The sequence below is a fragment of the Eleutherodactylus coqui genome, chromosome 6 (genome assembly GCF_035609145.1).
Source record: "Eleutherodactylus coqui strain aEleCoq1 chromosome 6, aEleCoq1.hap1, whole genome shotgun sequence".
Taxonomy (NCBI): Eukaryota; Metazoa; Chordata; class Amphibia; order Anura; family Eleutherodactylidae; genus Eleutherodactylus; species Eleutherodactylus coqui.
Genome location: NC_089842.1, coordinates 163,311,285 through 163,383,373, shown reverse-complemented (window position 1 = coordinate 163,383,373; position 72,089 = coordinate 163,311,285). Strand labels below are relative to the sequence as shown.

The following is a 72,089-nucleotide window of genomic DNA, read 5'->3' as shown; positions in this document are numbered from 1 at the left end:
CATGTTCTATTTTCCTGCACTTTTGTTCAACATTTTGAATAATTACACTAATTGCCCATTTCAATTTATTATATTGAGGTTATTAATATCATATGAGGGGGATCTCCAGGAGGACATTGTTCGCTAAGGAGGACACTATAAATATTATATAAGGGCTTTAGGGGGGCTTTTTTCTATATGGCAGGCCTTATTATTATTATTATTGTCATATAAGGATGGGGCTCTCTAGTGGGGCATTACTATTATATAAAGCAGCTATCATAAGGTATCAAATTATTACTATATAAGGGATTATTACTAGAGATGAGCGAACGTACTCGGTAAGGGCGATTTCGCAATCGAGCACCGCGATTTTCGAGTACTTCACTACTCGGGTGAAAAGTACTCGGGTGCGCTGTGGGTGAGCGGGGGGTTGCAGCGGGGAGTGGGGGGGAGAGGGAGAGAGAGAGGGCTCCCCCCTGTTCCCCGCTGCTACCCCCCACTCCCCTCTGCAACCCCCCGCCCCACAGCGCACCCGAGTACTTTTCACCCGAGTAGTGAAGTACTCGAAAATCGCGGTGCTCGATTGCGAAATCGCCCTTACCGAGTACGTTCGCTCATCTCTAATTATTACTTTAACCCCTAAGTGATGGCCCCATTGCCTTTTTACGTCCTGCCTAAGTGGGCTTTAATCCTCAGGGACGTAAAAACATGCATCCCCGAGGATTAAAGCCCTGCAGGCTCTGGACATGACAGCTCCATGCAATCGTTTACCGGAGGTAGCCGACTACCTGAAGCTGTCATCCAGGGCTGCGGGGAGCCTTCCCCCGGCAATGCAATCGGTGCTAATCGCATTAAAGTTAATACAAAATTGAAAAAAAGTTAGAGTTTCAGCTCCCCTCACGGATGGCATCCATGAGGGGGGGCTGAAACTTCTCACCCAGGTGCTCCGTGATGCCCGGCGAGGTCCTGCTCAGGAATGGACCCTCCACCGTCTTCTGCGCATGCGCGCCAAGGAAAAATTACCAGCGCATGCGCACAAGCTCGGGTCGGCCGGGAGATTTAAAACTTTCTGGCTCCCGGCTACCTACAGATAGCCAGGAGACAGGAGATGTCACCGGGGACCGCAGTGACCGGTCCTCGGGCCCGTGATTGCCGTTAACCATTTTTTCAACCATTCCGATTATGGAAAAGTTTAAAAAGTTAAATATAGTTTAAGTTTCACCTCCTCTCATGGATCTGATCTATAAGGGGAGGTGAAAATACTTACCCCCATCCTCCGTGATGTCCCGCAGTGATATAGTCCTTTAAGGACCTCACATCGCCTTCTGTTCATGTGCGCTTGACGGAAACCTCGAGCGTGTGCATAGAAGGGCTCGCACCCCAGGAAATTTAAAATCCCTCTGCTCCCACCTAGCATATGTAGCCTGGAGCAGAGAGATGTCACCAGGGACCACTGTATGCGGTTCTCGGTCACATTATCAGTTATTCAATGGATAACAGTGAGTATGTAAAGTTAAAAAAAATTTAAAAAGTGAAAGTTTCATCTCCCCTCACGGATCATATCTGTGAGGGAGGATAAAATTACGTACCTAAGGCCCATGGATTTATTCATGGAGCTTACCCCAGCTTCTGCGCACGCGCCCATCGCTAAAGTGGAGGACGCATGTGCAAAAGCTTCAGATAGCCCGGGGAATTTAATTCTCCCGGCTCCTGGCTACCAAACATAGCTGAAAGCCTGGAGATTTCACGGGGGGCCGCGGTACACGGTCCCCAGTCACGTGATCGCCGCTATCAAATGTATAGCGGCGATCACGAAGAAGTAAAAAGAAGTTCAAATTTCACCTCTTGTCACGGACCCAATTCATGAGGCGAGGTGATTTAGTTGCCTAAGGCCTCCTACACATGTGTATTTGCATTGCGGAGTCCACGGCGGGTGTCTGCCTCCAGACTCCGCAGAAAATACAGCCAATAGTATTCAAAGGCAAAACACCATTTCATCTCCACGAGCAGAAATCGATTACGATTTTCCGCTCGTAAAGAATAAATCACAGCATGCTGCGATTTTGTGTGGGTTACGCACGGCTGGCTTCCAGTGAGTACTGCGTAAGTATCGTGGGATACATGTCACACCCCCATTCTGCGCCAGCGGCTACTGCGCATGCGCATCCGCAGCATGTGCAGAATCCGCCGGACAGGTACTCTGGGGGCACCAGGTCGAACTCTGCTGCAGGAATCCCACATGTGGAGTCCAACCCGCCTGTGTGCAGGAGGCCTAAGGCTATCGGGGCTGTCCTCCAACAGGATCTTTATTCGTTGACCTTTTACTCAATTTCAGCGCATGCACACGTCGGCAAAATGGCGGACACAAGCACAGAAGCTGGGGAGGGTCTGAAAAATTTGAAATCTCCTTGCTCCTGGCTACTAAAGGTAGCCAAGAGCCTGGAGCAGTGGCCAAGGGCCGCGGTGAGCGGTCTCAGCTCACGTGATCGCCATTATCCAACGGATAATGGCAATTATGTAAAAGTTAAAAACAGTTGAACTTCAATGCTCCTTTCGGTTTGGGCCCCAGTGTACAACCATGTGACAATTCGATCTCAAATGGGAGTGTTAGTCAAACTACTAACGATCACTTGTCCATGAGTATGTATGTATGTGTGTGCTTCTCATGCTCCACCCCCTGGTGGCATCATCACTCCGCCCCTGTTGACGTCATCGCAGGTTCTACAACATATGTAAAACACAGAGCCTGACCGACAGAAGGACAACAAAGTTAGGGCTTTTGGAAGGGGAGGACAAAAATAACAAAATGAGAATACAACTAAACCGTTATTATCTCAGACACAACTAAGCAGTCCTGACAGAGGACACCGACTTGCTGCCACCACAGAGATCCGGTGGGCTGAAGGACCTGCGGTGATGTACTGATGTGGGAGGAGCCATTCTGCAGTTTGGTAGAAAGCACTGTATCTGGGTGCTTCTCATGCTCCGCCCCTGGTGACATCATCGCAGGTCCTACAACATATATAAAACACAGAGCCTGACCAACAGAAGAAAAACAAAGTTAGGGCTCTTGTAAGGGGAGGACAAAAAACAACAAAATGAGAATACAACTAAGCCGTTATTATCTCAGACACAACTCAGCGGTCTTGACAGAAGACACCGACTTACAGCCACCACAGAAATCCGGTGGGCTGAAGGACCTGCAGTGATGTCACTGCTGTGGGAGGAGCCAAGCTGTGTTTTTCTTGTGTGGGAATCAAGATGGATGTAGTAGAGTTGTGTGATGTATGGGGATCTTAATGGATGTACCATGTAGTACAGCTGTGTGTGTAATGTGTGGGAATCAAGATGGATGTAGTAAAGCTGTGTGTGTAATGTGTGGGAATCAAGATGGATGTAGTATAGCTGTGTGTGTGATGTGTGGGAATCATAATGGATATACCGTGTAGCACAGCTGTGTGGTGCATTGCGCCACCAGAAACACTGGTACTATAATTTCCTAAAAATTACTAGTATCTCTAATGTTCACGATAGACACAGTCTCATGGTAAAGGACTCATTTTCGATCTCTTCAGTTCATATTCACCTGAGCAGAATCCAGTCTGACGAATTGTTCTACACTGTACATCCAGGGGTTGCTAAAATCAGAGCAGACTGACAAACCTTTCCCCAGATTACAGTCAGAATGGGGATGCTCCTTGTGGGTATAATAGTCACCTGGCACAAAACCTAAACACTCAGGTTCTGTACTCTACAGAGATCAGATCACCTGTGGACAGCAGATAGTCTACTATCCATATCTTGGAAGTATGTGATAGTGTACATCTTTCCATCCATTTCAAACAATCATGAGAATCCTGAAAATATCAAGAAGAAAGAAGTGGAAGCTATTGCAGTGATAACCTTTTGACCATGCAGAGCTTGATTCCCACTCACATTGCCTCTTTTGAGTAGCAGATTTTGGAAGTTTCCTCTTCAGGCAACCTGCAAATACAAGGCCAGAATTGTCATCCCAATTTAGCCATACTCAATCTTAACAAGTATAGAACAAGACAAATCTTCTCTTGCTTATGCACAGATCAAATTCAGACCATAGATTCTATTGCGTCAGCATTGCAGTTTCTTCAGGCTGGCTTTGAAAAGGGCCTCAGACTTAACACATTAGAAACACAGTTCTCTAACAAAAATGCTGCTCACCTTATGGTGTTTTCTCCAGTCGTACATTAAAAGAGTTTGTCATTTAAAAAAAAAAAAAAAAAATCAATACTTACTAGAGATGAGCGAACGTACTCGGTAAGGGCGATTTCACAATCGAGCACCGCGATTTTCGAGTACTTCACTACTCGGGTGAAAAGTACTCGGGTGCGCTGTGGGTGAGCGGGGGGGTTGCAGCGGGGAGTGGGGGGGAGAGGGAGAGAGAGAGGGCTCCCCCCTGTTCCCCGCTGCTACCCCCCACTCCCCTCTGCAACCCCCCGGCCCACAGCGCACCCGAGTACTTTTCACCCGAGTAGTGAAGTACTCGAAAATCGCGGTGCTCGATTGCGAAATTGCCTTTACCGAGTACGTTCGCTCATCTCTAATACTTACCTATTCCTCCCCGGGAAGTCTTCTTACCGCATCTTTTCTTGCTGATCTTCTCCATTCCCCTGGGTCACCTCACCTCCAGCCGATTAGGTCCTCTTCTTCTTGTTATGGATCGTTCTTTCTCCACATTCTTTTTCCTACAGGTCAGTGTAGGTTACACTGATGTACGAGGCGACATCCGATGTGATACCCAGGACATAGGAAATGAACAAAGATTTATTTGTGTTGACACAATTCAGGCTGAGGGAACCATGTTCACAAATCTCAGAGTTACTACATCACATCCAACAGTTTATATATCAAGTAGGCAGGCTTATTAAGAGCTAACACTTATTGGCTCATCTTATCTTTTAACATCAGACAAAGAAAGACAAAAGTATATTTTACTTTCACTTACAAGTTTACAGAAGGGAGGGGTAGAGTAAGTGAGTAAAGTTGGTATACAGTAGCTACATTTCATTTGGTAGATACATAACAATATATAATATGCTTCAGCCTTTGGACTGATAACAGATAAACAATAGCTTATAAGTCCTCGTACTACAACATCACTAGTGAAGTAATGTTCACTGCCTAGCAAGGAATGACGATCTATTGCTGAGACTGTGCATGCACGCTATCTCGCCATGAGAGTTCATATGCTGTTGCAGAGAGACAGCGCGCACGCGCAGTCTCGGCAATAGCTCGGCTCTCCCTGCTAAGCTATGAACGAAGTTGAATGCCGACAATGGACAGTTCGTCACCGGTAGATGAAGAATCAGCAGGGAGAAGATCCGGTAAAAAGGGTGCATGGGGAGGAATAGGTAAGTATAGATTTTTTTTCTAATGACAGAATCCCAGGTTCTTGGAGGTGATTAAGAACCTAAGCTCTAGTCTCTATGCTCCTGCTCATGCTTCTGACCTCTCCTTAGTTCTGAATGTTCTCATGGGCCTTTCATGTAAAACAGCAGAGCAAGCATATCTCTTTTAAAACCATATTTCTTGTCATGATAGCTTCAACCAAGCGTTTTCGAGAGTTATAAGTGCTGTGCTCCAAAAAGTCTAATTTACTGGGTGTGTTTTTCCAGGTAACATGGTAAAAAGGCTGCTTTTAGACGATTCTCATTTGACCGAGCGAGTGACATCATCGCTAGCTTGTTTGCTCTTGTTCAGCCTGTTTAGATAGGCAGATACATCATTGGCTCATATAAATGAGTATTGTTCAATTTTTTTAACATTTGTTGTATTAGCGAATGTGTAAGACTGAATGAGCTCTTTTTAAATTGCATGATAAGTGAATGAGGCAACAATGATTTTTATGTCTGCATAAAATGAACGATGAGCAAAAAGCAAACAATGCTCGTTCAACATTCAGTCATTGGTTCGCCTTTAGATCGAATGATTATTGTTCACTTTCGCTCATTTGAACAATTTTTTGAACAATAATCATTCCGTCTAAAAACACCTTAAGTCCTCATGTCCACGGGGAAAATCAGGCCCGCCGCGGATTCTCCATGCAGAATCCCGTAGCGGGTCCCTCCTTTCCCGGGGACATGAGGCTAAAAAAAAGATTAAACTTACCAGTCCGGAAGCTGCGGATCTTCCCTCCGTCACGGCCGGATCTTCTTTCTTTGGCCCGACGAATGTGCTCGGCACGCTGGCAGCGTGCCGCGCGCATGTGCTGGGCACATCCGCCGGGCCGAAGAAAGAAGATCCGGCCGTGACGAAGGGAAGATCCACAGCGTCTAGACAGGTACTGTAAGTTTTAATTCAGGTACGGGTGTTCCGCGGATCCGGACGGCTTCCATACGCTTCAACAGAGGCCTGCGGGAGCCGTCCCCGCGGGAGACCCGCACTAAAATGGAGCATGCCGCGTTTTTTTCCCCGCACACGCAATCCGTGCCTCAAGGGTAAAATAACATCTGCAGGTATTTAACTACCTGCGGGTGTCCAATGCATCCCTATGGGGCGCAGATCCACATGTGTGAAAAATGCTGCGGATTTTAAACAATCTTTTTACCGTGGACATGAGGCCTAAGACTTATGCCATCCAGTAAGAAATTTCATTACCAATCTTGTGTCAAGAGCCACAAAATCAGGAGCAAAAGAAATATCATCTAGACATTAATAGGATGGTCCTCAATTACTTACAAATGAGCCCTGGGAAAGAGGAGAACCTTTTTTCTGCAAATCAGAAAGCCAAACAAGACCAGCAAGGGTGTCCGGTCAAGATGGATTATAGATCTGATCCGACACTGCTATCTCTGATTGGCCAATATTCTCCCTTATACATTCAAACTCAGTCAACTCAATTAATGTCCACTTCATGGGTTGAGCTGGCCCATGTTCCATTGGATTACATCTGCAGACCCACCATGTGGTCTTTGAGATCAACATTTTTGAAATACCATAGGCTGGATGTTATTTCCTCAGAGGGTTTGGCTTTTGGCAAAAGGGTGTTCAAGCAGTCCTATGCGTATTGCTTATTAAGTCCCATTGTGTGCTGCCATAGGATGTCCAGAAAATATACTACCTTGAAATTTATTTTCTGAAGTCTGTAGGAAGCAGAGTTCCCTTCCTGGAGGCAGAGCAGCTGGATATCTCTCCTGTGAGCCTGTCTCCATTCACTGATGAACGACTGCTTATGTACACTGAGCAAGAACTCACTCACTAGTCACTTTTTTCAGTGAGCTGAAACAAAAGCGACTACCAACACTCATTTGAGCAAATTTCAGCCAATAGTTGTCCTGTATAAAGCCACCCTTAGGGCTCACACCCAATTGCGTTTTTTTCCTGCTGCTATATCGCTGCGATTTTTTTGTTGCGATTGTCAATGGGACTTTCTAATGTTAAAAACACAAGTTTGTGCTTTGCAATTTTTGTGCGATGCGTTTTTAACATTAAAAAAGTTCCACTGACAATCGCCTGAAAAAAACGCAGCGATATCGCAGCGCTAAAAAAAAACGCAAGTGTGTGGGAGCCCTTTAGATGGCTTATGTTCTGGGAGACATAAAGAAGGATATGCTAAGCAAAACATTTTCAATGCCCACAAACGGAAATAACTGCAATTTTCCACTTGTGATGGAAAATCACAGCATGTCCTATTCTAGTGCAAGCCTTGCACAGGCTCACACGGACGGCTTCTATTGCAGCCAATGGAAGCCGTCCGTCCCACGGCGAGTCATGGTGAATGCACGTTATAGCCGGCGCGACTCTCTGCGCTGCGCATGTACGGCACCGCGCCAGCTGGCACTGCCGCAGAGCAGAGAGAAGAAGACAAGACAGGCATACAGGGGTCAATGCCAGGGCACAGGGTCTAAATCCACTGCGAGATCTCGCGGTCAGAATCCGACCTGGCCATGTGCATTCGGCCTAAAACGCTGCTAAAAAACAAGCAAAAGAGAAATTATTCACACTACACATGACAGCGTGCGTGAGATAGGCTGACATGCGCAGTGCACATTCACTGCCCTACACAGCAATAGCCGACTCACACAGCGGTAAAATGCAGCATTGTACGCACATTTTACACTTAGGCCTCATGTCCACGGGGAAAATCAGGCCCGCTACGGATTCTACATAAGGAATCTGCAGCGGGTCCCTCCTGCCCCGCGGACATGAGCGCTTAAAATAGGAATTTAAAAGAATTAACTCACCCGCAGCGGACCGGGAAGCTCTTCTCTTCCTCACGGCCAGATCTTCTTTTTCGGCCGGCGGATGAACTTAGCACGCCGGCAGAACGTCGCCGGCGTGTCGCACGCATGCGCCGGGCACATCCGCCGAGCCGAAGCAAGAAAGATCCGGCCGTGAGGAAGAAAAGACCTTCCCGGTCCGCTGCGGGTGAGGTAATTCTTTTAAATTCCTATTTTAGGTCTCCCGCGGATCTGGACGGCTTCCATAGGCTTCAATAGAAGCCTGCGGGAGCCGTCCCCGCGGGAGACCCGCACGAAAATGGAGCATGGTCCAGATTTCTTCATGCTCCATTTTTTTAAATTCACTTTTATTGACCATCCGCGGGTATTTATCTACCCGCGGGTGGTCAATGCATCCCTATGGGGTGCGGATCCGCGTGCAGGAGAAGGGTTAAAATCCGCTGCGGATTTTAATTCTTCTTTTGCCCGTGGACATGAGGCCTTACGGTTGTGTGAGTCTGGCCTAAGTGAGATGACATGGACAAATAAATGGGCTGTTTAGGGGGGCTGTTTTTACACTGTTTGCAATACAGTAAAATTGACATGTACACTTTATCTTATAGTATTACGATGATACCAAAGCTATACAGTTTTTTTATGTTTTACTACTTTTACAAAATAAAAAAAAATAGCTTTTTATATTGCTTTTTGTCCATAACTTTTTTATTTTTGCACTGATAGGACTGTGTAGGGGCTCGCTTTTTTGTGGCGTAAGCTATTGTTTTAAGGTTCATACAACCTCTGGATCACTTTTTATTCAAATTTTGGGGAGGGGAACAGGGGCGACAAAAAAAATTCAATTCACCATGTAGGACAAATAGCGTAATATTTTAATTGGCCTTTTACGGATGCTGTGATACCAATTATATTTTTAAAATGTTTTCATTTTGTGAAATAATGTGAAAACTGAAAGAGGGGGGATTTAGAACTCCTAATATATGTTTTAATATATATATATATATATATATTTTTTTTTTTATTAGGCTCACTTTCACTTGCAATTTTTTGATCGCTTGTGCAATATATCCTAATTAAAACAACAGCCTATTAAGCCTGGCCAGGGCTTAATGGGCTGATTTCAATGACAGACCTGGAAATCTTCACTAGACCCCAGGCTACCATGACACCTACTATAGCTAGCTACTTAAATGTCGCGGTCAGCATTGACCTCAGCATCTAAGTAGTTAAATGCAACCATTGTGCAACCATTGCGATTGACTTTCAGCTGTATGAAACCAATAGCCATCAAGTATGGAGCGGGCTCAGCTACTGGGCCTACTCCATACTCCGTGTGTACATGGGATGTACATGTATGTCACATCTCGTCAAGGGGTTAATTGCAATATGAAATAAAAATCGGATCAAAGGAAGGGAAAAGATTAAGGTAGGAATTGCTGGAATATATTTTATATGAATTTTCTATGCTTAAAGTTCCTTTGCATCTCAGCATCCAAAGTGCAGCGTTTTATTTACTTCTTCTATGCCCCGTCAGATGACTGAATTAATTGCAACATCTGAAAAAGTGGTACCTTTTCATTTCAGTAGTGTAGACCTGTCATACTTGTTACTATGTTCGCCAGTTAGGTAAATGTATACATATTTTTTACTTTGCACTAGTTGTGACAAATCTCTTTCAGAGTACTTTAATAGTAAAGCGACTTTGAACCAATAACTTAAAATGTGCTTTCAATATTCTAAACGAGTTTTCTCCCATAATTTGTATGGGGTAAGTGCTAAATTTAGAGTCATAACATTCTTGTTACGATTATTTTCCACTCTGTTTCTCATTAGCTGAAGTATGTTTTTTTTTCAGAATTGTTTCTTTGTGTATTTCTCTTTTTGTATTGTTCTGTGACAATTTGTTTTAATGCCAAAATATTCTACTTCAGCCTTTTTGCTAATTTTGTATTTATATCCTTGTTGTTAGCAATATTCTTACAAATTTAGTCAACTGATTTTGTCAACTAGTGTTTTTTGTTTCTGTTATACATTGGTTTTAATATTTTAACTAACTCACTTTTTATCGGTCCAGTACTGTATTTATAGCCTAATACCAGTGATTCCGTTTGAAAGCCTCTTAAGGCTCATTTACATGCAAAGACAATCTTTCAAACGATTGAAAGATTGACTATTTTAGCAATCATTTTGCATAAAGTACTAATGGGCAGTAATGCCCATTAGCACTTTATCAGCTTCATTTGCGTGCAAATGAGCCTGCATGAGCTGCTTGCAGAACTCAGCAGGTGGTCTGAGCTCTGCAATCAGCTCCTTTATTCTCGCATTGGGATGTTATGGGCTGCCAGCATGAATAAAATGTAATCAGCCACTCCCATGGAGAACACAGCGTACGGTCTGTGTTATCAACTCTCTGGCTGAACGATGGATTTCAAGCTCGCTTAAAATCATCGTTCAGCTGAAGAGTAAACGATGGGGGCATTTTCACCCAACGATTATTGCTCATATGCCATTGTTTTAACGAATTTTGAGCAATAATCATTGCATGTAAATGGGGCTTTAGGCTATGTTCCCACACAGCTAAAAACGCTTGCCGCTGAATCTCTGCCAGCCTTTGCTGCCAATAGCCACACAATCTTGCTGACATTATCTTCTAGACGTAAAGGATGCCCTCTGTTACTGTCATAGTCCTGGGTATAAACAGATCATGGGAGAGATCCTTGTATTGTCCCCTAATGTATTTATACAGTTAGTTGGTCGCCCCTTAACCGTCTTTTTTCTAGGGTGAATAATCCCAATTTTGATAGCCTCTCCGGGTATTTCAGTCCTGCCATTCTGTTTATTAATTTAGTTGCCCGTCTATGAACCCCCTGTAGCACTTCAATGTCTTTCCTGAGTACTGTTGTCCAGAACTGTACACAGTATTCCATATGAGGCCTGACAAGTGCCTTATATAGTGGAAGAACAATGTTCTTGTCCCTCGCCCCTATACCTCTTTTAATGCACCCCAAAACTTTATCTGCCTATGCAGCAGCTGACTGGCATTGATTCCCCCTGTTAAGTCTACAGTCCACTAGTACCTCCAGTTCTTTTTCCATATCACTTTTCCCTAGCAGTACCCCATTTAGTGTATATTGGTGACAATCGTTTCTTCTGCCCATGTGCATAACCTTACATTTATCAATATTGATTTTTATTTGACATTTTTCTACCCAAGCCCCCAGCTTATCTAGGTCAATTTGCAGCCATACATTGTCCTCTGTTGTATTAATTATCTGGTATAATTTTGCGTCGTCTACAAATATAGAAATTTTACTCTGTAGTCCATCTATCAGGTCATTGGTAAATATATTGAATAGAATGGGGCCTAATACTGAGCCCTGTGGCACTCCACTAGCAATGGTGGCCCAATCAGAGTATGAATCATCTATTACCACTCTCTACTTTCTAACTCTGAGCCAGTTTTTTACCTAGCTACACACTTTTTTGCCCAGACCGAGCTCTATCAATTTATATATTAACCTATTATGCAGCACGGTGTTAAATGTTTTAGAAAAATACAGATATACGAGATCAATAGACTCTCCCAGGTCCAGCTTAGAACTTACTTCGTTGTAGAAGCTGATCAAGTTGGTCTGACATGATCGACCCCTCGTGAACCCGTGCTGAGGAGGAGTTATACCGTTGTTTTCCTTCAGGTATTCCAGGATGGCATCTCTTGAGACTTACCGGCCTGTAGTTACCAGGCTCTCTTTTGGACTCCTTTTTGTATATTGGAACCACATTGGTAATGCGCCAATCCAGTGGTACAACCATGGTCTTAATAGAGTCCCTAAATATAACAACATAGTTAGAACGTTTTTAAGAGCCCTGAAAAATGTAGTTCCTGCCTTCCAGGCTCCTGCATGGGATCTCACGGGTTCTGCTTTTACCAAACAGCTGTTTGAGCCAATGGATAGCCTCTGAGATTCTTAACCTTCAAAGAAAAACATCAAGCAGGAATGGTACTTACCTTTACTCTTTCCAGATCCGCAGGGTGGAGAACAAGAAAAGCAGCATACTCTTGATGTCAAGAGAGCAGTCTTATTATATATCCATAGGACTCAGTCGTTTAGGCACAGTTACTACAACACTAATCCAAATAAAGAACAAAAGGCCAGCAAAGCGAATCTTGCAAGGAGGATTAGAATGACAATCAAAAAATGTTATGGTCTCTTGGTGATACCTTCCGCCATGCATATCAGAGCACATTCTAGAGCTGCATCCTGGGTAGAAGGTGGACATATATACTATTAGACCAAACCTGCCAAGCTACCACATGGTCATCTTTATCCACATTACAGGCTATACAAACTCTCAACAGAGGGCTCGAATTCTGACAACAAAGTGTTAGAAACAGCAACCCCTATCCCATCTATATAAGAAGTTTCATTGCTTTAAAAATCATTTGTGCTTGTGCTGCCACAGGACGATCAGGAAAATGTAAATTTGCTTCCCCCAAATTTAATTTTCCTGGAGTCCGTAGGCAGCACAAGTCTCCCACCCTAAGTTATAATTTATTATTGCTTTATTATGATATACTGACTCTTAAGGCCCATTAACGTTCAAAATTCCTTCAAGCGATGTCTTTTGAGCGATAATCGGTGTAAATGATATCATCGTTAGCTTTTCAGCCGAACGATGATTTTTAGTTCAGCATAAAAACCATTGTTCGGCCGGCCAGTTGATACTGGGGACCGCACGCTGCGATTCTCCACGGGAGCGCTGATAACATTTTTTTTAGCTGCTGTCACGCGGGATAACAATGGAGCTGTATGCAGAAAACAGATCACCCGTTGTTATCTGCATACACGGAAGGGAGCTTCATTTAAATGCAAATGAAACTAAAAAGCTACTTATAGGCATTACTGCCCATTAGTAGCTATGCCCCATTTACACCCAACGATTATTGCTCAAAAGCCATCGTTTTAACAAATTTTGAGCAATAATCGTTGTGTATAAATGGGGCCTAAGCAAACTAATTGATTAGTTAATTACTGCTTAGTAACCTGTTTCTGTTTGATTGTAGCTAGAGGACTCAACTCATTTGTGCTTGTGCTGCTTACAGACTCCAGGAAATAGAAATTTGGGGTAAGCAAATGTTCACTTTCCTTCAATATTAATTACTGCAGCCCTTTACTTCCTCCCTGCTGATATCACCTCCAGAAGATACAGACAAATAGAGATATAGTTAAAATAACTTGAATATCTTAACTAAGCAGGGTATTACAAACTGTTGGTGTGTATGTAGAGTAAATGTGCTAGTAAATACATTGATTACAGCAGCATCTGAGCAATCCTCTCTACTGGTGGTCTGTCGAAGGCATCCTGAGCATGGTTGCCTTGTGTCCGTGCCCTCATACATCCACTGGTCCCTATAACTCATAAGAGTCTGCTTAGAACGGCAGGTGGTAGACAGTTCGCCAACATGACCATCTAAATTCTCGCATTCCAATTATGCCCCCCTCTCAAACTCTGTTAATTGGGCGAAATCTCTTTGATTGCGACATAGAGGCATCTGGTGGTCAACAAGCTCTACACAAGCAGAAAAAGTGGTCCACTACACAAATAGCCTCCAAGAGCCTTTATATAGGCCAAGGGTGGAATCACTTTTAGGGTGCATTCCCACAAACGTATGTCGGCTTGGTTTTCACACCGAGCCGATATACGTTGTCCTCGTGTTCGGGGGGGGGGGAGGGGGATGGAAGAGCCAGGAGCAGGAACTGAGCTCCCGCCCCCTCTCTGCCTCCTCTCCGCCCCTCTGCACTATTTGCAATGGGGAGAGGCAGGGCGGGGGCGGGGCTAATTCTCAGAACTTAGCCGCGCTCTCGGCCCACCTCTCCCCATTGCAAATAGTGCATAGGGGCGGAGAGGGGGCGGGAGCTTAGTTCCTGCTCCTGGCTCTTCCATTCTCCCCCCCCCCCCCTCACAAGAGGACAACGTATATCGGCTCGGCGTGAAAACCGAGCCGATATACGTTCATCTGAATGCAGCCCCCGGGCTTCAGGGAACAAGACCGTTCATCTAATTACACCACAACTGTAATCATTTGCATATCTGCCTGAGATGTAACTGCATGCCAAGTTTTGCAGTAAAACGACAACTTCTAGGGGTGCACTTTCTATTTATTTTTTGACAAAGAGTGTATGTGTTATGTGTTCATATACAGGAAGAACTGCTGGTCAGTATTACATTGATTTGCCTTTTTTAAGGACTTCTGGTCAAAATCATGCCTGCAACATCCAAATCAACATATATGATATAAACATAGCATTAGATGTTCAGTGATTTTCAATAAGAAAACTTATGCAGATCGCATTTTAGCCTTTCTTTACAATTTTTCAGTCTTCTGGGCACATTTGTTTCTCAACAGATCCAAAATGCATATCACCCAGTCTGTTGTAAAAATGAAGGAAAAAAAGCAGTTTTTCTCCACTTGACCAGTAGGTGGCATTATTCGCATATGCAATGCAATGTTAAATACTCTTGTATAGATAACATAGAAGTATTATAGAGGTGATAGTTTTATTCGCTACTCAGAAAAATTATATATACAAGCTTTTGAGATTACTTAAGGCCTCTTCATTAGGCTATGAATAAGAAACCTTAACCCCTTAATGACCACCCAAATGTCTTTTGACAGTGGACGTTAACGGGCTTCAGGGCTCCTTCACACAGGCGTTGCGAACTTCTTCCACCCGCATCACGGGCTGCATCATCTGTTTTGTAGCCCGTTCAGACGGTCGGGGCAGTGGCGCATATACGCCGCAGCCACAAGATACCGTCGGGCGGAGAAGGGCGGGAGAGAGTTTAGCAGTCGGCAGGGAGTGTAGATGGGGAGGGAGTTTAGCAGAGCTGCTGCTAAACTCCACCCCACCTCCCTTTTTTGGCAGCTCTCATAAGTTTCTATAGGAGTCTATAGGATCGGCCGCCGTATTCCAGCCAGAAGATAGGTCCAGACGTATATGTTCCGGCCGGAATGCGCACCACATGCGCTATCTTTTCCATTTGGCCGATTGTACGCAATGGAAAATCGCTCATGGGAATGGATGCATTGGAATCCAATGCATCAGATGTCGCAATTTCCGGCGAGTGTTTTATTGCAGCAAAATAGCCACGATAAAAGACTCGTGTGAAGGCACCCTTATTCTGATGTGCTGTCTTTGGATAACAGCCTCACACCTGCTCAAACAATGGGGACCAGAGAAATTTTTGATCCACGCTGTTTAACCCTTTACATGCCGTGGTCGCACTGTAAAACAATGACAGAGGAAGGGTGTTCACTCTCTCACCCCTCAGACCCCCGCAATGTGATAACCGGGTCCCAATGGGTTGCTTTGGTAGCAAAAGGCTTGAATATGCCATACAGGTCTGCCAGGTATGGTGGCCTGAGCAATGGCATAATAGGGTTTGTAATACACTGCTATACTGATGTATAGTAGTGTATTAGAAGAATGATAAAATATGGTGATATTCAAGTCCCCTAGTGGGACGAAAATAAAAAGTTGAAGTATAAAAAGTAAATGAAAATGTCAAGATTCCACCTTTCCCCCTGTTCTATGTAAAAAACAAAACAAAACAAAACTCCCATGGTATCTGTGTGTGTGTAATGACCCAGAGAATACATTTTGTACATTATTTACCCTGCACAGAGCACGTCATAAAAAAAAAAAAAAAGCATAAAATATCTAGCCTTACAAAAAAACTATTAAAGAATGATCAAAACGTTGCATGGATCAACAAATGGTTCTATTGAAAAATACAACTCAGTCTGCAAAAAAACCCCCAAAAACTCTTTCACAGCTCCTTTAATAAAAGGTAAAATGTTAGGGGTCTTTGAATGCAGCAACAAAAAAAATATTTAAAAAAAAAGCATGAGAAAGTACCAAAAAACAAAAACCTATATTACACCTATTGGTGTAATCGTACTGGCCAGCAGAATATATTTTAAATATTATTTATGCTGCAAGATGAACACCATTAAAAAAAAAAAACTATATAAATTTGATATTGACACAATCGTACTGCCAGAATTTTGTTAATCTTGCTTCTAGAAAATAGTGGACTAAAAAGCAATCAAAATGTTATGTTCCCAAAAATTGGATAAATGAAGACGAGTTCATTCCGCAAAAAAAGCTCTCAGTCGATGGAAAGAGAAAAATGCCATGGCTCCTGGAGTGCAGCAACACAAAGGGAAGGCTATTTTTTAAAAAAAAGGTGTACCCCTCCCCCCCCCCCCCCCCTCATTCCCATCCAATTTGTTTTCCTTCCTCCCCTTTACAATCTTTAACCCCACCCCCATCTCCTCTTTCTTTTCACCCATAACATAAAGAAACTTTATAAACTTGGTGCCGCCAGAATCGTGCTGATCCAGAGAATAATGTTATCACATGATTTATTTTGCACACTAAATGCAGTAAAAATAAAATCCAAAAGATGGCAGAATTTCTTTTTTTCCCACAATCCCCCTAAATACTTGCGTAACTATGGGGTATGTGGTTGCACCCGGGCCCAGGAGCCTTAGGGGGCCCATAAGGCCTCTCTTCTCCATATAGTGAGCCCAGTACTATGAATAAAGCATTATAGTTGGGGGCCATGTTACTGGTTTTGCATTGGGGCCCAGAAGCTTCAAGTTAAGCCTCTGCCCCTAAAAAATATATTACTAAAAGTTATATAGCATATATGTACCCAAAAATCATGTCATTAAAAAATACAGCTTGTCCCGCAAAAAAACAATCCCTCAAATGGCTATGTCAACAGAAAAATTAAAAAGCTATGGCTGTAGGAACACGACGATGGAAAAAACGGAAAAATGAATTGCTCATTGAGGTGCAAAGCTTGCATATCTACTTTTTTTCTGGTTAGTCAGTAAAGCTATTGCCTTCATAAATGTTCTTGTATAAAAAAAGATAGAAGTATTAACATTCCATAGATTTTCTGGCTAACACAGTACCACACTAGTTTTTGCTCTACATAGCTGCTATAAAGGAATATGGGTCACCTCATTACTATAAATCCTGCAGACTGTGCTCTGCTGGAAAGGGGGATTTAAAGCTTCCACTTTGCAATATGCAGCAGTAACTAGCCGTATCAGTTTGGCTTCTTGGAACTTTCCTGGCTCACTGATACTTTGTGCAGATAGTGACTATGAAGCAGGCCTGGCCTGGAGACATGAAGGCAAACTCCTGCTGTATATAACTAGGAGGAAGCTCAGACTGTGGGACGTTTACCTCTGTAATGGTATCTATACTTTGGGTAGAACTGTAAGGGCAGCATTTAGGATTAGACTTAGGGCCACTTCAGTGATTCTTTTTGGTTTCCATTCATTATGTGGTTATCCCCCCAGTATATATAAGTTGGTCACCTTGGTTAGTTATTCCCTTCTATCTGAAACTCCCAGGCTCTTTCTTCTCAGTTGGTCATGTGATCTCAATTCCGACCAGCTCAGATCTACTTGGGTTTATAGGTTCAGTTTAAATTCAGTATCTCAGTCTGTGCGATGCTACTACATGAACCCTACCATAGAAACTGTCTGGTGAGGAGGGGGGGGGGGGGGGGGGGCAGACACAGATGATGATCACACAGTTAGGATAGAGGAGATCACAGCTCATTCTTCTGACTGTATACTTATGACTTGTACCGAAAAATAGCCTGCGCTATTTGTGGAAAAAATTCTGAGGGAAAGTTGTTACCACAGATAGCTATATCCTCCTTTATTGAGTGCACTCCTTAACCCCTTAGTGACCAAGCCTGTTTGCGCCTTAATGACCAGGCCAAATTTTGCAAATCTGCCACGTGTCACTTTAACATGGAAAAACACCAGAAAGGTTTTGCATATCCAAGCGATTCGGACATTGTTTTTTCGCCACATGTTGTACTTCATTTAGGCGGAAAAAAAAGACCGATAGAGTTTGTGTCTATTTATTAAAAGCGCCAAAATTGGGAAAATTTTGAAAAAATCGTCATTTTTTCACATTTCCAACTGCAATATCTCAAATATGTGCAAACATAATATAGAAATTTTTGCTAAGATATATATATTTCCATCCGTTTACTTTTTTTGGGCGCACATTGGAAAAACTTTCGTTTTTTTTAACCATTTAGGAGACGTACAAATTTAACATTACTTTTCAGCATTTTGAGGAACACTTTGTTTTCCTACACCAAGCCAAGATTGGAAAGGCTCATAGGAGTCAAAATGATAGATACCCCCACAAGTCACCCCATTTTAAAAACTACACCCCATAACGTATTCACTGAGGGGTGTCATGAGTATTTTAACCCCACAGTTTTTTTTCAGGAGTCAATGCAATTTAGAAGAGAAAAACTAATATTTCATATTTTTGCAAATATGTCATTTTAAAGACAAAACTTTTTTCTATAATACACATGAAAATTAGGATTTGCACCCCAGAATGGATACCCCTGTGTGTCCCGTGCTCAGAAACATACCCATTGTGGCCCTAGTATTACGTCTGTATGCACAATGGGGCCCAAAATGAAAGGAGCAACTGGTGTCTTTCGGAACAGAAATTTTCCTTGAAGGAGATTTAGTCCCCATTGCCCACTTGTAGAGCCATTGAGTGTCCAAAATGATGGAGAACCCCCACAAGTGACCCCATTTTGAAAAGTAGACCCCTTAACGAATTTATCTAGGGGTACGATGACTTTTTTGACTTCATAGTTTTTGAATGAATCGAAGTCAAGCAGAAGGAAAAAAATTACGATTTTCATTTTTTGGCAATTTTGTCAATTTAAAAACAGGTTTCTTTGCACAATGTACATAGGAATGAAGACGTTCACCCCAAAATGGATACCCCCGTTTGTCCCGTGTTCAGAAACATACCCATTGTGGCCCTAATCTACTTACAGGACACATGGCTAGGCCCATAATGGAGGGAATGCCCGCTGGATTTCAGGGTACAACTGAATAAATTCAAGGCCCCATTGCCCACTTATACGAAAAAAAAATTGATTTCCTAAAAATTATCCCCCCCCCCGCCATCCCCATTTTTTGGCATTCCCTAAATATTAGATAAAAGTAATAATATAAACTGCGTTTTATGTCCGAAGACAGGGGTAATTACGGAGGCTGGTTGGGATGGGCACATGGGGCAAGAAAACCGGGTATCCCCCCCCTCTCGCTTTTTGGGGGGTATTTCGTGACATCAGCGGCGGGTATGGGGTGTAAAAAGTGGCGCTGTGAGGCTTTGTAATCTTGCTGTGGTGCGGCGGTCTCAACAAGCTGCTCCTGGAACTGCATGAAGGCGAGTGTTCCCGGGGCTTCTTGTAAATTACGGATTACAGGTAGCGGTCTGAATAACGACAGGCTCTCACGGCCGTATGCAGAATCCGCTTGCGGAGGCCCGCAGCGGATTCCAGCTGTGACCCTGCACTGCACATAACTGCCTATTCGCACAGACGGTCATGCGCAGTACACCGTTTGTTTTTATTTCCCACGCCGTCGCTTAGAGATGACCCGGGAACCCGCAGCCCGTACACAATGTGATTGCATATGGGCTGTGGGTATATACGCGGTCATAGAGCACAAAGGGCTCTAGGTCGCGGATATCCGTGGTAAAATATAGCATGCTGTGTTCTGTTTTCTGCGAGTGGATTCCGTAATTCCAACCCGCTAATTTGGGGGAATTGTGTAATCCAATGCATGCGATTGATCCGTGGATTACCGCTGATCAAGCGCATGCAGAACCCGTAATTCCTCTCCGGTCATGTGTGACCGGCCTAATGTTATATTGCTTATTTATCACGTGATCGGGGACCGCTCAACGAGGTCTCCGGTCACTGCTCCAAGCACTCAGCAACCGTTGGTCGCTGGGAGCAAGGAGATTTAAAATTTCCTGGGCTCCCCGGCTCCTGCGAATGTGTCTGGCATTTTGCCGATTGGAGGATAATCGCATCTGGATTCAAATGCGGAAGCCTCCGAGAAGATGTTTCATCTCCCCCCACCGATCGCATCGGTGAGGTGAGATGAAACTTCCACTTTTTAAAGAACTTTTACGTGATCGCCATTATGCATTGGATAACGGCGATCACGTGACCAGTAACCGCATACCGCGGCTCCCCGTGACATCTCCAGGCTCTTGGCTTTCTTTGGTAGCCAGCAGCAGGGAGATTTTAAATTTTTTGGGCAATCTTTCACTTTTGCGCATGCGTCCGCCATCATGCTGACGGGCGCATGCGCAGAAGCTGGGGTAAGGTCCACGGATCAACATCCCACCAGGGAACAAATCCGGGACCTGGGGTACGTAATTTCATCCCCCCTTACGGATACGATCCGTAAGGGGGGATGAAACTTTAACTTTTTAACCTTTTTTTTTACTTTTAACTTTTTTTTTTTTTTTTTTTTACTTTTTAACTTTATATGATCACTGTTATCTGATAGATAACAGTGATCATATGACTGGAAACCGCATACAGCGGTCCCCAGTCATATCTACCAGCACTCGGCTATCTGTGACAGCCGGGTGCAGGGAGATTTTGAATTTGCTGGGCTCGCCGGCCTTCTGCGTATGCGCGCCACATCGGCACATCGCAGAAGCCAGTGGGGGGTCCGGAGATCGGCCGGAGGATCCGATCCATGAGGGGAGGTGAAACGTTTCTTTTTTTCACACTTTTCTTTACTTTTCCGTGATCGCCGTTATCCATTGTATAACGGCAATCGGGGTACCGGGGACCGCTCACCGCGGTCCACGCTGACATCTCCTGCCTCCCGGCTACCTACAGGAGCTGGGAGCCAGGAGATTTTAGAATTTCCGGGCCGCCAGGCCTTCTGCGCATGCGGCTGACGTAATGCCGCCTGGCGCGCATGCACAGAACGCTGGCTTCGGGGCCCAGAGCATCAGGACAGCGGGGAGCAGCGTGGCGGACCTCGGTGAGTAATTTCAGCTGCCCTGGTGGATCCGATCCATTAGGGCAGCTGAATGTCACTTTTTTTGCACTTTTGTTTACTTTTTTGCCAATCGCAATGCCGGGGGGGGGGGGGCCCGAACAGCCCGGGATGACAGCTCCATGCTGTCGGCTACCTGTGGACATCGACAGCATGGAGCTGTCACGTCCACAGCCCGAGGGGCTTTATTCTCTGCTGTACACGTATTCACGTCCTCAGAGAATAAAGCCCACTTCGGGAGGACGTAAAAAGACTACGGGCTGGCCGTTAAGGGGTTAAAGGAGGATATACCTATCTGTGGTGACAACTTTCCCTCAGAATTTTTTCCACAAGTAGCGCAGGCTATTTTTCAGTATTTGTTTGTTGTTCATCCAGAAAGAGAACGATCAGCGATTCATTAACAAAAAACGCACAATGTCAGTGCAGTTAAACACAACGATTCTCGCTGGCTTTTGAGCGAATTTTGGGCAATAAAACCTTAGCTGGGATCAAGTGGGTAACAGCTGTCAGCACACTATCTATACAGTTGGGCCGAATCAATACTATAGTGAAGAAACAGCTATTGTACTGTTTAATTACTTTCGATCTTCCTGTGCAGAGCTGGTGATACCAATTCTGTTGAATCACTGTTACTGCTTGATTCCTCTAGACTTGATGCATTGTTGTTTGGTGATGGCTAATTCCCAAACAGCTCTGGTTGATCATATGTGGATATGTACTGTCCACAGTGTGATCATTATACTATATAGACAAGGACTGGTGTTCAGTTTAGGAACACGATCAGATTAGGTGACCGATGGTCCACCGCATACACTTAAATTCTCCTCTTCAGACCGTCGCTGCTACTCTACTCAGCGCTGCTATGGGCGGACGTGTGTGCACCCGCAGCAGCACCTCCTCTCCTCTTGTGGAACTAAGGCCTCATGTCCACAGGCAAAAGAAGAATTAAAATCCGCAGCGGATTTTAACTCTTCTCCCGCCCGCGGATCCGCACCCCATAGGGATGCATTGACCACCTGCGGGTAGATAAATACCCGCGGATGGTCAATAAAAGGGATTTTTAAAAAATGGAGCATGAAAAAATCTGGTCCATGCTCCATTTTCGTGCAGGTCTCCCGCAGGGACAGCTCCCGCGGGCTTCTATTGAAGCCTATGGAAGCTGTCCGGATCCGCGGGAGACAAAAAAAATTAATCGGAATTTACTCACCCGCTCTGGTTCTTCCCTTCGCCGCGGCTCCATCTTCTCTCCGTCGCGGTCGGATCTTTTTTTTCTTTCGGCCGGCGCATGTGCGGGGCACGTCACCCTGCGCATCCGAAGGGCCGAAGAAAGAAGATCTGTCTGCGACGGAGAGATGAAGCCGCAGCGAAGGGAAAATCCGGAGCGGGCGAGAGTTAAGTTTATTCTTATTTTAAGCGCTCATGTCCGCGGGGCAGGAGGGACCCGCTACGGATTCTCCATGGAGAATCCGTAGCGGGCCTGATTTTTCCCGTGGACATGAGGCCTAAGAGGTCAGGGAAGGAAGATCCCAAATGCATCCAGCCGTGGCGCAACTGAGCGATTACCAGCCCGGAAGCCACGGCACCCCAGCTGGTAATCACTCTAAGGGTGACCAGCTGTCCTGCTGAGGTCCCGGGGAATGTGGGACATCTGGCCACCTTATAGGGGTTCTGTCGTTAGAAAAAAAAAAAAAAATCAATACTTATCTATTCCTCTCCAGTCAGTCTTCTTACCACATCTGCTCCTGGCTCCTGCAGTCCCCTGGGGTCACCTCATGTCCAGTTGTCCAATTCTTCCAGTGACGAAGCACCCATTGCCGACATTCTCCTCCCTGCAGGGCAATGTACGCTACATCACTAGTGACATAGCGTTCATAGTCTAGCAGGGAGTGCTGAGATATTGCAGAGACTGTGCATACGCGCGCTCTCTCTGAAATATATGAACACTTGTGGCGAGACAGCGTGCATGTGCAGTCTCAGCAATAGATCAGCATTCCTTCATTTAATAGTTAAGGGCCATTTACATGGGATAATTATCATGCAAAATTTGTTCAAACAACCAGCATAAAAATCATTGCGGTTCACTTACTTGTTGTTGCGTCAACACTCCTTACTCAGTACGTCACATAGAATGTCAGTGATGACCTTTGTAAACATTCTGCACAAGTGCTAACTAGTGGTGATTTCACCCACTCGCGCAGTGGTTTAGAAGACAGTCCCATGTAAATGGGGTAATATTCTGTGTGTGGTTTTTCTACATGTGGTAAGACGCTCCGGTTTTTATGGATAAATGTGGGGCTTGACATCTCTGAACATTTGACAATAGACCCCAGCAATTCTGGATCAATCTATCCTGATTACTATCAGAGAAGTTTACAGAACCACTGGTTGTCTGCCTGTGCCATGTCGGTTTCTGTAGATTACACACCATTTGAAGTTTGTGTAATTCGTATGGTGTTTAAATGTATTTCCTGCTTCAAACTGATAAGCTCCATGGAGTAACATTACCATTGTATTAGGGCTTCTTTCAATTTTAAAAGTTCATCTGATTCCTCTAAGAGGTCCCAAGCCTTTTGTAGGTCATGATTCACATTTGAGAAGGACCCACATTCTCTATTGAAGAAAAGGGGTACCAAAAAGACTTATTGCCCTTGCCCTTGTGTCAATTTTAAAAAGCGTAAACCAAGGAGAACTGACCTCTATACTTATCAGGATAAAGTTTGGGTCAATTCACAAAGGTGATCCAGTTGTGTGTGGCATACCAGAAGACAAAACACCTCTGTATGTTTTGTAGCCCAGTAGCTAACCCTGTTGCCATGCAGCACATTATCTGAATTTAGCCAAGAGCAGCACTCTGCATTGGAGTTGGTATGTTCTGCCTCTATTGCGAGTTTTCTTCACACTCACAAATCATACTTATGTTTTTTTGGAATTTATTCTGCAACCAAAGCAAAGACAGACGCAAGTGATAAACTCCATAGAGCACTGCAGGATATTATTGTACCTTGTCACCAAGGAGAGCTAGGGGTTTGACAGGGTTTGCATAGAGATAACACCTGTCACACCCCTAGCTCCAGATAGGCTGACTTCTGTAAGGTCCTAGCAGCAGCGTCTGTAGTGATTTTTGCCTGGGCTGGAGGGTTAGTGTTCGTTCTCCTGTTATGCTTACATTAGCTGTAAATACTTCCATCTTACAGCTATAACATGGAAGCATTTACAGTTAATAATCTAAGCTAGAGATGAGCGAACGTGCTCGGCCACGCCCCTTTTTCGCCCGAACACTGCGATTTTCAAGTACTTCTGTACTCGGGCGAAAAAATTCGGGGGTCGCCGTGGCGGCGCGGGGGGTTGCAGCGGGGAGTGGGGGGGAGAGGGCCCCCCGTTCCCCACTGCTACCCCCCACGCCGCCACGCCTCTCCCCGGCGCACCCGAGTTCTTTTCACCCGAGTAGTGAAGTACTCGAAAATCGCGGTGCGCGATTGCGAAATCGCCCTTACCGAGTACGTTCGCTCATCTCTAATCTAAGCCTAACAGGAAAATAAGCCCCAAGCCTCCAGCCCAGACAAAAATAAATAAATAACTACACGCTGCAGCCGTCCCCCTTCCTCACATCCGGTGTTAGTGGAGGGGAAAAAGAGCATTCGATTGCCACTCATGGGAAGGTAATCTCAGCTGTATTTGCTGCAAAATCTGGAGGCGGAATCCTGCTCTGGATTTTGCAATGCAAATCTGCCCATGTAGGAGGCCTAAAGCTGGTCATTCTGAAGTTTTGTTTTAAACCAGTATTGTTGTAATGGCACTTGAGCCCATAGCATGGGAACACCTAAGCACGCATAAATTTCAAGCCACCAATACTTGAGTACAGAGGTCAGGTGTTGCATATGCCACAGTCAATGGCCATAATCCACTTGCTCCAGCAGAGGGCACTTGTTACCTTCGTGGTTACATCTATTTTAGCATAGTGCTAACACATTTTGCAATAGCCCTGTGCAAAGAATACATGCATTGGTCTGTATCCAGTACAAAACTAGCCATAGCTAGTTTGAGAGCAGGAAGAAATGCACATTAACTAGTCTTGACTCCTGCTCTGTAAAAATTTTTGGTGAACTCATATATCCTGCAACTGTTTTACTACTATGCAGAGATAATCTATATCTATGAGATCTGGGAGTATGCATTGGAATTTTTGCCTTCCAGATTCCTTTTCCCTTTAGAATTTTCATTTATTTATCACTGTATAGATGTATTCAAATACTATTTTCCAGATATCCACATATATACTTGTTTCTCTGTCTGTTTTAAACTCCTTTGCAACAAATCTCTGTATGCTAACTATAACATGTGGTGTAATTAACTCCTGAACACACCCTCCACACCATTCCTCAGCCATCTCTCCTCCTGACAAGCTAGCACACACAGGTATTGCTTCTTTGATTTTAATTTGTATTTTGTCTATAAATGTCGTGTATTCCATACCTCATAGCTGTTGACAAAGGCTACCATAGCTGAAACGCGTTCAGCGCGAACCTGTGAGCTGTATGCTTTCTTTTATCCAATAAAGAATGTAAAATTTTTTTAACGGTAGCAGCTCCCCTCTACCTCTATTTTTTGCTTATATGGAATTTGGCCGTTTGCCGTCGGCTGTTTGAGGACGGAGCTCCTGTTGAATTTCAGATCTTCCTGCAACACTGAAAAGATACTGCTGGTGAGGTGAGCCCATATTTCTTTTTTGGTTTATTCTTGTGCAGTGGGGCCTGGCTGAACTTAATCTATGACCCCAGAACATTCCTGTGGGTCCTAATGGGGCAAGTTCAATGTCATGAAAAGTGCTTGTCAGAATATAGATTTGGCAATCTCTTTTCTCTTCTCATTTCTAGATGAAAATTTTAGGTTAAAAATGAGTATCATTGGACAAGCTTATTAAAATATATTTTAAGAAGTCCACGTTTCTCAATATGCTCGACTAAAGGACATTAATGCTTATGCGACTGAATACTACATGCAGGGTCTTCTGAAAGACAACTTTGATTAGGATTTGAAAGATGGTACCCAATGGGTGACAGTGCGTTTCCAACTTACCCATGTCATTCCAGGTCTGTGTTAAAGGCTTTTACCTGCAACGATTATACCTAAAAATTCATCCAAATGGCCAAAAATGAGCGACCGTTACAGGTCAACATGGGCATCGTGCCCTTTTCGTTTGAATGATGGATTTAAGTTCACTAAAAATCCATTGGTCAGCTGCTGAAAGACTAAGCAAATACATTTCATTTGAATACATGTTGCTTATCTTTCAATAGGCTGCTCCATGTTCTCCCCCATGAACTTGCATAGAAGAACCCATCCATTTGAAGGTGTTGATTCACATATGACTTCATTTGGACAGTTAGTCCGAGTTAGAATTGCTGCAAGTCTTATTTGTGAGATTGCTTCCATAGAAAGTGATTCTTGGAACACTCAAAAAAATTTGCGCTTGCATACTATACAAGTGGTCCTTTTTGACCCTTTAAAAACACAGGACATAGTTATGGGTTGTACATTTGCTGTTTGTATGGAGGGAGATCAGGAGTCCATCTTGTTCATAAAGTGTGGGTGATGGCTGTTTTACAGCAGACACTGCCCATAAACAACCGCATTAGGCGTAAATGCCAATTATGGATGTGAACCCTTTAAACCACCAAAATGAAGTTTCTTGTAAGTGTCGTGAAAGTTGTACATTGACAGTCTGCAGCATTTACACCCCGTGAAGACACTTTGGGGTTTTAACTAACAGTGGCTCACACTAGGATAAATCCATTACATCTCACTGGACTCTTGTCTAACGTTACCACCATCTATTAAAAACCAAAAACTCAAACAAAACCCATAATTCTTCTTAGGTGTGCTTTACATGGCCATGTGTTTAAAACAGTTTTACTGCTGCATGAGCTGGCCCTCTCTGCCTATGGTAGCAATTGTGCATTGCACATAGCAGATCTCACGCATACGGTCGTGCAGTGCGACTTGAAGATTCCTTAGTGGCGTTGCATATTCAACACTGTACACACAATTACATTGTGTATGTGCAGTGTTTATTATGCGTCCTTAGAGAACAATGGCCTCTATTGCGTGTACGTGGCAAAATAGAACATGCTGTGTTTTACACAAACCGCTAGTGTGCGAGTGGGTCAATGAAAAATTCATTGACTCCATTCACTGCTTATTACATGTGCGTATTAGTGTTTGTGTGAATGAGCTCTTAGACATTTAGCAGATCCAATGATCAGTTTTAAAACAAATTTTTGGAGAGCTTCAGGTCAGGTGGTTGTGTATTTTTGGTGACTTTAAATCCACATTCAAAATATTTAAAGAAATTCTTTTAACAATCTACTGCATATTGGGATGGACCGCCAAATAAAAATCTTCTACTGCAGTGATCAAAAACAAAATCTTTATTCACGACTGTATAAATGTGCACCAAACACTGGAATTTAAAAAGGAATCATCGGTACATGCTGTAGACAAAGTCTCATGTCTGTATGCAGTTTTAGTGAAGCTTAGTTATTAAAAGACCAAATCACAGTAGAAAGAAACTAAGCGTACAAAAGTGTAGCACAACGTTCAGCTAGCGCAGCTCATTCACATACATGTTGCACTTCAGGCAGAAAAAGCAAGTGGTGAACTGCTTTATGTGAACTTTAAATGGCATCGATGTCAATGTCATCATCCTTCTCGACAGGCGACTTTACAGTCTCCACTTTAGGAACACTCACCGATGTTGAGTATACAACCTGTGGAAACAAGTCAACCAGTTAAGACAAAAAAAATAAAAATTGTAGCACTGACCACAATGCAGCTAGACATTCTACACTGGAAATCGGAGTGCGCCAAATGCAATTAGTAAAACTTCAGGTTTATAGTCATTTTTATAGTCTCATTAAAAAGTCTAGAAAATGTAATCTGTTTAATTTTCTCACTGTACTTTTTTTATTCTGTGTATCCATCACTATGGGGAGGAGTAAAACAGGTAGTCTCCATATACCTATGGCAGACGGATCCTGTGTAACCAAATATAGGTGACACCTTTCAGTGTAATCTTACCTGTGAGGTTACTGATAGCTGTAGAAAACTTTGCAGCAGTTATGTCACTATCAGCCTATTAGGCTCTGGGGTCAGTGTGAAAACGGATATACATATACACACACACGTTTAACACAAGTGGGAAAATACATAGTCATTTTCTGATGACACATTCCCTTTAATGACAAACTATTTTGATTTGCATTACTGCAGCCAAAACCTCATTTCTCATCGATATGGCTGCATGAGGCCTTGTTTTAAGCAAAAGACTGCCATTTGGGGGGAGAATCAGTTTGGCATTATGTAATTTTTTGCATTTTTTTACACTCTTCACATTCCATACTGAATAACCGGTTTAAGATAGATTACAAGCATGCAAATTTCTAGTAATTAGGTTTTGCTTAATGTAAATCGGTGAAAATTTAAGCACACTGCATTAAAACAAATTACTGTTGCACTTTTACTATTCAGCATATTCCTGTATGCAATACATTCTTATTCAATACACTAAGACAGTGTACAGACTTGTTTTGGGGTCCTTTTAAATGTCCACAGGACTCACTGCACAGTCCCCAATTGTGTCATGGACAAAGCCAGTAACCCACTCAATAGGGTAACCCCTTTTTTGATGTCCAACCACTGGGATCATAAATGCTAGCTTTTAGAGCAGAGGACAGCCATGAAGTTTACTCTGCAGGGTTTTATTCCAGTATGAAAGCCCCACGAGCATTTTAAAAGGTGCATTGGCTGCTAAGGGGTTCATCTGTTAGGTTAACTGAATGAATGCCCTGTGATCTTTCTACACAAGCTCCTAGTGCTGTTGCTTGCATTGACTCCCAACAAATTAATATAAAAATCTTACTTCAATGTTCTCATCTTCCTCCTCATCGTCATCTCCAGAAGATTCCTCTTCAGCTTCCTTCAACCATTTAATGAAGGGCTCTGCTTTTGCCCTTATATCTTTGGCAAGTTCTTTAGAGACATATTTTTTGGACGGCTAGCAAAAGAAAGATTTTTGCGTTAATGGACATTGAGCTATGCAATGCTTTAACCAATATATACACACTGGAATTGATGCAATTTATCCACGTAATGACTAGTAAGGGTCTCTTCAGAGTTTAATGCAAATAAAGCAGTACCTTCTCAGCCCAACTGAAGATAACCTCTTCTTCCAAGAGATCTGCATCATACATTTCTTTTAGGGTATGTGGTATTTTGGAGAGAAGTTGTGCCTGGTGCATATGCACAACACACTCAAAGCCATGGAGTAGATATCTCTGTGCTTTCTTGTTGTTGTGGCAAAACTAAAAGAAAAAAGATGTAATTAACTCACTGATACAACAACATATTAAGGGTACATTTATACGGACATTAAAAGTTATGCAAGTTTCTTGGGTGCACATGGACATCCCAAGAATCAGACAATACGACATCCTAGGTGCACACTTTAAAAAAAAAAAAAAAAAAAAAGGTTCTTTATTGAATAAACGGTAGCAGCTCCTCCCCACTTCTCTTTTTTTCACATGTGCACTCATTCAAGTGAATAGTAGCCTCTTATGATTTTTGAACTGTTTTTCAGTTTGAAAAAAATTAGACAAAAAAAAGTTGGTATGTACCATAACTCGCAAGAGTTTGTACAGTTTCCACTAGGGCACACAGCACAAAATACAGCAAGTGTGCTATGAACTGCAAACAAGTGCAATATGCCACTACATGGACACAGAGCTGCTACTTTGTGGACTTTTTAGCAGCAATTACCAAGTTCAGACGATTAACCCAAATCACACGAGTACTTACACGTAGGAAGTGTCTTCTGTATCTCTTTATCTGTTCTCTTATCTTGTCATCAAAGAGAACTTCAGTTAAGACCAAAGGTCCCAAAATCTTTACATCAAGTCTTTCAGCTTCAGCCAGGATCTCTTTGTCACAAGAGTCAATAACCCCTTCTTCCTTCTTTTTCTGTAAGGTAATACACATTAGCTCAGAGTCCTTAATGTTAGCATTGCATTAGCAAATGGCAACTTGATCTTACCTTTACATAGTCAAACAGCAGGTTTACTCTGTCCTCCACGGGTCTTTCTAGGTCTTCACTAAGAGTGAGATTTTTTGCATGATCACTTATTTCCTCCATTCTGCGTCTCTGGGCCTCATCAGATGTGTCTTCACCCCAATCTTCATCATCATCCTCCTCTTTCCCAACCTTCAGAGATGACAAACCTCTCAATATCCAAAACCAAACATGCAAAAACGACAACACAAAAGACTCCTTTCAAAGTAGAAACTGTAAACTAGACTCCTAGGAACCCAAGAGCCTAAATGTAGGTCTTTCTCAGACATACAGAATATGCCCTATCAGAGGTATCGGTCCAGCACCCATTCCCAGTTCTGCCCCTCCAATCTATAGGAGGCCAGGATAAAGGAACAGCCAGGTGAGCTTCGCTACGCCATTTTCATAATTAAGGCGGTACGGCTACCACTTAGGTAACTATGCAGTTTGCTTAACCACCGACTTCTATAGGAATTATGGAAACTGCACAGCAAAGGCATTTGTCCATTTGCATAAGCCCAACCACCCCAGAGAGGCACTTATTTTAACCATGTCACCTACTTTTAGCCTAATAAACTAAGATTATGGGCTAAAGTTGGATGGACCGCTGAGTCTACGAATGAGTTACACCTGCATTCCCTGTTCCCTTGGAGTAAGCTCTGGAAGCTGCTGTGTGGTCCACCCGTTCTAGTTTTCTAAGGGTGGGCTTCTTAGCAGTGCTGCTCAATGCATGAGCAGTGGTGGCTTCCAGTGCTGGCACCAGGGAAGGCATGTATAACACAAACATGTCCAGACTTAGGCATCTACTTTTAGCCCATAAGCTTATCTTATAGGGCTAAAAGTAGGTGACAGATTCCTTTATTCGAGTTTTAGAAGATTATACAACTTTAATAAACTCTGTACAAATTTTTATCTAACATTTATTTGCAGTCAGTCATTCAATGGTAACCTTTATTGTTCATTTCCAGTGGATAAATATCTGTGCTCTTGTGATGATCACATGTAATTGGCTTGTTACACTACAGACAGCAGCTATGTGACCATATGACCTTGACTTTACTGGTAGTAAACAGGTTCCCATTAAATGACTGCAAGCAAAGACCTTAAATGCCATAACAAATTGCTACAGAACATTTAAAAGCAGCAAAAAAAAAAAAAAAAAAATCTCATTTGCAGAAATTGAAATCCCCCTTTCAAAAATCAGTGGTTCGCTATTTCAAGTGATCAGGAAGGCATTAGCTTGTCCTGGGAGGTGCGAGCAGACAGTGGGCTTGCATGTAGTCCTGCCAATGTGCAGTGTGAAAGCAATTTCAAGAGTTTCTAAAAGCCAATTTGCTAAGTAGTAATCAATATTGTTCCCTTTAAGGTGAATACCACATAAAAAGGCAGCCAAGCATCACCTGCTCATTACCATCTGGTATCAATACCTAAGTTTCATCTAACATTGTCTTTGCATGACTTCTACACATTAAGCTTAACCACCAAGAGAAGGCACCAAGTCCATGTATATATTGAAGGCATTCACAATAAGAAAACCGCTATAAATGACTCACATGCCATACCATATTTGGCCACTAATCTGACAATCTTTTAATAGGAGAAATATACTGTTCCCAGTACTTACAACACGGGGAGGATTTAATTCTGTTAGAACTGCGGTCTCGTTTTTTTCTACAGCACCATTTTCTTTGACTCGCTTGTTTTTCTTGTCTTCCTTTTTTTTGCCTGTACTGCTGTCTGTGTTCTCTGAAAGAAAGTCACTCAGATCACCATTTTGCCCCAGGTTTTAAGACAGATTGAAAACAGATAGGGAGTAATTTGCTTAAAAACAGTATATAAAATGCCAAAGTAAAGATTTCCACAGAGTGAAGTGTGCCAAGTTTATTAAGAGGCACACCCCTCTTAATGTACTGGGCATGTGTCTAGGGAGTCTATACCATATGGAAATCTACATTAGTTACAAGCTGTAGATTTATAATTTACACCAATTTCCAGTGTAAATTATAAATCCCACGAGCATACGCAGCTTGTACTTTTGCCGAGACTCACCCACTTTTCTAAGTGCCACACTGGGCACAAAAAGCCCGAGACTTGCAGTTTTTGCACAAGTGAGACTGAGAAAATGTGTTACTTTAATGCCAGAAACTGGTGTAAATTTAATGAATTTACCCTATAGTGTTCAAGTCAATACAACAGTAGAGCTTACAAGTGGAGTACTGAAATAGTATGGACTTGAATTTCTCTAGCAAGCATAAAATTGGGACAGTTGGGTTAGCAACTGCCACAGAGTGTAGCTTGCATTACATAGAGCTGGGGCAACAAACAAAAAAAAAAAAAAAACCCACCCCACCCATGTCAACCGTTAAAATCTCCAAGTCCAATACGGATTATGTACAGTAACAGGTGGGTACACAAGAGGAGACGTACCTGGTGGGTTTTTGAGAATGAAAGTACAGAGCTTATGATTGGTGTCCAGCATGCCTCGATAACCACAGGCTTTACAGGAATTACCTATTGTTTGTTTCTTGGGATTGACATGCTGAAACAAAGGACATACATTATTCTACGTACTAAGTTAACTTGTCGAATCTAACAGGTTAACCCCTTGTTGCTAAATTACTTGAAGGGCATGAAAGAATAAAGCCATGCAAGTATGCCACTGATCAGTTAAGGGCAGGTACTGGCAAACACTACATCCCCAGCCATTCAACCCTTGGAGGTCTTGACAATACAAACTGTTAACCACCTGTCCTAACCAGGGATGAGGCACCTGAAGGTTTAGTCTAGGCAGTCAGAAACTGGCCGGGGTAAACACAACCCAGCCAGCTGTACTTTAAAACTGCCTCTGAAGGAAAAAATCTGCATATTTAGATAGAAATCCTCTGATCCCAGCCAGTTAACCCTTTAAATCACTGCAGTTAACCACAGCATCTTAGCAATTAAGGAGTGATCTGCTGCCTAATGGCAGGCTCCTGAGTAGCTACCTTGGGAGCACCCAAAGATCTCCAGGTCTGCAATTTACACAAGTCTAATAGCCCCAAAGGCAAGGCTTAATAGGCCAACATTGAAATAAAGGAGCGTTGCAGATACAGCTTCAAAAAGCACCCACTCTCCACTTACGAAAAAGGTTAATCACCACATCCTCAATACATCTGAATATCACATTGAATGATGAGTCATTTGAGCTGACCCCTCAAACTGCCAATTACAAGTTTTACAGACTTGTAGAATAGAGCCACCTTGTCATTTCCACTGCAGAATGAACACAGATGAAATCCATAAAATAGCAGAATTGTTATTTTATGGGTTTAATCTGTGTTCTTATTCTACTTCATTTTTATAAAGGTTTCTCAATAAAAAAAAGCCACCATTGGCACCACAAAATATAAAAGCCCTCATAAGGCTTTCTAAAGAGAAAAAGTTATACTTTTGGAAGAAGGCAGGTAATGGGGGGGGGGGGGGGGGGGGGGGGGGGAGTCTACAGCAGAAAGAGGGTCAAAGTCTGAGCAGACTTAAACTATTTTATTGCTCAACTTAGAGAATGCAACTTACCAGATCGGTTTCAGGGTTCTCGCACTCAGGACACAGAACAAACTTTTTAATGAATCCATCCAACATGTCTTGCAGCTTATTTGCCTCATGAGATCCATTGACAATGTAACGGTCATTCTTAACATCAAACTGGGTCTGTGCTCCCAGTTCACAACCAAAATATTTGGTGGGATCTAGTAAAGGTGAAACAGTGTTGAAAAACTGCGTAAGAGATTACAGATCACCTCCACTTGCATACAAGAGCCTCCCCAAAGCTAAGACAATCTAATCAAATGCTAAAGGAGATCCCCATTAGCCAACTTGTGGATAATCTAAATAAGCATCCTAAAAATAAATCTTTGCTTTTATTTTAAGCAAATCAAACAAGCAAATATCCCATTTAAATAAAACACAAGTTGTACAGCTGTGCAGCTCTGTTCCTCAGATTTTATTCTTCAACTTCAGAGAAAAGGAGGGTGTCCATACACGCCAATATGGTCATCAGACACCAAGAGGAATGACCCTCTAAGAGCCACAGTGGTTGCTGCACAGAGACCATCAATCTAACACATGGTTGATCAGTCATGTGAATAGCTGGCATGTATTACTTTTTGTTACAGCTACAGGACTAATACGGAGAGAATAGAGAAGCTGGACTGACTGATTGACGAGAATTATTGTACCCATTCATGTAAAAATGTTGTCTTAAGGACATCTAGGCTTCAGGACTAAATTACAGCTTTGTAAAAAGTCTGAGTTTTCTAACAACTCTATAAACGCTTCACTTACACGTTGGAGGCCGATTAAGCGCCTTTGCAACGTCAACCATGTTGACTATTACTGTCTTTATTCCATTTCCTTTGCCCTCTACCTGCAAAGTCAAGAGTTCACAAGATTAATACCAAAAACAGATAATTCAATTAATATATAACCAACTGCAGTGAACACTGGAGACACATTACCTTGGCAATCAAACGGGGCATTTTGTACCGATAGAACTGATCGGAAACACTGCGGTTGACGTTGACAGACATTTTGGTTTATTATTATCTTTTTCAATAAGAGGAAAAGCTCTTTGATTGCAACTTTTTGGTATCTTCTGTCTGGAGAAGACTGGATGACATAAACGACTGCAAGAGTTCTCGGTCTCTGACATGAAAATAATTTCGCCACCGAGGCTGTGAGCTTCTTGTTTGTATGCTATGTTTCCCCAATACAGGTACCAATGGCTGCGCAACAGCTCTGAAAGGAGAAAAAGCAGTTTTGGAGGGGTTTAGCCTTTTGCAGTAAAACCAGCATAACCTGTTTTTCGTTGGCTTCTCCGGAACATTAGTACTTCCTAGAATGAACGGCTCTTCTACAGTAAACAAGCATCAGTGCCCATACACCGCCTAAGACTTTAGTCACATGAGCGTATATGGGCTGCCGTTTTACACTACCAACTGATGTATTGGTTTCCAATAGATCAGATAAGGGATTTTCTGTTGCATAAAAGCACCCGGCCACGACAGCGCATTTCATCCAGGCGTTTTTACGCCAGCCAGGAAAGATAGTTCAGGAACTATTTTCCTGGCCGGAATACGTCAGCCACTGCCATAGACTCCTATGAGAGTTGCCGGAGAAGGGTGGGAGTTTAGCAGACACGCTGCTAAACTCCCATCCCCTTCCCTCCTCTATGCCCCTTGCAGACTGTTTGCAATGGGAGGAGGAAGGACAGGACGGGAGCTAGTTGCCAAGCTCCTGCCTTATTGCTGGCAGCTGACAAGGGGGCGGAAGCTTAGAACACTAGCTACCCTCCCCGAGAGTGGGCAAGGGGGGCAGGCAGTTTAGCAGAGCTAAAATGTCTCCCCCCCCCACCCAACGGCAATCCAGGCTCAGCGTATATGTGCCAGACCTGGGCCATCTGAATAGGCACACAAATTGCAGACTTGTGCACCCGTTTGCATTTATGGCACTGGTGGGCACACATAAAACACCTACGCTTGTGTGAATAAGCCCTACAGCAGTAAAAAATGCAGGATTTCAACAAAAATCATCATTTAAAGGGGTTGTCCGTAGCCAAAACCGCAAAATTTTAAATCTGCACATTCCCCCAGTCACCCCCCGGCATAAAGCAGCCCTTTAAACCGTTTAAAAACCGCTTCCTACTTACTGTTGAGATGAAATAATAACTTATAAAGTTCAGCAGCTAAGATGGCGCCTGTGTTGTCCCGTCCCACGGTGCATCGTGCTTCCAGGAGGCCTTCATGCGCTCCAGCAGCAGCGGCGTTCTGGCTCCGCCCCCGTCACATGTGCCGATTCCAGCCAATCAGGAGGCTGGAATCGGCACATGTGACGGGGCGGAGCTACACGATGAAGCGTACAAGGGGGCGGAGCCAGAATGCCGGCTCGTGCCGGAGCGAAGAGATGGCAAAAGACCCTTCTGCGCAAGCGCGTCTAATCAGGAGATTAGACGCTGAAATTAGACGGCACCATGGAGACGGGGACGCCAGCAACGGAGCAGGTAAGTGAATAACTTCTGTATGGCTCATATTTAATGCACGATGTACATTACAAAGTGCATTAATATGGCCATACAGAAGTGTATAACCCCACTTGCTTTCACGGGACAACCCCTTTAACCAATCAAAGACCATCTGAAGTCTTGCTCAAACTAGAGATTGTTTTTAGTCTCTGAATGATTAAAGAGTTGGTCACGTGTCACTGAACACGTATGGTCAGGATGAATGCAAGCAGTTGTCAGTATGGCTTTGATGGTGAGAATCATTCACCAACTGCCCAAACATTAACTTGCTATGTAAAGTTTACAGGTAACTACAGTATATGAAGCTATGGGACCCTTTCAACCATTAATTAAGAAAACTGTCAGCTCAGGTAACCAAGTAACCTATAGATTTGTCCAAATTAATAAGTGTAGTGCTTCTACCTTTGCTAACAAGTGTAAACTACCCATACACCTTCACTAGAGATTCCTCCCAACCCCCACTGAAACATGTATTCTGTCCAGCTGCGTATTTGTTCTCAATGGGGAAGGTAAATGAGCGTCTGCCAGACTCCCGTAAGCACAAAGGATCAGATATGTTGAAAGCCAATAGTTTTCCCTAAACTGCCATCAGGAGAGTCAGTACACTCCAAATATAGATAACAGCAAAGTCGGCTGATTGCCTATGAAGCCAAGCCTGTGGAGTTGCTTCATAGAATGCCTGTCACATTGCAGTACAATTTAATACAATGGCATTAAATTATACTGCAGCAGTGATCAAGTCATTGTAAGTGCCAGTTCTCTATAGGGACTAAAAGTTATACCGTTTTCCCGAAAATAAGAGTCTTAAGGCTGATTTAGACAAACGATAATCGCTCAAGCGACTTGAGCGATCGTTGTGTCATTTACAGCACAAGATGATCACTCAAGATGAGCGATCACCTTGCGCTCCCAGCGGAGACTGCAGAGGACAAGCGGGGTGTCCCCGCTTGTCTTCTGCATCCAGCTGTTTCCCCTGCTCAAGCACCAAGCTGTTATACAGCCGAGCGCTTGGAGCGGAGGCTGCAGAAGAAAAGCGGTGTGTCAGCGCTTGTCTTTTGCATCCATATGTTTTCTGCACGGAGCGCCCAGCTGTTACACAGCCGAGCGCTCCGTGCCAGGTATGGAGCACAGAGCTGGACCGCTCTGTTCTTCATACACCGCCTGTGATCAGGGAGCGGGATACAGCTGAAGTAATAGTATCAGCTGTATCACGCTGTGAATCCCTGATAAGGCTCATCGCCGTCTTTCAGCACGCTGAAAGACATTGGACAGCTTAACGAAATCTGCACGATGGGTGAACATTTACCACAATGAGTATTGCTCAAAAGACGGCTTTTGAGTGATAATAGTTGCGTCTAAATAGGCCTTTATATTAATTTTTGCTCCAAAAGACTTAACTTTACACATCTAACTGCCTGGACACTATATTGTTTATTAACTGTAACTAGAGCTCAATTTTAGAGTAGGGCATATACCTCACACATCCTCAAAAATCCTGGAAAATCATTCTGCATCCGCAAAAATCATGCTGGGCTTATTTTCTGCGAAACAGGGTAATAAGGAAGTGTAATAAACCCTTTACCATTTTTATAATAAAAAAAATTACATCACTGCATCTGTAAACATCTGATTATCCCACATGTGTTCGTTTATCAGGAAAGAAAAAACAAAAAGGCAGTGTCAGAGTTGCACTTCTCTGGTTATCCCATCCGGAAAGGAAAAAAAAAAAATTGTGATTTAAAAAGTCACATGTACTCCAATAGAAGCTAGAGGACATCCCACAAAAGGAGCCCTCCGCCAAGTATGTTGATGGGAAAAATAAAGTTAGGGCTGTCTTAAAAATATAAAATCTCTGGGAAAAGGTTTTTTTAGTACAGGAAATAATCTCAAGAGTAAAGTTAGGCCATTTTTGCTGCTGTGTGTACACCGTAGGAACCCCCCCCCCCCCCCCATTTCATTCCACTTAGAATTTCTTAAAAGCTTTCTAGTACATTATAAGGTACATTAGTACTATTGAAAAGTTACTTGCCCTCAGACAGCTACGGTACGTTAATGAATGACTAAATTGTGATCTTATTTGTAAAAGTGGGGGAGGGAATACCAAACTGCAGGCTTCGTGTTAGAGCAGGAGGAGCTGAGCAGATGGTTACATAGTTTTACGGGGAAAGATTCAGTGTAACTTCTATTATATCCATTTAAACCTTTTCCTTCTGAGCTTAACAGTCCCACAGGCGGAGCCATCAGTAATTGGCTGCTATCTGTATGACCGTACATACAGGGGTAGCTGTCAATCACTGATAGGACCACCCTTTGGACTGTTCAGCTCAGTATGAGCAGGGGGTTTAACTGAATAACACATGTTCTACTGGATCTTTCCCCATAAAACTACATACAAGCTGCTCAGCTCCTCCTGCTCTATAACACCTGCAGTTTGGACAGCATATTGGAGCCAACAAATTCCCTTTAAGGACAACCTATCGTTTCCATTTATCAACCATATCAGGCTGATGAACTGTCATTTCACATGGTAGAGGGAGGCCACATAAATAAGTCCCTACCCCCATGATACTACCCCACCATATGTTACTAGTCCCAAGCACCACTTCACATTCACAGCAGTCTGGTTTCCTGATCCACCCGAGAAGCAGCAAAATTGGAGAAAGAGAAAAGCTGGTCTTCCTTGCCATTGATTCCAATGGGATTTCCTGAGCTTCAGTTATGCCCAGTTCAGTTCCATCCGCCTTAGTGGAAAATAAAGTGTGCAGTTTTTTTCTTCTTCCCCCACCCCAAAAGAGAACTTTTTACAGTTAGTGACAGTACTTTCCAGTTCACAGTTCAGTCATAAACTAGACCTGCCTATAAAGGACTACTATTAAAACAGACTGCTAAAAACAGTACAGAAACAGACCCTTTTGACAGATCTGTCCACTACATAAAAAAGAAAACTTTTTGTATCGGTCATCAATTCATGATCCCGATCCACTGAAAGTGAATCACTGCTATGAAGCAGCCTGAGGGTACAGTCACAGGCAGCAGAAGCCATGTAGAAGGCTCAAAAAATAAATAAAAACCCAGCTGGCCCCGCAGTGGACATCGCCCCTTCATCTGAAGCACAAAACAGGCTGCAGATCCACATCTAGACAGGGACTCCTACTAGCAGTGCCGGCTCTGCAGTTAGCCGACTCCCCGCACGGCTGTCATGGCCTCTGAGCAGTCTCCAGTATCACACAGATGGAAGCCTGCCGGCACTGTGCTCCAGCTCAGCCTCATGGCCGCACAGTGCAGAGAGCTGCAGGCAGTCACATGCCGCCCGTAGTACAGCGCTGCCTCCCCCTCCTCCCCCCGCAGGCCGGTGCACACAGGGGAGAGCGACGAGATGACTCACAACTGCAGCACTGAGTCAGCCCTGTCAGGTCACGCATGCGCACCAGCCCGCCACACTCCTCTCGTGCTCCCCCCGCGTACACCCACCTCCCAGCGACCCCCAGAGGGTTCCCTGCTCTCTAGGGGCGACCCCACTCCGACTCCCCACCGTGCCTCCAGCCCCTTCCAGCGTGCCTGAGAAACCCCTACCCGCTCCCCAGCCACCTGCGTCACGTCCTCGAGTCATGAGGCGCGGCCGCCATTTTACCTCAGCGTCCCCGCCATCCCGCACTCGTCACATACTCACCGTTTTCGTCCAATAAAGACATAAACACAACGCTGCTCGCCCTTGGGTGCGATGAACGGAGAAGGGCAGAATGAAGCAACGGATACACCGCGGAGGAATGGACGGCACAGCGCAGCGCTGGCCACGACACTGCAGGCGGGCCGAGCGAAGCCGGAGATTTTAAACACCAAGCGGGAGACACCCTCCGAGCGGGGAACCTGCGGGACACACCGGGGACATCATTAACTCCACGAGAAAGGAGGAATTTACACAGGTGGGCGGGAGTAGGAGAAACATTGGGGGGACAGCCCGCGTCCAGCAGGGGGCGGGCAATTAATTGGTCGTTAATTAATCAGTGCGGTAATTGGCTGCATGTGTCGGAGCACGCTGCGCCGCTACTCACCTCACGAAGCTTCTAGTTCTCTAGTACGGAGGCGCTGTGAGCGGAGCCTCTCAGCCTACTGTGGGCGGGCACCGCCTCCTCCGATACTCAGCGCCCATTGGACGACGCGGGGGTTCTTGATCGTTTCCGATTGGCTAATTGCCCCAGCCAATCAATAGGCGTTTGTTGGCCGCCCAATGACGGCGGGCTCGGCGATGTGAGGGCGGAGATCTCGCGAGACTTGCTCGGAGAACTTGTTGACGAGTGCTGGTCTCATGTGACTGGAATAACCTTTATGTGGTGGACGAGGGGGACATGTTAGCGTCCTACCCTCACCTCACACCGACCGTGGCCCGCATGTCAGAGGGCTACAATAAAAATATATATATATTGGTCCTTCAGCTGCTTATTTTTCACTTAAAACACTTATTATGTAATCAGAAGGCTCATAAATCAGCGTTCACAAGTCACATATTAATATCTGCAGGCTGCATGCACATCTGCGCTCTGCCTCCAGAACCCCAAATATATGTGCCTGACCCAGATGTTCCTGGTGGGCTCCCATTGGTTATAACAAGGTCCGTCTGGCTTTCGCCATCGTGGTTGACATTCTCCTGGCCAAAATAGTGCAGCATGTCCCACTATGTCCTCCGAAATGATAAGCTGGAATTGTGCCGGAGGCTCTAAACTTCGAACTAAGCTGTTTTCACACAGCCAAGAAAATCGTGCAAAAATTGTGCGTTGTGAGACGGAGGTCATACAAATGAGTGATATGTATGATAGGGAGAGTGGGGTCATACACATGAGTGATATGTATGATAGGGAGAGTGGGGTCATACACATGAGTGATATGTATGATAGGGAGAGTGGGGTCATACACGAGTGATATGTATGATAGGGAGAGTGGGGTCATACACATGAGTGATATGTATGATAGGGAGAGTGGGGTCATACACATGAGTGATATGTGTGACGGGGAGAGTGGGGTCATACGCATGAGCGATACGTGTGACGGGGAGAGTGGGGTCATACACATGAGCGATATGTATGATAGGGAGAGTGGGGTCATACGCATGAGTGATATGTGTGATGGGGAGAGTGGGGTCATACACATGAGTGATATGTGTGACGGGGAGAGTGGGGTCATACACATGAGTGATATGTATGACGGGGAGAGTGGGGTCATACACGAGTGATATGTATGATAGGGAGAGTGGGGTCATACACATGAGTGATATGTATGATAGGGAGAGTGGGGTCATACACATGAGTGATATGTATGATAGGGAGAGTGGGGTCATACGCATGAGCAATACGTGTGATGGGGAGAGTGGGGTCATACGCATGAGCGATACGTGTGATGGGGAGAGTGGGGTCATACACATGAGTGATATGTGTGACGGGGAGAGTGGGGTCATACACATGAGTGATATGTGTGACGGGGAGAGTGGGGTCATACACATGAGTGATATGTGTGACGGGGAGAGTGGGGTCATACACATGAGTGATATGTGTGACGGGGAGAGTGGGGTCATACACATGAGTGATATGTGTGACGGGGAGAGTGGGGTCATACACATGAGTGATATGCATTATAGGGAAAGTGGGGTCATATGCATGAGCAATACGTGTGACGGGGAGAGTGGGGTCATACACATGAGTGATATGTATGATTGGGAGAGTGGGGTCATACGCATGAGTGATACATGTGACGGGAAGAGTGGGGTCATATGCATGAGCAATACATGTGACGGGGAGAGTGGGGTCATACGCATGAGCGATACATGTGATGGGTAGAGTGGGGTCATACGCATGAGCGATACATGTGACGGGGAGAGTGGGGTCATACGCGTGAGCGATACGTGTGACAGGAAGAGTGGGGTCATACGCATGAGCGATACATGTGACGGGGAGAGTGGGGTCATACCCATGAGCGATACGTGTGACAGGGAGAGTGGGGTCATACACATGAGCGATACATGACGGGGAGAGTGCGGTCATACACATGAGCGATACATGATGGGGAGAGTGCGGTCATACACATGAGCGATACATGACGGGGAGAGTGCGGTCATACACATGAGCGATACATGATGGGGAGAGTGCGGTCATACACATACTGCTAAATCTTTAAATCTGCTCGCTCTCAAAGAAACGTGGATACAGCAGTCTGACATGGCCTTCTCTGCTGCACTGTCTTATAAAGGCCTGCAGTTCTCCCATACCCCGAGACCAGATGACAGGTGAGGGGAAGGAGTAGGTGCTCTTCTCTCCCTGAAATGCACCTACCAGGTCATCCCCCCCCCCAGTACCCTCACTCATTTTTCCATCTTTTTTTGATACATACCCTACGGCTCTTCCGCCCGCTGTCCATGCGAGTAGCAGTTATCTACCGCCCCCCCCCAGGTGCTTCTCGCCTGTTTTTGGACCACTTTTCTGCCTGACGTCCCCACTTCCTATCCTGTGAAATTCTAACCCTCATCTTAGGTGATTTTAACATCCCCACTAATGACCCCAACTCCCCATCTGCCTCTCAGCTTCTTTCGCTCACCTCCTCCCTTGGTCTCTCTCAACTCACAGCTTCTCCCACTCACAGGGATGGCAACACTCTTGATCTCGTCTTCCTCCGTCTCTGCTCTGCTTCCAACTTCACTAACTCCCATCTCCCGCTCTCGGATCATAACCTCCTCTCTTTCTCTGTCACGCTCCCTAACATCTCTCCAGACCCACCTACCTACCGTACCTACAGGAACCTTAAGGCCGTTCACACCCAGGACTTTGCTGAATTTCTACAGTCCTCTCTGTCCCCCATCTCTCTTCTCTCCTGCCCCAACCTGGCTGCCGCTCACTACAACACTGCTCTCAAACATGCCCTGGATGAAGCAGCGCCCCCCCATGACCCGAGCCATCTGATGTAGAACACGGCAACCCTGGCTCACGCCTTAAACTCGCTTCATCCGGCGGTGCTCTAGAAGTGCTGAACGGCTGTGGAGGAAGTCGCAAATGTCCGCGGACTTTCTCCAATACAAATTAATGCTCAGAACCTACAACCTCACCCTCCACCATGCCAAACAAGTCTACTCCACCTCTCTCGTCTCCTCACTATCTCACAACCCTAAACGACTCTTTGATACTTTTCACTCCCTTCTCAGCCCTAAACCACAGCCCCCTGTAAGGGATCTCTGTGCTCTAGAGCTGGCTGCCTACTTCAAAAAGAAAATTGATGTCATCCGTCAGGAAATAACTTCCCAATCCCAGAATAGCCCCGACCCTAGTCTTGTCAGCACTGCATCTAGCTCCTGCTCACTGTCTGTACTCAGACCAACGACAGAGGAAGAAGTTTCCAAATTGCTCTTCTCTGCTCGCGCCACCACCTGCGCTAGCGACCCTCTCCCGTCACACCTCCTCCGATCCCTCTCCCCAATAGTCATCTCCCATCTATATTCAACCTCTCTCTGACCTCTGGCATCTTTCCCTCTCCTTTCAAACACGCCATCATATCCCCACTGCTAAAGAAGCCGATTCTTGACGCGACTTATGCTGCCAACTACCGCCCCATCTCTAATCTCCCCTTCATTTCCAAACTATTAAAACGCCTAGTTTACTCCCGCCCTGTAAGCTATCTATCAGAGAACTCTCTCCTCGACCCCTTACAGTCTGGCTTCCGACCCCAACACTCGACAGAAACTGCCCGTACAAGGGTATCCAATGACCTACTGACAGCCAAATCGAGGGGCGATTACTCTCTACTGATCTTTCTCGACCTCTCCGCAGCATTTGACACTGTTGACCACAAACTCCTCCTCAGTATGCTTCGCTCCATCGGCCTAAAGGACACTGCTCTCTCTGGGTTCTCCTCCTACCTGTCTGACCTCTCTTTCAGCGTCTCCTTTGCTGGCTCTACCTCTCCTCCTCTTCCCCTTGCTGTTGGCGTTCCCCAGGGCTCGGTCCTCGGCCCCCTCCTTTTCTCTATCTACACAGTCCCTATTGGACAAACCATCAGGAGATTTGGCCTCCAATACCACCTCTATGCTGACGACACCCAGCTATACACCTCTTCCCGTGACATCTCTGCACCTTTCCTCCAAAACATCACCGACTGTCTGTCTGCTGTCTCTAACACCATGTCCTTTCTCTACCTAAAACTAAACCTCTCTAAAACTGACCTACTGGTATTTCCACCCTCCACTAACCGACCTCCTCCTGACATCTCCATCTCAGTGTGTGGCGCCACCATAACTCCCAGACAGAATGCCCGCTGCCTTGGGGTCATATTCGACTCTGATCTATCATTTACCCCCTACATCCAATCTCTTGCCCGACCGTGTCAGATGCACCTCAAGAACATCGCAAGAATCCGCTCTTTTCTCACTGCAGACACGCTAAAAACACTTATTGTTGCCCTCATCCACTCCTGGCTCGATTATTGCAACTCGCTGCTGATCGGCCTCCCCTGCACCAGACTCTACCCTCTCCAATCCATCCTGAATGCGGCAGCCAGGCTCATCTTCCTGTCCAGCCGCTACTCTGACGCCTCTGCCCTGTGCCGGTCACTGCACTGGCTGCCCATTAAATAGAGAATTCAATTTAAACTTGCTACCTTTATCCACAAAGCCCTCCACAGCGCAGCGCCCCCCTATATTGCCTCCCTCCTCTCAATCCATCAACCAGCCCGGGCTCTCCGCTCTGCTAACGAAGCCAGACTGAGCACCCCTCTAAGTCGAACTTCTCATTCCCGCCTCTAAGACTTCTCCAGAGCAGCACCTGTCCTCTGTAAGGCACTACCAAAGGCTACCCGAGCAATCCAGGACTCGCAGAACTTCAGGCGTGCTCTAAAAACGCACCTCTTCAGGGAGGCATACCGCATACCCTAAACAAACCCCTCTGTACCCCCCTGATAACATGCTCCCTGACCTACTGACTGCAATCCCTGCTAGCTATCATAAACCGCTCCTGCAGTCATACTGTTTCTGCCGTCACACGGCTAAATGTCTGACCATTGTCTATGTGTATATCACCCCTCACTCTCCACCTCGCCATACCGCGCACATCTCCAGCCCTTTACCTTCTGTATCACCCCCATTACTTGTAGTATGTAAGCTCGTTGGAGCAGGACCCTCACCCCTACTGTTTCCATCAACTGATTACTATCTAACCGTGGTTCTGTAATTTTTGTACTTTTGTCTTTCTGTATTCTCCCTGTCTATGTAAGCGCCGAGGAATATGTTGGCGCTATACAAATAGAGATTATTATTATGAGCGAAATGTGTGACGGGGAGAGTGGGGTCATACGCATGAGCGATGTGTGATGGGGAGAGTGGGGTCATAGCCATGAGCGATACATGTGACGGGGAGAGTGGGGTCATAGCCATGAGCGATACATGTGACGGGGAGAGTGGGGTCATAGCCATGAGCGATACATGTGACGGGGAGAGTGGGGTCATACACATGAGCGATGTGTGACGGGGAGAGTTGGGTCATACACATGATGTCATACACATCATACAGCATGGGAAACAATTATGGCAGGTCCTATCTTTGGGCGGGCTCTTTCATCACCCATTATTCCCAATGGGGCTGGTGGCAGCATCGTGCGTGTGTTAGGTGAGTGCGAGGTCTTCAACTGAAAACAATGGGAAGCACTCTGAAGTCCTCCGCTGCGGCTGACAGCCACGGCAGAGGATCGCTACTTCTCCAAAGTAATGTGAGGAGGTTTTGATACAAAAACACCTTGCATCCGTAGCAAAATCGCATGCTGGCGAGCGCGATATCAGGCTGTGATTCACCCTATATCGCACTCAGCCGTATGAAATGAGTCTTAGGCCTCGTGTCCACTAGGAAATTCGGGTCCGCGCAGATTCTCCACGCAGAATCCCGCAGCGGGTCCCTCCTTTCCCGCGGACATGAGGCCTGAAAATTGATTTTACTTACCTGTCCAGACGCTGCGGGTTCCCGTCCGTCGCAGCCGGATCTTCTTTCCTTCTGCCCGCCGGATGTGCTCGGCACGCAGGCAGCGTGTCGCACGTATGTGCCGTGCACTCTCTATTTTTTTTTTAACTCTTGCTCTCCCGCGTTCCCATGGCAGAGTAGAAATTCAGCTGCGGGTGCACCGCGGATCCGGACGGCTTCCATAGGCTTCAATAGAAGCCTGAGGAAGACCCACAGAAAATGGAGCATGCTGCGGGTGATTTCCCGCACGTACGATCTGCGCGGCAGGGAAAATGGACATCCGCAGGTATTTACTTACCTGCGGGTGTCCAATGCATCCCTATAGGCGTGGATCACACGTGCAGGACAGCCACGCAGATTTTTTAATTCGTATTGTCCAGTGGACATGAGGCCTTACAGAACAGATGTGACTGGGGAGTAATGTGTAAGCTGGTGCTGCATAATGCACAAACTAGTCACAAAAGCGATTGCGATCTATGAAAAAATAGCCTTTTTTTCTGTGATTTGCACGTGCGAGTGTCATCCGTTTTTTTTGCAGATTTAAGAAAATGGAGGCCGGCCAGCAATGTGCATTAAAAAAGATCGCACTTATAAGTATGTGAGTGCAATCTGTTTTTTTCTTACATACCCATTGCCTTGAATGGGCAATTCTTGCCTGAGAATCAGACGGACATAGGACGGGCTGCGTGTTTTACTAGGACTATCTATCACAGTAAGGACACAGTCATGTGAATAGAAGCATTCAAATCCTTCAGCTGCGGGATATAAACAGACCCAGCAGGGAGAATGGCGGGGTGGGTTTGCAGCTGCAGGATGGGTAAGTATATGTTCTTTTATTGTTTTTTTATCATGGCCAGCCAGTAGAAAAGACAAATCTCAGAAAACAACTTTAAGGCAGCTTTCACAAGATAATCACGCGAGCTTTGTGCATTGCGAGACGCACAAATCTTGTACAAATATAAACCCTATTCTTTTGAGTGGGGTCATATAGTTCGGCACTTGAACTCCCCTAATCTGTGATGTTGGAAATTGTGCATCACGATTCCTTTCTTTGTGATATTATGAAACGTACTGAACGTCTGTGGCAGGAAGCAGCATGAGAGTCACATGCAAATGCCACTTTAATATCAGCTTCTGGGGAATCACAAGAAAATCTTGTTAAACATCCTCTTGATAAGGAATTCAAACAGTAATATGTAAATTGTGCGGTCACATCGCTCCATATAGTCCTGTGCAGCTGGTATCTAAAAATATATAGTATAGCGACAAAAAAATGAAATTAAAAATAGTCAAATTGATAACCTTAATGACTTATAGGGCTTTTTACACAGCAGAGTGAACGGAGTGCGGTGTGGTACAAGTAGAAACCCTCAGATGTCATCAGCTCTGCCTAAAGTTCTCTGGATGTTGTATCTGTACAACATTTCATACTAACTTTCATAGGGTTCTCCTCAGTTTTCCGCTTTCCATCATGTTCCTTAAGGTTCTTGACTCTGTATAACCCTTTGGCTTGTTCTCCGGCATCCCCCTAGTTCCCGGTCTTTACATCTGATTGGTGGCCAGCGGTCGCTCTATGGACCCAACATGGGGTCTCTTTGTAGCCAAATTCAACCCTTGTGAGGGGGCCACAGGACCCAGCCAGGAGTCCCAAAGACTCTACTAACACCAACTAGTCTGACCACTGTGACCTATTTTTGAGCTCGGTGATAACAGTATTTTTGGTCTCTTCAGAGAGCTCTCTTGTCTTTTCCATTGTGAACAGGGAGCAGGGAATAAAAATGATCTTTTTAAGCATCAAAGCCACCATTCACTGGCTAAATAAAGTCATGTGAGCACTGACAGGGTGGGTACTGGCAAGCCTAGTTTCTAATTAATCACAAATAAGTTTGATTTTGTGCAATTAGTAATGTCCTTGCATCCTTTTAAATTTTGTGTCCTTTTCTCTCTTGTGCTTTTTTGTATCAAACATGATTTTGTATATAACCAAGTAATTTCACTAAACACTTTATTCACTGGGTGTGCAATATAAAAGGCTGTGAGTAATATTGACCACAACTGGACATTCGGAATCAGCCTGTGTGAAGACTAGGTAGACCAATTACCGATCTCATTGATTAGCACTTGTCATCGACATATTTATGTAAAAGCAACCAAATTGGATAGCTGTCGGCTCAGATAACAGCTTTGTCTCCCAGCCCCTTCATATACATGCACACTCAATCTGACTGAGCGTACATGAGTTCTCTCTCTCCCATTTAGTCGTTGTTCATCCAACGCGGTGGTCTAGCTGGCCTACAAGAAGACCGCCATGCATCATGGGTGTACCCTCAGGGCCACAGCAGTGAATAACTATGCTCATGCATAGAGGTCATGGGGGCTGCAAAAACAGAGAGATCCTATCAAAGGGTAGCACTCTCTTTTGCAGACCTGTCCATGCATTCATTTACATGGGCGATTATTAGCCGCATAAAAACGTCTGGCCAGGTAAGATAGGATATCAGTAGCAAAATATGCTGGGCAATATTTTAACGCTGCCGGAAAAGATTGGTCTTACCCTATCTTTCAGCTACAATCAGCCAGCAGCTCCCGTATGTTACGATCGTGTGGGCAACTAAGCACGGGGCCCACACAATTGGGACCAAAGGGATGGATACACACGGGTATCAAGCAACTTGCCCTGTGCTACGGGGAGGGTGACATGGCCCTACCTGAGTGGGGACATCGCCCTGATAAAGGGCGGCCCAGCAGTCTTCGGATCTGGGCCCTAGCTGCTCCTAGGAACCACGCCAGCAGAACAGGACACATACACATGCCACATGACAGGGACAGAACAACAGGACACACAGAGCCAGAAAAAAAATACAGCAGCCAAAATGCAAACACTAATAGCAGATAGTGAAGCTGAATATAAATACCAGGTATTAGTTGACATTTTGATCAAAATATGGAAGCTAGCAGGCCACTTCACGGCTCCTGGCTATACCGCTAGTCCCTACACTAACCAGGAGTCCAGCAGCACCAGACACAGTTCACACAGCAAGCTGCAACAGGACAGAACAGAGCACAGATCACACAGCAAGCTGCAACAGGACACACCAGAACAAAAATCACACAGCCAGCTGAAGTAACATGACTGCTTACCCTGAACACCAGACAAACACTGACAGGAGCTGGGTTTATATGTCAGCAAAGACCCAGGGGATTGGCTAGCAGGAGATCATCACACCTAACCAATCATACAACATCTGTGAGCTGTGCTGCTAGAAACCCTAGTACTACAGGTCCCAGCAGCACAACGTAACACCGTAGGCTTCTATGGGAGTTGCCGGCAAAGGGAGGGGGAGGAAGTTCAGCAGCCGCTAGTTAAAACTATGTCAGCTGGCTCTATTGACCCAGTTGTAGTATTTATGTCGGCCAAAGGAATCCCAGGCTGTGGCGTATATACACTGCAACCCGCTATATGAATGGGAGAAAAAACGCAAGATTTAGTCGTGATACAGCACATCTGAACGACTGAACAATTTCTCGTTTGAACGAGCCAACGATGTATCCGCCAGTATAAACAGGCTGCCCGAGCGAACTTGGACATGTCACTCATTCAAACTACAAATTGGCAAGTCTAAACAGACCCTAAGTCCATGGACAATACATTCACTTGAATGTGAAGTCACAAGGACATTGATACATATAACCAGTTAGTGCTTATATGTGAGTGTTAGGTCTTGTTCACATTGGCATTGTGGGTTTTGTTTTCCTGCTCCGTTCTTGCAGAATTGAAAATTGCTTAAAACTGCCTGCAATTCTGCATCAAAAGCCGTAGTTAGACTTGCAGATTTTGGTGCAGAATTCTGCAGCTACGGCTTGCAATGCGGCATAATTCCATCCCGTGTGAAAGGCTTCTTACTATGATCTGCTTTTTTATACAACCCCTTTACTCAACAATAACCCAAGTATCTCTGATGGCGATCAAATATGCATTTGTTCCAAATTTGTCCTGCAGTGTAATATTCTCCTTGCCTACAGTATACACCTATACTAGTGTTCTCAGTGCTGGTAGAAGCATCTAACGGGATGAATGAATTCTAGAAGCTACAAGACTAGGTAAACAGTTTATTAAAGCCGCATTTCAATGGCCATACACATACTCATTTCATGAATCTATGGTGTTTGCCTTTGCAGAGTGGCAAATACAAGATTGGCCTGTTCCCTGAACACTGGCTGCAGTGTAGTGGATGTACGCAGGCAGCAGACTACATGTTCACTCACATTAATTGACATTACAGTTACCGATACAGCGAACACCGTGTGGGTGCAGGGCACAAACTTGGCGCTTTCAGCATCAGTAAATCTGGTGACATAGCAAACAAATATGCATTCTGCAAGATTTCCTTATTTTCCCTTTTTTTTATAACGCTATAATAGTGGTCAAATGGCTCGCTGGAGGTGCGGTGTTTATGCTTGTCCAAGCAAACTATGTATTAATCAGCTGTGTACATTGAAGTCTATGCATTCATCTTGTTCATAGACTAAGGCCTCCTTCCCACGAACGGATTTCTGCCGCGTAATTCGCGGCGAAAATCCGCTGCGTTGCCCGCAATAGAACTTAATAGCTCAGGGCACACGGTGCGGAATTCCACAGCGGAATTCCACACCGTGAAATCTCCCGTTTTCACCCGCGGCATGCTCTATTTGCCGCGGGTGTACGCGCTGACGGCTTCCATTGCAGTCAATGGAAGCCGTCCGTTCACGCTATCCCGCCTACCGCCGCCGCGTCACATGACACAGCCGGCGCGTCATGTGACGTGGTGGGCGTGTCATGTGACGCGGCGGTGGGCGGGGAAGCGTCATGCGGGAGCAAAGACGCCCGATCCGCTGGTAAGTATAGGGTCTCTGGGGGGCGCCGTGACGGGCTTCGCTGCGGAATATTCCGCGGCGGAGCCCGTCACGCTCGTGTGCAGCCGGCCTAACAGTATAGGTTTGCATGAGTAAGCACATTCTCTGGAAGATTTACTTAGGCTAACTTCACACGGGCGAGCGCAATATTGAATTTGCACTCGCCAACATGCATTCTCCCTGCGGATACAAGGCGGTTTTGTTTCAAACAGCCTAGCATCGCTTCGGGGATTTTTTTCAACGGGAGACCTTGCATGGCATTGCGTGCTCCTAGCATGTGGTGCGCTGCTACCGTCGGCCCCATTGAAAACAATAGAAGATGCAATGCGAGCGCACGCACAAAGATAGGGCATGCTGTGATTTGTTTCCCGCAGTACGGTGTGGGGGAAAAAAAACGCTCATGTCTATGTCCCCCTTGAAAAGAATGAGGTTCATATTCATGTAAGATTTGTGCGTCTCCCAACGCACAAATCTTGTGCGATTTTTTTTCCCGCCCGTGTGAAGCCAGCCTTACATTAGTGTTTCATATTCCAGTCTAAAACCAAATATGTTGGAGTAAGAGCAAGCCCACGCGATCGGGAGGCCATCAATGGATCCCGCTTGTGAGCCTGGCTGGTAATCCTTCGTATGACATGTGATTGTATTGCGTATGATCGCGTCCTCACGCAGGCAGTTATACACAGTACAGCTTATTTTGTTTAGGCTGCCTGTCCATGGGCAAGAGTTCATTGCGTTACCCGGCCATGGGTAACACAGTGAACACTTTCCATAGTCTTACTATGGAAAGTGCAGCCCTGGCGTCCACGAGCGCAGAATCATAGCGATTCTCCACTCGCAGGATTCAAATTGCGGCATGCCGCAATTTGTCACGATTCTCCACGGTGAGCCTATCTATCAGACAGGCTCACCGCAGAGACCTGACAGCTCTCCCGCCTGCTCCCCTGCGTTGGAACATCGCTAGCAATATTCCGTCACGGCTGTGGAAAGGGGGCCTTACTTGTTTGTATTTCCGGCGCCATTGCTTAGTGATGACGCAGGTACCCACAGCCCATACACAATGTAATTGCGTATGGGCTGTGGGTATATCCGTGACCATAGAGCACAATGGGTTCTATGGTCGCGAATTCTGAGGTAAAATAGAACATGCTAAGTTTTATTTTCCGTGAGCAGATTGCACAATTCCGATCCGCTAATGTGAGCGGAATTGTGTAATCCAATGTATTTGACTGAACAGCGTATTACCGCGGATCATACAATCGTGGAATCTGCAATTCAAATCCGGTCGCGTGAGACTGGCCTAGGGCGGGGCTCACACGAACGTTTTTGCATTGCGTATTACGCACGCATTATACGCGATAAATGGTGTCAATGAAAGTATATTGATTGTCATTGTGCCACTCACACTGAATTAGATTTATTGTGTATAATACGCGTGTAAGAAAGAACGTAGCATAATCTATTTTACCATGTATAACACGCATAAGAGCCCTTTTGTTCTGCATGGGTGTGTTTAAAAGGCAACGCAAATGCAATTACATTGTATATGTGCAGCTTTTTTTATATACATATTGCTAGGAGAAGAAGAAGCCAGAAAGCCAGCGCAGGTCAGCGCACGTAAAATGCGCAAGTAAAAATGCGATAGTACGCAGGGTCACGCAGTTCGCTACGCCAGTAAAACGCTGTGATGTATACACATCATATTACCATACGGTCGTGTGAGCCGGCATAAGATACTCCAAATTTATAAAGGCGCTCAAGTCTGTTCATAAATTTGATGCATCTTTAGCTGGCCATGTGTCAGAAATTGAAATCTATTCCAGCTATAAGCCGATATACCGTAAACTGGAGCTATAATTTACACCTGCTTCTCCCATAAATTATAGTAAATATCGGTAGACTTGAGACCCAGCATAGAAAATAAATGGTTAACAATTTTTAATAGCAATAAGTTGCAAAAATGATTGTGTGAAAATACACCTTTACAAACAAAGGTCACCAAAGGGGTACATATCCTTTAATATTTTTATATTTTATGCGAAAACCTTCTCCGATCATGTTTATAATATGACTAGAGTGCCAGGTGCCAATCCACATGAGACTAGAGTCGTGTCTTGAGAATTGCCCCAGATGACTGTTCTTGGTAATTATATAAAAATAGTACAGTAGTACAAATATATTATCAGAAGACGTTAGAACAAAGACCTTGCCAACATTTAGAGATGTCACCTTGCTATTGCTTGCCCTAACTTAAAGGGGTATTCCAGTTATGCAAAGTTGCAGTTAAATGAATGCTAATCAAATGTAGTTAAAGTTTACAATGTGGTTCTGCTTTGGATTTTGTGTCTGCAGCTCTATAAACCATCACCATCTCCTGGAACTTCAGAAGTGTTTATTTACTGGTTGCCCTGGATACGACCTGTAGGCATTCCAGCACTACAGGTTGGCCTGGCTCAGTAGGAATGACCAGGGACTGCTTTTTTCCTAACAGCAGGGCAGCGTTTAGGGGGGACGGAGGAAGGAAGTCCAGAGTGGGGAATTGTGAGAAATGTCGTTTTAAGCTGCATAAAAAAAGCAGGGATGCTGCGGCTATCTTGGAAAACAGCGATACGGAGAAACATGAGAAACGGGTGATGGGATAAGAAGGTAATGGCTGTGTGATTTATACCCATAACCAGCTGTGCATAGACATGGTGCAAATACCTGTCATATCTGGAATACCCCTTAAGTGGATTTCAAGAGTTTTTCTTTCTGAAAATGCCTCATTGTCAGGAGAGATGGATTGTACCAAATTTTACAGCAGGTTCTATTTTCAGTACTTTAAAATAAAGGTTGAGTAAAAATTGTAACCCTGGCAAAAACTGCAGCAAATAATGGTGAAAGCATGTGAGCATTTTAAACCGGTTGTCCAAGATGTTTCTTTTAAATTTAATCCTGTTCTCCTTGCCACAAAATAATAAGTTGTCAAATGCTCACATCTCCCACTGTGTCCAGTGCCACCACTCCGGGTCTCCCCCGTGACATAATATTTATAGGCTGCAGCAGCCTGTTTAAGGGGACGTCACAAGCTGCTTCAGCAAATGACAGAGCTCAACATTCAATCGCTAAACTCTGTCATTGGCTGCAGCAGCCTGTGACATGCCATACACAGGTTTACTACAGCCTGTAAATCTGCACCATTTGATTTTCACAGCAGATTTTTTTCTGCAGCGTGTGGATGAGATTTTGAAAATCTCAACCACTTTGCTGCCAATGTAAATGCTGCTGGTTTTTCATGTGGAAAATCTGCACGGGAAATCCTAGGCAAATAAGTACCCTTAGGCTAGTCACACATGAACGGATTTGTATTGCGGATTCCATGATCGACGTCTGCGTGTATACTTGGTAATAAACAAGCATTGAAATGCATTGACTTTTGCCAGTTTGCTCACACTTGCAGGTCGAAATAGTGCATTCTGCAAGTGAAAGAAAAATCGCTCATACTCTATTTTACAGCGGATTCTACGCATATGAGCTCCATTTGATCTCTAATGATGCGTACAATCCGCAGTGCATATGCAATTTCATTGCTTATGGATGCGGATTGTATGCAAATTGGTAGGAGACCAGATAACAAATGGTATAAAGAAAGCAGGAATTTGTGGGCAGACAATGCAGGACAGAGTCTGGGAGGAGCAACTCCCCATCCAGACTGTCTGCCACCTCCACTTGTTCTTCTTGTCTCTCCCTCCAGAAAAAAGTAAGTTTTTTTTTTAAAGTGGTTTATACTACTTTCAAAAAAAGTAGTATTAACCAGCCGAGTCTGGAGATCAGTATCCCGTCCTGAGGGTTCTCACAACAACAGCACCAGAGAATGTTGCCTGGGCGGTCGCATGAGCGATAGAAGGACGTTTCCAGGGAATTGGGCAACTTTATGATGTCATTCCCTGCTTGCGTTCGTTCTTCCGCGCGGACGATATGCTGTCCTTAAATGTACATCCGCGCGGGTCATAAGCGGGTCTTCTGCTGTGAATATCCACTTGCGGAATCCGACCTATTTGTGAGAGCCCGGACTTTGGGAGATTACCCTGCCTAGGTTCAGGTGTGAGTACATTGGATAGTATGGAGAAATAGGTATATTCACTGCTACACAGGAGGATTTATTTAGCGTCCTCTGTTTTTTGTCTCCACCCTTTGTCAATACCAAGGAGCTATGGGTAGCTATTCAAATAGCATGGCTCAACATCCCTCCAGACATTTTCCATCTACTGCAATCGATACCACGTTAAGTTGCTGCAGTTTCCCAGCTAGAGCAGTTCTACATGATATTTGTTCCAGTCCCGTGACTTTTGGCATGTTAGTGTATATTTTTTTAAATCTTTTTTACCACAATACATATGATCAACGGTTTTAATTGATTTGAATAAAAGTTACATTTTATGTTAATTTTCAATGATTAATGATTTATTTTGGGAACCTTAGTCATTATGTGATTAGTGATCTAACTTTCTGTCATGGCACAACCTCTTTACCTTTATGGCTATGTATGGAATTTGGAGCTCTGACTGCTGTTGTCTGATGTCAGGGCAAAAAAGAGAAATGAATCAGAACAGAATTTTGGACCTATTCAAGCGTTGACATTGACTTTGGGCGACTTTCACGCAAGAAAATCACAGTGATATCACATCGGTATTGTGTGCGAATCGCTGTGCTTTCTTATGGCGATATTATGATTTTGTCTCACCACAAATTTGCACATGGTGCTACAAAGTCGTGTGACTTAATAGCACAACGTGTGAGGATTTTCGGGGGTAGCATGGGGGACTTGAAATATAAACCCTACCCAGAAAATAAGCCCTAGCTGCATAAAAAATAGTTAAAAAAAGAATACATCACCTCTCTGGCGCTGTCGTCTACCCTGAAGCTCCCCAGCAGTTGCTTGGATTTCTCCTGCAGAGCTTCCTGGTTAGCATTGGCTCAGCCAATGAGAGTCAGCGCTCGATGAACCAATCACAGCCATTGAATGATTCAATGACTCACAATGTCGCAAGCTACAAAACATCAATCGTGTGGAAGAACCTATAGGAAAGCATGAGCTCTACATACATGTAATTTGCACTGTCGCATTGTGACAAAATCGCGCGAGAAAATTACCTGCGTGGTAGCAGCCGTAAGGTTATATTTCTCCCACTACATGGATGATGCTGAGGTATATTTGCCTTTAAACTAATGCATGTAGGACCCCACCCTTTAAAATAGCTACAATCCATGAAGAATCAACAACTGACTCCTTCTGTGATATAATTACGACTATTATCTCTTCTGGTCTGCTGGGAAAATATTCTTTATGCCTGCAGGTGTAATAAGACACAAGTGAAAACACATGTAGACATGGAGGTGCTATATACAAAAAAAACCAAAGGCTGTGGTGGGATTGGTTACAAATTAACCCTACTGGGCCCTTAAAGGGGTTGTCCCGTGAAAGCAAGTGGGGTTATACACTTCTGTATGGCCATATTAATGCACTTTGTAATATACATCGTGCATTAAATATGAGCCATACAGAAGTTATACACTTACCTCCTCCGGTGCTGGCGTCCTCGTCTCCATGGCACCGACTAACGCTGCCTTCTCCTTCCATTAGACGCGCTTGCGCTGTGCGGTCTTCTGCTCTGTTCAATGGGGCTTCTCCGGTGTGCTTGCGCCGGAGAGCTGGTCTGCGCATGCGCAGAAGACCTCGGCGGCGCGAGCATGCCGGAGCGGCCCCATTGAACAGAGCAGAAGACCGCACAGCGCAAGCGCGTCTAATGGAAGGAGAAGGCAGCGTTAGTCGGCGCCATGGAGACGGGGACGCCAGCAGCGGAGGAGGTAAGTGTATAACTTCTGTATGGCTCATATTTAATGCACAATGTATATTACAAAGTGCATTTATATGGCCATACAGAAGTGTATAACCCCACTTGCTTTCACGGGACAACCCCTTTAAGCTCCCAAAATGTTTATTTGCAATATACAATAAAAGAACTGCGTTGCTGACTTCAGTAACTCAAGAACAGGAAAACGTACTGAACATCAATCCATGGTAAAACTGTGATTAAATACTGTAAAATAAAACCAAGTGCTTTTAAAATGTCTAAAAGTCTTTAAAGGGGTTGTCCCGCGAAAGCAAGTGGGTCTATACACTTCTGTATGGCCATATTAATGCACTTTGTAATGTACATTGTGCATTAATTATGAGCCATACAGAAGTTATTCACTTACCTGTTCCGTTGCTAGCGTCCTCGTCTCCATGGTGCCGTCTAATTTTCAGCGTCTAATCGCCGGATTAGACGCGCTTGCGCAGTCCGGTCTTCTTCTTTTCTCAATGGGGCCGCTCGTGCCGGAGAGTGGCTCCGTGTAGCTCCGCCCCGTCACGTGCCGATTCCAGCCAATCAGGAGGCTGGAATCGGCAATGGACCGCACAGAAGCCCTGCGGTCCACCGAGGGAGAAGATCCCGGCGGCCATCTTCACCGGGTAAGTAAGAAGTCACCGGAGCGCGGGGATTCAGGTAAGCGCTGTGCGGTTTTTTTTTAAAGTCCCTGCATCGGGTTTGTCTCGCGCCGAACGGGGGGGCTGTTGAAAGAAAAAAAAACCCGTTTCGGCGCGGGACAACCCCTTTAAGGCTCTTTTACACACAACGATAATCACTCAAAATTCGCTCAAAAGCCATCTTTGGAGCGATAGTCGTTGCTTGTAAATGTGCACCCATCGTGCACTTACCGTGCACTTTTCGTCCAGTTCAGCTCAGCCTAAAATCCTCTGTCCCTGATAAGAGGGACCACACTCTGAGTTCTCTGTGGGCAGCACTGATAACATTCTTTCAGCTGCTGTCCTGCTGGAGAACAATAGAGATGTATTTAGAGAACAGACCACCCACTGTTCTCTAAACACAGGCAATTGAAGCTAATTAGCTACCAATGATTAGCTCTTTAGTAGCTAATGCAAAATGATCGCTCAAAACTGTCAGTTTCTGACGAATTTTGAGTGATCATCTCTGTGTGTAAATGGGGCTTTAGCCTAATAATAGTTTGACATTTCCTGTTCTACAGAGAAAAGTTTTCACTAGTCATCTCAATATCATTGCAGGCAGCATTACAATAAAAAGTGGCACTTATATATAGATAACACCAGAGGCGTAACTTGAAGCTCCCGGGCCCCGATGTAAAACCTGTAACAGGGCCCCCAACTATAATACTTTACTCATAGTACTGGGTTCCCTCCCTATATGAATAAGAGAGGCCTTATGGGCCCCCTAAGGCTCCTGGGCCCGGGTGCAACCGCATCCCCTGCATCCTTTATAGTTACGTCTCTGGATAACACAGTATCCACCATTCACAATAGGTGATGCTAATAGCTTATCTCCTCCTCCCCCCTCCTTGCACAGTGACCTCTTTAGATGTCACAGAGCATGCCCACAACATTCTCCAATAGAAGTCAATGGGTCCCCTCCTGTCCATTGTGTGAATGTAAAGCATCTGTAAATATCTGCTGCTCAGGCAAGATTGCAGCCACCATTGTCATATGCAGACAATAGAATTAAACAAAATCTAAAATCAGAAACTAAAAACAGATTAGAACAATGAAATATGTTAATTAGTAAAAAAAAATATATGGGTATAGGGCGCACATTTTTTTTGTTATGTATTTCAATATTATAACGAACAGCAACATATTTATAGCTACCCATAGACAGCGATAATTGTAATCAGGAACATACAGTTCCAACTAATTATGCTGATTATTGATCATTAAAGGAATTGTCTGATAAAGATATCCCTCTTTAATGGCACTATTATACGAACACCGTTAACGCTCATGATTAGAGATGAGCGAGCATACTCGTCCGAGCTTGATACTCGTTCGAGTATTAGGGTGTTCGAGATGCTCGTTACTCGTAACGAGTACCACGCGGTGTTCGGGTTACTTTCATTTTCTTCCCTGAGAAATTTGCGCGCTTTTCTGGCCAATAGAAAGACAGGGAAGGCATTACAACTTCCCCCTGCAACGTTCAAGCCCTATACCACCCCCCTGCAGTGAGTGGCTGGCGAGATTAGGTGTCACCCGAGTATTAAAATCGGCCCCTCCCGTGGCTCGCCACAGATGCGTTCTGACATTAGTTCAGGGAAAGTGCTGCTGATGCCGGAGCTGCTATAGGGAGAGCGTTAGGAGTGATTTTAGGTTTCAAGAACCCCAACGGTCCTTCTTAAGGCCATAGAAATCGCAGATCGCACCTTGCAACCTTGCAACCCTGCACTCTTTATTGAAGTCAATGGAGTCGCAGTTGGGTTACTACTATGTACTAGTGCCCTAAAGAAAGCCAAACTTGTGATATCGCTCATAAGAAATACTGACCATATAATATTGGCTGTGTTCACCAGAACAGGAGTATCTGTTAAGGTGGCTAGACATCATGAAAAGCTGCAAAACAAATGTTATTTCTTTTAATACCCAATTTTATTTGCTCAAATTTTTGTCATGAATTGATAGCTGGTGATCCTTCTGTTCAGGAACTACAGAACTGCAATCTAGTCCTTCTTTGTAATTACAACTTATTTTCAGTTAGGAGAAGAGCATAAACCATTGTCAGACTCCTCCATGTTAATCCTCCAATGGATAGCGCCGATCGCAAAAAAGTAAATAAAAGTGCAAAAAAAGTTAAAGATTCAGCTGCCCTGATGGATCGGATCCATCAGGGCAGCTGAAAATACTCACCGAGGTCCGCCGCACAGCTCCCCGCTGTCCTGATGCTCCGGGCCCCGAAGCCGGTGTTCTGCGCATGCGCACCAGGCGGCATTACGTCAGCCGCATGCGCAGAAGGCCTGGCGGCCTGGGAACTTTAAAATCTCCTGGCTCCCGGCTCCTGTAGGTAGCGGGGAGGCAGGAGATGTCAGCGGGGATCGCGGAAAAGTGAAGAAGAGTGTGAAAAAAAGAAAAGTTACACCTTCCCTCATGGATCGGGAAGGTGATCCATGAGGGAAGGTGAAAATACTCACCCCGCTTCCTCGATGTCCTCCGGCCGGTCTCCGGACCCCCCGCTGGCTTCTGCGCATGTGCCGATGTGGCGCGCATGCGCAGAAGGCCGGCGAGCCTGGCAAATTCAAAATCTCCCTGCACCCAGCTGTCACAGATAGCCGAGTGCAGGGAGATATGACTGGGGACCGCTGTATGCGGTTTCCAGTCATATGATCATGTAAAGTTAAAAAGTAAAAAGTAAAAAAAAAAAAGTTAAAACTTTAAAAAGTTTAAAAAGTTAAAGTTTCATCTCCCCTTACGGATCGTATCCATAAGGGGGGATGAAATTACGTACCCAAGGTCCCGGATTTGTTCCCTGGTGGGATGTTGATCCATGGACCTTACCCCAGCTTTAGCGCATGCGCCCGTCAGCATGATGGCGGACGCATGCACAAAAGTGAAATATTGCCCAAGAAATTTAAAATCTCCCTGCTGCTGGCTACCAAAGGTAGCCAAGAGCCTGAAGATGTCACGGGGGGCCGCGGTATGCGGTTACTGGTCACGTGATCGCCGTTATACAATGCATAATGGCGATCACGTAAAAGTTCTTTAAAAAGTGGAAGTTTCATCTCCCCTCACCGATGCGATCGGTGGGGGGAGATGAAACATCTTCTCGGAGGCTTCCGCATTTGAATCCAGATGCGTTTATCTTCCATGGACCCTTCCGGCTGCTGCGCATGCGCCCGCCGGCAAAATGCCGGACACATTCGCAGGAGCCGGGGAGCCCAGGAAATTTTAAATCTCCTTGCTCCCAGCGACCAACGGTCGCTGAGTGCTTGGAGCAGTGACCGGTGGCCTCGCTGAGCGGTCCCCGGTCACGTGATAAAGTAGCGATCTAACATTAGGCCGGTCACACATGACCGGAGAGGAATTACGGGTTCTGCGTGCGCTTGATCAGCGGTAATCCACGGATCAATCGCATGCATTGGATTACACAATTCCCCCCAATTAGCGGGTCGGAATTACGGAGTCCACTCGCAGAAAACAGAACACAGCATGTTATATTTTACCGCGGATATCTGCGAACTAGAGCCCATTGTGCTCTATGACCGCGGATATACTCGTAGCCCATATGCAAACACATTGTGTACGGGCTGCAGGTACCCGGGTCATCTCTAAGCGACGGCACGAGAAATATAAACATAAAACGGTGTACTGCGCATGACCGTGTGTGCGAGTAGACAGTTATGCGCAGTACATGGCCGTATGCAGGGTCACAGCCAGGCTCACAGCTGGGATCCACTGCGGGCCTCTGCAAGCAGATTCTCCATACGGCCGTGAGAGCCCGGCGTTTTTTACATCGCTACCTGTAATCCGTAATTTACAAGAAGCCCCGGGAACACTCGCCTTCATGCAGTTCCAGGAGCAGCTTGTTAAGACCGCCGCACCGCAGCAAGATTACAAAGCCTCACAGCACCACTTTTTACACCCCATCCCCGCCGCTGAGGTCACGAAATACCCCCAAAAAAGCGAGAGAGGGGGGGGGGGGATAGCCGGTTTTCTTGCCCCATGCGCCCATCCCAACCAGCCTCCGTAATTACCCCTGTCTTCGGACATAAAACGCAGTTTATATTATAACTTTTATCTAATATTTAGGGATGCCAAAAAATGGGGATGGCGGGGGGGGGGGTGGGGTATTTTTAGGAAGTCAATTTTTTTCAGTATAAGTGGGCAATGGGGCCTTGAATTTATTCAGTTGTACCCTGAAATCCAGCGGGCATTCCCTCCATTATGGGCCTAGCCATGTGTCCTGTAAGTAAGTAAACATACAATGGGTATGTTTCTGAACACGGGACAAACGGGAGTATCCATTATGGGGTGAACGTCTTCATTCCTATGTACACTGTACAAAAAAACCCAGTTTTTAAATTGACAAAATTGCCAAAAAAATGAAAATCGTAATTTTTTCCTTCTGCTTTGCTTAGATTCATTCAAATACTGTGGGGTCAAAATACGCAGCACACCCCTAGATGAATTCGTTAAGGAGCCTAGTTTTCAAAATGGGGTCATTTGTGGGGGTTCTCTATCGTTTTGGCCGCTCAATGGCTCTACAAGTGGGCAATGGGGCCTGGAATTTATTCCGTTGTACCCTGAAATCCAACGGGTGCTCCTTCCATTATAGGCTTAGCCATGTGTCCTGTAAGTTGATTAGGGCCACAATGGGTATGTTTCTGAACACGGGACAAACGGGGGTATCCATTTTGGGGTGAACGTCTTCATTCCTATGTACACCGTACAAAAAAAACTGTTTTTAAATTGACACAATTGCCAAAAAAAGGAAAATCATAATTTTTCCTTCTGCTTGGCTTAGATTCTTTCAAAAACTGTGAAGTCAAAAAAGTCATCATACCCCTAGATAAATTCGTTAAGGGGTCTACTTTTCAAAATGGGGTCACTTGTGGGGGTTCTCCGTCGTTTTGGTCACTCAAGGGCTCAACAAGTGGGCAATGGGGACTAAATCTCCTTCAAGCAAAATTTCGGTTTCGTAAGCCACCGGTTGCTTCTTTCATTTTGGGCCCCATTGTGCATACAGACGTAATAATAGGGCCACAATGGGTATGTTTCTGAGCACGGGACAAACAGGGGTATCCATTTTGGGGTGCAAGTCTTCATTCATTTATGTGCTGTACAAAAAAAACTGCTTTTAAAATGACAGAATTACCAAAAAAATGAAAATCGTATTTTTTTTCCTTCTGCTTGACTTAGATTCATTCAAAAACTGTGAAGTCAAAAAAGTCATCGTACCCCTAGATAAATACGTTAAGGGGTCTACTTTTCAAAATGGGGTCACTTGTGGGGTTTCTCCATCGTTTTGGTCACTCGATGGCTCTACAAGTGGGCAATAGGGCCTAAATCTCCTTTAAGCAAAATTTCTCTTCCGAAAGCCACCGGTTGCTCCTTTCATTTTGGGCATCATTGTGTATACAGACGTAATACTAGTGCCACAATGGGTATGTTTCTGAGCACGGGACAAACAGGGTCATCCATTCTGGGGTGCAAATCCTCATTTTCATGTGTATTATAGAAAAAAGTCCCGTCTTTAAAATGACATATTTGCAAAAATATGAAATTTTAGTTTTTCTTTTCTAAATTGCATTGACTCCTGAAAAAAAACTGTGGGGTTAAAATACTAACGACACCCCTCAGTGAATACATTAAGGGGTGTAGTTTTTAAAATGGGGTCACTTGTGGGGGTATCCATCATTTTGACTCCTATGAGCCTTTCCAATCTTGGCTTGGTGTAGGAAAACAAAGTTTTCCTCAAAATGCTGAAAAGTAATGTTACATTTGTATGTCTCTTAAATGGTTAAAAAAACCCGAAAGTTTTTCCAATGTGGGCCCAAAATAAAGTAAACGGATGGAAATATATATCTTAGCAAAAATTTCTATATTATGTTTGCACATATTTGAGATATTGCAGTTGGAAATGTGAAAAAATGACGATTTTTTCAAAATTTTCCCACTTTTGTCGCTTTTAATAAATAAACACAAATTCTATCAGTCTTTTTTTTCCGCCTAAATGAAGTACAACATGTGGAGAAAAAACAATGTCAGAATCGCTTGGATATGCAAAACCTTTCTGGTATTTTTCCATGTTAAAGGGACACGTCAGATTTGCAAAATTTGGCCTGGTCATTAAGGTGCAAACAGGCTTGGTCACTAAGGGGTTAAGCCCTGCTTAAGAAACTAACATTAAAAACACAATACACTGAAGTAATGCAGCATATTGAAGATGTGATTAAAAGTTAAAGTCAAATGGCACTTGAAAAAAATACGTAAAAATAAGTTGAATAAAATTTGTAAAAATATTAAAAAATAAAAGAAATTACGTTCCACAAAAAAATCCCTTTTCTCATTCTGCATGCAACAAATAAATAAACATAATTGGTATTACCACACCCATAATAGCTCAAACTATTAAAATGCTTCATTATTTATCCCGCATGGTGCATCCCATCCCCCCCCCCCAAAAAAAAATGGAATAAAAAGTGATCAAAAAGTCGCATGTTCCCCATAATGGTACTAATTAAAACTACATCACTCTTCAAAAAAGCTCTAACACAGCACAATCAACAGAAAAAAATAAATATATATGATTCTCACAATATGGGGACAATTATTAATTTAATTTTGATAGATTTTTTTTCTTTTGCTTCATACTTAAAATTTCAACTTGGATATTACAAGTTAAAAAGTAGCTGCACATCATAAGCTCGTGCAACATGGCATTAATTATAACAGAATGCAAAGCATAGTAAGAATATTTCAGTAGTACAGTATGCAGTGGCAAAAAAATGAAGGGAGGAAAATGAGATAAGCTCTCCCTGTGATGTACACTACATGGGTGTTAAAATGAAGACCTAGGTAAGCATCTTGTGGGGAAAAAGGAGGAAAAATGTAGATGAGGAAAGTTTCCGGATCTCTACCTTTCAGGTGTATGAGTATTAGGTAAGCTAGCCGAGTAAGTAGCAATAAGATCAATATTAAGAGGCAAGAGTTGACCTCCATGGACCCCATATCTAATGAAACTTTTCCTTGATGGTCCTGAACAATACTGGACAGTCAATCATTAATTATGATCCATGGCAATTTTGTCTTGAAGGAGATTTCTCACTTTTTAAACATTTTTTCTAAATTGCACAAACTTAGTAAACTTCCATATGCATGCCTTCTAAATGGTCCTTGCTTTACACAGTGGGTGTTAGGTCTAGCAGATGGAGGCGTCATCCTGTCTCCTGAGTCTGCTTCTGTTTCTTCCAGCATTCACAGGGTTAGGCTGCCTGTCCACAGGCGTTGCGATATCCCGCAGCGGAGATCCGCTGCCAGGGAGCAGGAGCCAACTGACGGTTTTCCACACTGAGCATATCTGACAGATAGGCTCACCGTGGAGAATCGTGGCAATTCGGAGCATGCTGCGATTTGACGGCTGCGAGCGGAGAATTGCTATGATTCTCCGCTCATGGACAAGGGGGCTACGCTTTCCATAGCAACGCTATGGAAAGCTTGCACTGCCTTCCCCACTGCCAGATTATTGCCACGGGGATCGCAATGCAAAAACACCTGTGGACAGGCAGCCTTACGGTGTTTGGCTCCTCCACCCAGCTTGTGGGAATTTGCAATCAGACTCCTATTTAAACTCTACAGACCTTTCCCAGAATGCTTAGTGTTGTTTTTCATTTTCTGTATGACTGCATGCGAGATGCTGGTGCAGCTATCTTGTCTATATTCAGTTCTTTGTGCATTCTTAGCTGGATTATTATTGTGTCTTTGTGTCGATCCAGCTTTCTGTGTGTTTGCTGCTGAGTTCTTGTTTGTCTATCTATTCCCTGTATCTCAAAGAGTAGAACCGCGCCACCACACCGAAATCGAAAATAAGGGGGTTTTTTACTCACCTGGTGCAAAGCGGGATCTCCACCTCAGGGAGAATGACCCGCTTGCACCGATGATCCCCGGTCACCTGTAGAACTATAGATGTTCTTCCTGTGCAAGATCCCCAAGAATCCTCAAAAAGAGGAGATGCAGCAGTAGGAAAAACCCCAGTGGGTATTGCACCACACAAATGGGGAAGAAAATAGATACAGCTATAATAGAAAAATCCTCCTGCGCTCTTTTACGGGGGTTTTTTGCAATCCAATAAGGGAAACTATAAAGTCTCCACAATAGGGAAAATATATTTAATTGTACAATTGTACATAAAAAACATATATAACATGTAAAAAGTCTTGCAACGCGTTTCGGCACTAATATCAGTGCCTTTTTCAAGCCTGATATTAGTGCCGAAACGCGTTGCAAGACTTTTTACATGTTATATATGTTTTTTATGTACAATTGTTTTTTATGTACTTAGCTCCGCCCCGTCACGTGTGCCGATTCCAGCCAATCAGGAGGCTGGAATTGGGACACGTGACGGGGCGGAGCTTCGCGATGACGCGTAGAAGGGGGCGGAGCCAGAGCGCCGCTGCTGCCGGACAGACCCGAAGGCAGAAGACCCTTCTGCGCAAGCGCATCTAATCGGGCGATTAGACGCTGAAGTTAGACGGAGCCATGGAGACGAGGACGCCAGCGCAGGGAAGGTAAGTGAATAACTTCTGTATGGCTCATATTTAATGCACGATGTATATTACAAAGTGCATTAATATGGCCATACAGAAGTGGTTAACCCCACTTGCTTTCGCGAGACAACCCCTTTAAGACAATTGCGTATATTTCTAGTCCTAGGTGCTGCCAGATCAGTGACTGTACAACCTGTTAGGGTTTGCCAGTGTTGAAGTGGAGAAGGAAGGAAGAAAAAGCACAAATGTAGTGGCGTGACCTTTTTAGACAGACGTACATAAGCTTGAAGTTTTAAGGGAAAATTTATTTTCCTCTAGATGAAAGCCAGCAAATAAACACACTACGTTTTGAGGCAAGCACGCCTTTCCCTTAAACGCAAAACGTTTTGAGGCAAACACGCCTCTTCCTCAGAGACACATTAACATATAATATATATAATAACAACAATGATGTAATAAAGAAATAATATTTTAAAAAACAAATCCAAAAGGGTGAAGTGAGAAAATGAAGTGGAAAAAAATAAAGTTGAATTCCACAGCTGAATCCTAACAGCGGGCTTCTTCCTCTTTTTCTGACCCCTGCATTTCCAGCCTCTTTTTTTCATAAAGAGGCTGTAATTGGTGGTCCAATGGGGCTAGTCATCTGAGTCCCATTGCAACGCGAGAAACTACATTACCAATGACTGCCCTGCGCTTCTCTGTGTGTCGCCTATCTGTCCTGTAGTTAGAGTGAACAGTATTGCAAGGTTGAATGCTGCTGCATAGAAAGCCAATACAGCTTATACAACGGTCTTCGGATCTGAGCCGTTGCTGCCCCTAGGAAACCACGCACCCAGGCTAGGACGCATACACATGTCACCACCAACGGGAACAACTGGACAGAGAAAGAGGTCACACAGAGCCATAATCACACCATACAGCAACCAATACGCAAACACTAGTTGCAGATGTTAATGCTACGAATGTCAGGTATTTGTTGACATTTTGGCTAAAATATGGAAGCTGGCAGGCCACATCACGGCTCCCGGCAATACTGTTAGTCCCTACACTAACCAGGAGTCCAGTGACCTAACCAAATAAAACCACAAAACACAAATCTTTCTTGCAGCCACTACACATAGAACCTGTTCACACCACACACAGAGAGCTGAACACACCCACACCTGGAAAGACAGCTTTTATAAAAATCAGAGCTTGTTTGATTAGTGAGACCTGGAGGGAAACCTTTTTTAAAATGATAAATCATGTCATATATGGCTTTGATATACCAGCATCTCCTTCATTCCCACACAGTGCCCAAAATGTGTAACACCAGCCACATACTTACTTCATGGTATCATATGGAGTTGTGCTCAGGTGCAGGATTTCTGGAGGAAAATCATAAAGTATAAACAGGATCAGTGGAGAATAGTAATGACGAGGGAGATACAAACTGTAATATTCCACAATGACGAGAGAACAGGGCCAGACGGATCTACTCCTCTAAAATTTCCTAGATTCATCCACATAGTTCTTCTAGTAGCGAAAAGACTGCTGCTCAAACATTGGCTTCTGCAAACAATTCCAGGAATAACAGAGCTGGTAGCCCAAATGAAACACCTATTAAGCATGGAACGAGTGGAGACAGAGAGACACAAAGAGAAAGCAGCAAAAACATTTTTCAAAAAATGGCAGATTTTTCTCTAGTCACACTACACCGACCAAGAAATTAGAAAGATAGGAACCCCCCTTCAATATACAACCTGGTACCCAATAGAGGAGGCTAGAGACTCTCTGGGAAGACAAAATCAACAGAGGGCAGGATAATGGGACAGACCGGAATGGAACATGAGACATAGGATAGGGTCTGGACGGGGACAGTTGGAGGAGAAGAGGACAAAAATATTAAGTACCCCCTCCTGGTTATTTCCTTTTTACATTTTATTACATTTTTTTTGCCTAATTTGAAATAAATTGATTTATACGAAGATAATGGGAGGATTGAAAGTGATAAGTAAACCATAATAAGAAAATAGTACAAGAGTTCAATATGTTTAATATAATATTTTACTTCCCAAAAGGACAATGCAAGTTATGTCTGTAAATAAAAAGCTCTTGAAGAGTATCATTGTATCTTTCCAATATGTATTTTATTTCTGTATTATTTTAGTATTTTTTTTTTCTTTATTTGAATTGTAATGAAAAATATTTGCAAAAGTCTAAAATAAAAAAGATGTTTGAAAAAAACAAAAGACAGCTTTTTATGTGTACTGACCTGGAGTGATTAGCTGACTGGAGACACACACACATGCTCAGCCAGTACAATCCACCACACCTGATCAGAAAAGCTCCAGAGAACCCATAGTACAATAGATCTCAGGAGACAGACATGACATAGCTGTTGTGTGTGTAAATGAGGAATAATACTATTTCTGGCCATTATATGACTTACATCCTGTATTTTTTTTACATTTTTTCCCTTTGCAGGGTATATATGTGATTCTCTCAGAAATGGTAGAAGGAGCCTGGTCATTGTGCTATATACTATACACTGGGGCACAGGGAGCTACAGATCCTGCTCTCTACATATCTGTAACACACATAGTGAGATATATCATCATTATGTAGGAGTTTACAGCAATACTGAGCAGTGCTATTGTGAATTAACAGAAGCAGATATTTAACCATTAGCTCCTGCAGCAGGTCTATCTTTTCCTCCTTCTCCCTGCTCTCTATGCAATCAATGAACATGATGACTCACCCGCCTTCTGCACATTCTAACATCCTGAACAAGAGGCTCCGAACATGTGCTGCTTGGATTGCTTACCATTTCTGGGCAAGTTAGGTTCTAGTGCGGAACGATCACCCTGCTAGCAGGCAGGTTTCCTGGGGTTAGTCTTCTTGTTAGAGTAGGGACCCGCAGACAATGAGCACCCTTGATATGGTCTTGCGAGTTTAAGTAACTTGGCCCACGTAAGTAACCAGCCACGAACTAATACCTCATACTTCTGATAGCTATTCTATCTGGCGATGCATGCTGGTATATTGGGTTTGTGTTTTGTAAGGTTGTCAGTCCTGGATTATGTATGCATTCCGTCCTAGACCTGTCCCACCCATTCACTGGTTGTTAGTCACCCGGTTTATGTTTATTTGTCCTACCGTCTGTATTTTGTACATTTAAAAAAAATTATTTTTGTAACTATTTTTTTTAACATCTATGTTCCCTATGATGGCATACAAGACCTCTGTTGGTCATTCACATTGTATTTCTCTTTTTATTTCACATATTTCCACAGGAGCCCTAGTTTCAGGGGAAAACATTTCCCTGTTGTGACAATAGTCACTGACAGAGCTGATCAGGGTCTGCTAGGACCCCGCAGCTCTACTGTAACAGGGGCACCCCGTGGTCACGTGATCACCAGGTTGCATAGGGGAAGTAATACTTCTGCTTTCTCTCTTTAGTACATAGTGCTCATTGAGCACTATGTAGCCTAGAAAGGAGAAGGCAGAAGCGCTTAAAAACTGATTCTCCCTTCTCTGGATTCTCCACTGTGTCTGATAGACGATGACCCGACTGCTCTTGCTTGATTGCAGGAGCGGGAGCTTTAATCCTGTGCCGTGCTTTTGCTATCGGCCAGATTTAAAGCCCAGGACCAAGCAATCTGAATTTACTGTGCTTGGTCCTTAAAGGGGTTGTCTCGCGAAATCAAGTGGGGTTATACACTTCTGTATGGCCATATTAATGCACTTTGTAATGTACATCGTGCATTAAATATGAGCCATACAGAAGTTATTCACTTACCTGCTCCGTTGCTAGCGTCCTCGTCTCCATGGTTCCGTCTAAATTCACTGGCGGCTTGCTTTTTTAGATGCGCTTGCGCAGTCCCGTCTTCTGCTCTGAGCACGAGCCGCTTCAGTGTGCTCGCCGCTACAGCTCTTCTGCGCATGCGCAGACGAGCTGTATCTTCTCGGGAGCGCGCTGGAGTGGCCATTCTGCTACCATCCTCTCTTAGAGAAAGGTGCAGAGCCGCCCAGCTGCCCAGCAGAGCCGCCCACCCGTCCAGCAGAGCCGCCCACCCGAGCCGCCCAGCCCAGCCGCCCAGGTAAGTGATGGGTGACAGACTGACGGGGGTGACGCGTGACGGACTGCCGCTGTGGCCCCGGAGCCTACTGCTAGAGCGGGGGAGCCGGGGGCTAGCGCAGGGGAGCCGGGGCCTAGTGCCAGTTACCTGCTGCCTGGCGGTGGGTGACTGGTCGGCCGCGTTCAATCCCAGGGTCCGGTCGGCGGCTGCGGGGCGTCTGGTTGTCAGGGAGACACAGCTGGTAGCGTCTCGGGAGCACGCACGTCGGGCTACAGCAAGCGACGGGAAAAGAGCCGGCGGCCATCTTGGGGAAACTTTTTATAAGTTGCTGAAACGCTGGAACTGTAAGTACAAACCAGCTAGAAAAGTCATTTACAGGGGGGCTTAGTAATGTATGCTTAATAAGGGGGACTGGGCAAAAAAAAAAATTCACTGCTTCCTCGAGACAACCCCTTTAAGGGGTTAAAGAATGATGCAAAAACAGTTTTTTATTAAACGGGATATTTTAATAAAAAGTAATGAAACTTGGTATTCTTGCACTTGTGGTTTTCCTCACAATTAAGTTAAAATGTAATTCTTGCAGCACTGTGAACACCATAAAAACAAAACCCCCAAAACAATGGTGCAATTGTGTTTTGTTTTCCATTTAACCCCACTCAAAAAAGAGCTTTTCAAAACATTTTTATGGTACACTAAATACAACTGTTAAAAGTACTTGTCCCGCAAAAATAAACCTTCATATTTCTATGGTGACTGAAACATAAAAAAGTTGTGGCTGATAAAAAGAGAGTATAAAAAACAAAAAGGAAATTTCAAAATAAAATTTCTGGTAATTATAAGGTTATTTAATGATGTTCTTTTTTCCAGCACATCAACTGCCAACAAATCTGCAGTCTATCTTGACGTAGTTGGTCATAATCTTCACTGGTCAAAATTCTTGCAATCCTTGCAAGTCATTCATGCCTTTCCCTCCGCAGGAAGATATTGAGGTCACGAGCAAGTCAAAATAATGATGAAATTGGCCATAGAGTCCTAGCCTAATTTATTGTAGATGTGCAAGGAAATGTCATCCTTTAAGCTAGTGATTTAATGCATTGTGATTAACGCACTTTGCAATTGCATTAGATTGTAGTATGATAATTGTGATGTGTTAAATCGCAATGGAGCACTGATTGCTACAAAACTCAGCATGCAGTTACATCTCACGCAGATATGCAAATGATTAGAGTTGTGGCGTGATTAGATAAACGGTCTTGCCACCTGAGGCCCTAAAAGTGGGTCCACCCTTGGCCTATAAAGGAGCTCTCAGAGGCTACTTGTGTGTAGCTGATGTCTTTTTCCGCTTGTGTAGAACTTGTTGACCACTAGACGCTTCTACGATGCAATTGAAGAGATTTCATCCAGTTAACAGAGTTTGAGAGGGGTGCATTATTGAAATGCAAGAAGCTGCATGGTCACAACGATGAACTACTCACCACCTGGGCTGTTCTGACCAGACTGTTAGTAGGTGTTGGAATCAGTGGATGCGTGAGGGCATGAACACAAGGTGACTGGGCTCAGGTCACCAGTAGAGAGGATCATCTGTCGTCCAATAAGCACAAGCAGTTCCAATGTTTTATTGTCCACCATTCAGAGACAGGTGGCACCATCGTTACAGACCCCTGTGTTTGTCTTAACCATTTCCAGGCCCTTGACTGAAGGACATTTGGCATTCTTTGGCACGCAGTCACCGTTTGCAGTGGTGTCGTAAACAACAAAACTGGACTACTACGGAGTGA

At 44.5% G+C, this 72,089-nt stretch overlaps 1 protein-coding gene and 1 non-coding gene across 2 annotated transcripts; both read right to left on the bottom strand.

Moving 5' to 3' along the window:
* Positions 1–27,543: 27,543 nt before the first annotated feature.
* Positions 27,544–40,473, bottom strand: EIF5 (eukaryotic translation initiation factor 5). Its single transcript, XM_066608111.1, has 12 exons — positions 40,349–40,473; positions 39,967–40,163; positions 34,735–35,014; positions 34,562–34,643; positions 33,794–33,966; positions 32,669–32,780; positions 31,866–31,987; positions 30,227–30,394; positions 29,992–30,153; positions 29,334–29,498; positions 29,057–29,191; positions 27,544–27,905 (listed from the first exon to the last, which is right to left on the bottom strand). Exons 3-12 carry the CDS (start codon positions 34,804–34,806, stop codon positions 27,813–27,815), a joined length of 1,284 nt encoding a protein of 427 aa, XP_066464208.1. The 5' UTR covers positions 34,807–35,014; positions 39,967–40,163; positions 40,349–40,473; the 3' UTR covers positions 27,544–27,812.
* Positions 32,416–32,538, bottom strand: LOC136572121 (small nucleolar RNA SNORA28). Its single transcript, XR_010785776.1, has one exon. It is a non-coding gene; the product is annotated as a small nucleolar RNA SNORA28 (small nucleolar RNA).
* Positions 40,474–72,089: the final 31,616 nt, after the last annotated feature.

Excerpts from the sequence above, each read along its gene's own strand:
- EIF5 (XM_066608111.1), bottom strand. The coding sequence starts at position 34,806 with ATGTCTGTCAACGTCAACCGCAGTGTTTCCGATCAGTTCTATCGGTAC. Across the intron at positions 33,967-34,561 it reads GCTTAATCGGCCTCCAACGT|ATCCCACCAAATATTTTGGT; the intron begins GTAAGTGAAGCG and ends CACCTTTACTAG. Across the intron at positions 27,906-29,056 it reads AGGAAGATGAGAACATTGAA|GTTGTATACTCAACATCGGT; the intron begins GTAAGATTTTTA and ends TTGTTTCCACAG.